Source organism: Lolium perenne, chromosome 3 (assembly GCF_019359855.2).
Source record: "Lolium perenne isolate Kyuss_39 chromosome 3, Kyuss_2.0, whole genome shotgun sequence".
In the NCBI taxonomy this organism is placed as follows: Eukaryota; Viridiplantae; Streptophyta; class Magnoliopsida; order Poales; family Poaceae; genus Lolium; species Lolium perenne.
Window position 1 is genome coordinate 285,330,509 of NC_067246.2, and position 71,621 is coordinate 285,402,129.

Here is a 71,621-nt window from a genome sequence, read left to right on the forward strand (position 1 = left end):
TGGGCGGGGCGGCGGCCACGGCGGTGGCGGTGGCAACAGCCATGGCGCGAGGCGTACGAGGTACTTGACCTGGCGGAGAGGTGTGCCAGACCGTCCCCGGGGTTCGGTGGCCGTGCAGCGAGGTTCGGGCCACGGCGGTGCAACTTGCGCGGCGGCGCCGCCGCTGGCATGGGGCCTACCGGAGTTGGAGAAGGCCGCGCCACTTGTGTTTCAAAATCCAAACGGCGGGTCAAGCCGACAAGATTTGGGCGCGTCTGCAAAAGGTGCTAGTGCGGACAAGGTTTCGGCTGTCGTGGTGCAGCCTGAGGGGCCCAGGCCTGAGGGTGCCGCCAAAGCGTCTCTGGGGGTTGATTGCGACGACACGGGAGTCCCTGTCCTTCCTTCCTTTTTGGGCAAGGCAGGGGTCTTGGATCCCAAGGTGATGACTGCTAAAGAGCAGGTTCTTTGGGAAGACGCAGCGGATTCGCTGCCTTGGGTGGGCACTGGGAACGAGGAAGAACAGGAGAATGAGGATGAGCTGGGGAAAGAGGACAAGCTGGACCCTGAGCCAGATCCCGAGGAGGATTCGGAGGAGAAGGACACGTCTGCGGAGTTGTACCCCTCGGGATCTTCTGCGGATTACTGTGCTGGTGCAAACATTGCGGACATCAGGCCTGAGGAATACGTGTTGGTACCTGTCAGTGGCCCCTTTGGCGATCGGTCTGGGCCGAGGGTGGGGCCCTCACAGGTGGGCTCGTGGCGTACCACGTCGAGCGTTGGCCTGGGATCGCCCTGCCAGTCCTATACCGGGCCTAACAGTAACATGCAATTAGTCCCTAGGACAGAGGTACAACACCCAGAAATCGAAACCACAGCCAGCTCGGGTTCCCCAGGTCTACCTGTGGACACACAAGATCAGATGACTGAGTCGGTTGAGCGGGTTGCGGAGGTCGCGGAGCAGTTACCTGAACCACCGATGGTGCAACCACAGGAGACCGTGGAGCAGCAGGCCGCCCCGGTTGACGACAAGATCAGACAGTTCTGTGCTAAGATCATCAAGGCCCTGGCACCGCCTCTCCTGCGCGAAATTGAATCAACGTCCAAGCTACGTGCCGAAGCGGAACCATTCACACCCAAGAGAATCACCAGGAGGTCGACGCTCGCCTCTGGGACAGCAGGGAATACAACGGCGAAGAAGAAAAAACAGGCGACGCAAGCGGAAACGGTGCTGCTGAAAGCCTTGGGCATCACTGCGCCAGATCTCGAGGCTACGGAGGAGGATCTGATCATATTGCAGCACCTGTTCACCTCACCGATGAAGGAACAACACCTACGGACGATGGCGGCCATTTTTGGCAAGATGATGCCGTCCTGCATCGAGCTCACCCAGGAGCTTCCTGAGGCGGTGGAGGTGGCCTAGCTGGCCACTTGGAGTCTGGAGCACTTAGGTTTCTATGGATATACAACCAGAGATCCTAAATTGGAACGTTCATGGGTTGAACGATCCGGCGAAGCGGAGTGCGGTGCGCGATTTTGTAACCAGTCTTAGGGTCAACATTGTATGCTTACAGGAAACCAAGCTTGCGGTGATAGACGACTTTCTTGTAATGCAAACCCTTGGGCCAAATTTTGATGGCTATTCTTTCTTGCCTGCGATCGGTACACGAGGAGGTATCCTTCTGGCCTGGGACACAACAGCGGTAGATATTGGTACGGTTTCTTTGGACAACCATGCGGTGACCGGCGAAGTCACAACACGCGACAACAATACCTGGTGGCTCACCACGGTTTATGGGCCACAAGCCACGGCGGACAAAATTGAGTTCATCAGGGAGCTCACGGAGAGAAGGGCCCTCTGCCCAGGACCTTGGCTAGTCGTGGGTGACTTCAACATGATCATGTTTGCGTCCGAAAAGAATAATGATTCACTCGACAGAAACATGATGGCTAGGTTCAGAGCGTTCGCTCAAGAGTTGCAGTTAAAGGACTTATACATGCACGGAAGGGCCTACACCTGGAGCAACGAGAGGGCTACGCCCACGTTTTCGCGTATTGACAGAGCGATGGTTTCAGTCGATTGGGACCTACAGAACCCAGATGCAATGCTCCAGGCCCTCTCCTCCTCCGCCTCGGATCACGCGCCGCTACTGCTATCTCTGAATACATCCTTCCGACCGAAGAAGCGCTTCAAGTTTGAATGTTTCTGGCTTAAACTCGAAGGATTTGAGGAAGCGGTGAAGGAAGCCTGGCAATGCGATAATTCTATCATTGACCCTTTCAGAAGATTAGACGCCCTCTTTCGTAACGCAGCGGTGTACCTACAATCCTGGGGACAAAAGAAAAGCGGTAACATCAAACTCCAACTCGCAGTGGCAAATCTGATCATATTCAGGTTTGATGCGGTACAGGAGCGACGGGTGCTGACGCCTGGCGAATGTTGGCTCCGGAAAACCCTTAAACACACGGTGCTGGGGCTTGCATCCCTGGAGAGAACCATTGCGCGGCAGCGATCGAGGATTAGATGGCTGAAGGACGGAGATGCGAATACGAAGCTGTTTCACGCTGTGGCCAATGGAAGACGGACTAAAAACTACATTGCCTCTATCCGTGTGGGGAACGACACCATTACCGATCAGGAGGGAAAAGTGGAGGCCTTCTCCAGGGCGTTTGCCGGGCTTCTAGGCAACATACGGTCACCGAGAGATCACGGGCTTGATCGGCGTACTTAAATTTGAATCCCGAGAGACTTGCATGCTTTGGAATCCCCGTTTTACGAGGAGGAGGTTTGGCAAACTATCAAGGAGATGCCTGCCGATAGGGCACCGGGCCGGACGGATTCATAGGGGCTTTTTACCAGCATGCTTGGAGCGTCATCAAGCGGGACATCATGGCCGGTATCCTTAAGCTTGCGGTGGGAGACGGCAGGGGGTTCGCTAGGCTAAATCGCGCCCTCATTACACTTATCCCCAAACGACAGGAGGCGCAGGATGTTGGGGATTTCAGGCCCATAAGCTTGGTACACAGTTTCTCCAAGCTTTTCTCGAAACTCATTGCAAACCGCTTGAGGGGAAGACTTGGGGAATTGGTGAGCGTCAACCAGTCTGCTTTTGTGCGGGGTCGATCTTTGCATGATAACTTCGTCCTTGTCCGACAAGTTGCAAGACGTATCAATCAAAGGAAAAAGGCCGGGGTTTTGCTCAAATTAGACCTGGCGAGAGCTTTTGATTCAATCTCCTGGGGCTTTCTCTTCGAAGTGCTGCGACGAATGGGTTTTGGAGAGTTGTTCCTCAAATGGATTGCCGTGTTACTCTACACAGCGAACACAAAGGTGCTTGTCAATGGTGAGCCAGGGGCTCGGATTCAGCACGCGAGAGGGCTAAGGCAGGGGGACCCCACCTCCCCAATGCTTTTCGTGCTCGGCATGGAGGTACTCAGTAAGATTATGGCACGAGCAGTGGATGAGCAGATCTTCGGGGACTTGGCGGGCATAACTGCGATCCAGCGCGTATCGGTATACGCAGACGATGTCGTGGTTTTCTTCAAACCAGAGGCTCACGAAATTGTGGCGATCAAATCAATCCTGGGCATCTTTGGTGAGGCATCCGGACTTAAAGTGAATTACAACAAGACAACAGCCACTATTATCAGAGGAGACCTGGAAGTGGGGACGATGGTGAAGGAGAGGCTGGGCTGTGAACTTGCAAACTTCCCCATAAAATATCTCGGGCTCAAACTCGCCCTACGCCCGCTAACCAAGGCGGAATGGCAGCCTCTTCTGGATGGTGTGCTGCATTGCGTCCCGGCCTGGCAAAAGGGGATGATCACGAGGGCGGGGAGGTTGACGCTCATCAAATCGGTGGTGGCGGCTCGACCAATCCACCAGCTACTGGTTGAGGACGCTCCAGTTTGGATCCTTGAGGAGATCAATAAATGGCTCCGTGCGTTCTTTTGGGCTGGGAAAAAAGAAGTCCACGGCGGGCAGTGCCTGGTGGCCTGGGACTCCATCTGTCAGCCCTTTTGCCACGGAGGTTTAGGGGTCAAGGACCTACGGCTCCAAGGACTAGCGCTGCGCGTGAGATGGGAGTGGCTGAGGCGCACGGACCCCCTAAAACCCTGGCAGGGGCTAAACCTTAAGACCGACAGTAAGGTGCTTGATGTCTTCCAAAGCTGCGTTCAGTTCATCCTTGGGGATGGCAGGAGTATCCTATTTTGGAAGGACAGGTGGATCCAGGGCCGCTCTATCTATGATCTTGCGCCCGCGGTGGTGGAGGTGGTGCCGACGAGACGCGAAGCTTGAGGGCTGCGTCGGAAGCCACGATAAACAACGCACGGATCGGCGACATTCCGGCGGACTTGATGTCGGTTGAGATCTGCATCCAATGTGTCCAGCTCTGGGAAGTCTTGGACAACGTGGAGAGAAACGTGAACGTGGCCGATCAAGTAACCTGGAAAGGCACGGAGTCTGGGGTCTACACAGCGAAAAGCACGTACAACTTGCTTTGCCAGGGAAGGACGCTCGATGGAAACCACAAGCAGATCTGGAAAACCTTTGCCCCTCTCAAATGCAAAATCTTCATATGGCTTGCGCTCAAACGTAAGCCTGCGGGCCCGGCGGACAGGAGGTTTCGACATGGTCTAGCCGCGAACACCGAACCTTGCTATACCTGCCTACAAGCGGAAGATACGGTGGATCACATCCTGGTACATTGCCCTCACTCCAGAGTTGTTTGGCATGGATGTTTAAGGGAGTTTGGGCTTGGGAGTTTGACGCCACAGTACGAGGAATCCATCCGCGCCTGGTGGGATAAGGCGAGAGGCCGAGTGAGGAAGCAAGATCGGAAGCGGTTCGATACCCTAGTGATTCTAGCTTCCTGGACCCTTTGGAAGCAAAGGAACGCAAGGGTATTCGGTAACACAAGTGCGCAGCGAAATTCTACACAAATTGTCACCAGCATCCTGGAGGAATTCAAACTTTGGGAGACGGCGAGAGTTGGAGGGAGAGCGATAGTGCCGCGAGAGTAGGCGTAGGTGTGCGTGGGTGTCTCTCGGTGGGGTTGTTCGCAACCCTATCCGTCTCTTGTAAATTGTTTTGCTACCTTCTATAAAGATATGGTGCGCCTTTGGCGCACTCTCGAAAAAAAAATGAGCAGTAGTAACGGCGCCAGAAAAGTGCTTGCTGGCGTGCAGTTGATGGTAGTAATATTGCAGGAAGTAAAGATGCAGTAAAACAGTAAACAAGCGATGATTGCAGTATTTGGAAACAAGGCCTAGGGATCATACTTTCACTAGTGGACACTCTCAACATTGATCACATAATAAATAAGTTCTCTTCCTTTGTGCTACATATACTCTTGTTTGATAATGAACACCATTCGTTGTGTAGGGCTACAAGAGCACCTCAATGCCGGAGTTAACAAGCTCCACAACATTCGGTATTCATGTTTAAGTAACCTTTAGAGCATAATAGATCTTTGCAATTTAAACCGAGTACTAACATAGCATACACACTGTCACCTTTACACTATGAAGGGGGAATAAATCACATCAATACTATCATAGTAATAATTAACTCCATAACCTACAAGAGATTATGATCATAACCTACGCCAAGTACTACACGATGCACACACTGTCACCATTACACCGTGAAGGAGGAATAGAATACTTTAATAACATCACAAGAGTAGCACATAGACTAATAGTGAAACAATGCTCATCATATGGATCTCAATTATGCAAGGCAATTCATGAGATCATTGTATTGGGTTACATGAGAGAGAGATTAACCACATAGCTACCGGTACAGCCCTTAGCCTCGATGGAGAACTACTCCCTCCTCATGGGAGACAACAGCGTTGATGAAGATGGCGGTGGTGTCGATGGAGAAGCCTTCCAGGGGCACTTCCCCGTCCCGGCGGCGTGCCGGAACGGAGACTCCTGTCCCCAGATCTTGGCTTCGCGATGGCGGCGGCTCTGGAAGGTTTCTCGTACCGTGGCTTTTTCGTATCGAAGATTTAGGTCAGGGGGCTTCTTATAGGCGAAGAGGCGGAGTCGGAGGGCTGACGAGGCGGTGACACAACAGGGGGGGCGCGGCCCAGGCCCTGGCCGCGCCACCCTGTCATCTGGTGACCCTGTGGCCCCCCTCTGCTGGCTCTCGGGTGTTCTGGAAGCTTCGTGGAAAAATAGGATGCTGGGCATTGATTTCGTCCGATTCCGAGAATATTTCCTTACTAGGATTTCTGAAACCAAAAACAGCAGAAAACAGCAACTGGCCCTTCGGCATCTCGTCAATAGGTTAGTTCCGGAAAACGCATAATAATGACATATAATGTGTATAAAACATGTGAGTATCATCATAAAAGTAGCATGGAACATAAGAAATTATAGATACGTTTGAGACGTATCAAGCATCCCCAAGCTTAGTTCCTACTCGCCCTCGAGTAGGTAAACGATAACAAGAATAATTTCTTAAGTGACATGCTACCAACATGATCTTGATCATACTATTGTAAAGCATATGAGATGAATGCAGCGATTCAAAGCAATGATGAAGACAATGAGTAAACAACTGAATCATATAGCAAAGACTTTTCATGAATAGTACTTTCAAGACAAGCATCAATAAGACTTGCATAACAGTTAACTCATAAGCAATAAATTCTTAGTAGAAGGCATTGAAGCAACACAAAGGATGATTAAGTTTCAGCAATTGCTTTCAACTTGTAACATGTATATCTCATGGATAGTTGTCAACACAAAGTAATATAACAAGTGCAATAGGTAAACATGTAAGAATCAATGCACAGTTGACACAAGTGTTTGCTTCTGAGATAGAAAGAAGTGGGTAAACTGACTCAACATAAAGTAAAAGAAAGGCCCTTCGCAGAGGGAAGCAGGGATTAAATCATGTGCTAGAGCTTTTTAAGTTTTGAAATCATATAGAGAGCATAAAAGTAAAGTTTTGAGAGGTGTTTGTTGTTGTCAACGAATGGTAATGGGTACTCTAACTACCTTATCAACTAGACTTTCAAGAGCGGCTCCCATGAAGGACGTTATCTCTACCAGCAAGGTAGATCATCCCTCTTCTCTTTTGTTTACACATGTACTTTAGTTTAGTTTTTATTTTTTATTTATTTATGGATGACACTCCTCCCAACCTTTTCTTTCTCAAGCCATGGCTAACTGAATCCTCGGGTGCCTTCCAACAATCTCATACCATGGAGGAGTGTCTATTTGCAAAATTAAGTTGCTTACTGATGAATCAGAGCAAAACATGTGAAGAGAATTATTAATGCAAGTTAATTAATTGGGGCTGGGAACCCCATTGCCAGCTCTTTTTGCAAAATTATTGGATAAGCGGATGAAGCCACTAGTCCATTGTGAAAGTCTGTCAAAAGTAAATGACAAGATCGAAAGATAAAACACCACATACTTCCTCATGAGCTATAAAACATTGACACAAATAAGAGATAATAGCTTTTGAATTGTTTAAAGGTAGCACATGAAGTATTTGCTTGGAATGGCAGAAAATACCATGTAGTAGGTAGGTATGGTGGACACAAATGGCATAGTTTTTGGCTCAAGGATTTGGATGCACGAGAAGAATTCCTCTCAATACAAGGCTAGGCTAGCAAGGTTGTTTGAAGCAAACTCAAGTATAAAACGGTGCAGCAAGACTCACATATGAACATATTGTAAGCATTATAAGACTTTACATCGTCTCCTTGTTGTTCAAACACCTTAACCAGAAAATATCTAGACTTAGAGAGACCAATCATGCAAACCAAATTTTAACAAGCTCTATGTAGTTCTCCATTAATAGGTGCAAGGTACATGATGCAAGAGCTTAAACATGATCTATATGAGTGATACGTCTCCAACGTATCTATAATTTCCGATGTTCCATGCTTGTTTTATGACAATACCAACATGTTTTGTTCACACTTTATATCATTTTTATGCGTTTTCCGGAACTAACCTATTGACGAGATGCCGAGAGGCCGATTCTTTGTTTCTGCTGTTTTTGGTTCCCGAGAAAGGCTGTTCGGGCAATATTCTCGGAATTGGACGAAATCAACGCCAAACCTCCTATTTTTCCCGGAAGGCTCAGGAACACCGAAGGAGAGTCGGAGGAGTGCCGGGGGCCCCACACCCTAGGGTGGCGCGGCCCAAGGGGGGCGCGCCCCTATGGTGTGGCCAGCCCGAGCCCCCTCCGACTCCGATTCTTCGCCTATTTAAGCCGTCGTGACCTAAAACCTCGACACCAATTGACGAAACTCCAGGAAAGACTCCGGGGCGCCGCCGCCATCGCGAAACTCCAATTCGGGGACGGAACTCTCTGTCCGGCACCTGCCGGACGGGGAATTGCCCCGGAGCCATCTCCACCGCCGTCTTCACCGCCATCTTCACCGCCATCGCTGCCCCCATGATGAGGAGGAGTAATTCACCCACGAGGCTGAGGGCTTATTTGTAGCTATGTGGTTCATCTCTCTCCCATGTACCTCAATACAATAATCTCATGAGCTGCTTTACATGATTGAGATTCATATGAGTTTTGTATCACAATTTATCTATGTGCTACTCTAGTGATGTTATTAAAGTAGTTCTATTCCTCCTGCACGTGTGTAAAGGTGACTAGTGTGTGCACCGTGTGGTTCTTGTCGTAGGCTATGATCATGATCTCTTGTAGATTGTGGAGTTAATTATTACTATGATGGTATTGATGTGATCTATTCCTCCTACATATGCATGAAGGCGATAGTGTGCATGCTATGTTAGTACTTGGTTTAGTCTTTTGATCTATCTTACACTATAAGGTTACTAAATATGAACAAATTGTGGAGCTTGTTAACTCCGGCATTGAGGGTTCGTGTAATCCTACGCAATGCGTTCATCATCCAACAAAAGTGTAGAGTATGCATTTATCTGTTCTGTTATGTGATCAATGTTGAGAGTGTCCACTAGTGAAAGTGTAACCCCTAGGCCTTGTTCTTAAATACTGCTATCGCTACTTGTTTACTACTGCTGCGTTACTACTGCTTGTTTCTTGTTTCTTTGTGTTACTACTGCTGCAATACCACCACCATCAACTACACACCATCAAGCTATTTTCTGGCACCGTTGCTACTGCTCACATATATTCATACCACCTGTATTTCACTATCTCTTCGCCGAACTAGTGCACCTATTAGGTGTGTTGGGGACACAAGAGACTTCTTGCTTTGTGGTTGCAGGGTTGCATGAGAGGGATATCTTTGACCTCTTCCTCCCTGAGTTCGATAAACCTTGGGTATCCACTTAAGGGAAAACTTGCTGCTGTTCTACAAACCTCTGCTCTTGGAGGCCCAACACTGTCTACAGGAAAGGAGGGGGAACGTAGACATCAATGAGCACAACAATTGCCAAGTATCAAATTATTCAAGACATTATACCAAGTACCACATGCAGCATTTTCTGTTTCCAACCATATAACAATGAACGAAGCGGTTTTCAACTCCGCCATGAACATTAAAGATAGAACTAAGAACACCAGTGTTCATATGAAAAAGCGGAGCGTGTTTCTCTCCCACACAAGCATGAATTTATTCAAACAAAACAAAAACAAACAGACGCTCCAAGTAAAGAACATATGATGTGACCGAATAAAAATATAGTTTCAAGAGAAGAAACCTGATAAATTGTTGATGAAGAAGGGGATGCCTTGGGCATCCCCAAGCTTAGACGCTTGAGTCTTCTTGAAATATGCAGGGATGAACCACGGGTGCATCCCCAAGCTTAGACTTTTCACTCTTCTTGATCATAGTATATCATCCTCCTCTCTTGACCCTTGAAAACTTCCTCCACACCAAACTCAAAACAAACTCATTAGAGGGTTAGTGCATAATCAAAATTTCACATGTTCAGAGGTGACACAATCATTCTTAACACTTCTGGACATTGCCCAAAGCTACTGGAAGTCAATGGAACAAAGAAATCCATCCAACACAGCAAAAGAGGCAATGCGAAATAAAAGGCAGAATCTGTCAAAACAGAACAGTCCGTAAAGACGAATTTTCCAGAGGCACTTAACTTGCTCAGATGAAAAAGCTCAAATTGAATGAAAGTTGCGTACATATCTGAGGATCACGCACGTAAATTGGCAGATTTTTCTGAGTTACGTACAGAGAACCCTGCCCAAATTCGTGACAGACAGAAATCTGTTTCTGTGCAGTAATCCAAATCTAGTATCAACATTACTATCAAAGACTTTACTTGGCACAATGATACGTCTCCGACGTATCGATAATTTCTTATGTTCCATGCCACATTATTGATGTTATCTACATGTTTTATGCACACTTTATGTCATATTCGTGCATTTTCTGGAACTAACCTATTAACAAGATGCCGAAGTGCCGATTCTGTTTTCTGCTGTTTTTGGTTTCATAAATCCTAGTAAGGAAATATTCTCGGAATTGGACGAAATCAACGCCCAGGGGCCTATTTTGCCACGAAGCTTCCAGAAGTCCGAAGACGAAACGAAGTGGGGCCACAGGGTGCCCAAACCCTAGGGCGGCGCGGCCCACCCCCTGGCCGCGCCGGCCTATGGTCTGGGCCCCTCGTGCCGCCTCTTGACCTACCCTTCCGCCTACTTAAAGCCTCCGTGACGAAATCCCCAGTACCAAGAGCCACGATACGGAAACCTTCCAGAGACGCCGCCAACACCGATCCCATCTCGGGGGATCCAGGAGATCGCCTCCGGCACCCTGCCGGAGAGGGGAATCATCTCCCGGAGGACTCTACGCCGCCATGGTCACCTCCGGTGTGATGAGTGAGTAGTCTACCCCTGGACTATGGGTCCATAGCAGTAGCTAGATGGTTGTCTTCTCCCCATTGTGCTATCATTGTCGGATCTTGTGAGCTGCCTAACATGATCAAGATCATCTATCTGTAATTCTATATGTTGCGTTTGTTGGGATCCGATGAATAGAGAATACTTGTTATGTTGATTATCAAAGTTATATCTATGTGTTGTTTATGATCTTGCATGCTTTCCGTTACTAGTAGATGCTCTGGCCAAGTAGATGCTTGTAACTCCAAGAGGGAGTATTTATGCTCGATAGTGGGTTCATGCCTGCATTGACACCTGGGACAGTGACAGAAAGTTCTAAGGTTGTGTTGTGCTGTTGCCACTAGGGATAAAACATTGATGCTATGTCTAAGGATGTAGTTGTTGATTACATTACGCACCATACTTAATGCAATTGTCTGTTGCTTTGCAACTTAATACTGGAAGGGGTTCGGATGATAACCTGAAGGTGGACTTTTTAGGCATAGATGCAGTTGGATGGCGGTCTATGTACTTTGTCGTAATGCCCAATTAAATCTCACTATACTCATCATGATATGTATGTGCATGGTCATGCCCTCTTTATTTGTCAATTGCCCAACTGTAATTTGTTCACCCAACATGCTGTTTGTCTTATGGGAGAGACACCTCTAGTGAACTGTGGACCCCGGTCCAATTCTCTTTACTGAAATACAATCTACTGCAATACTTGTTCTACTGTTTTCTGCAAACAATCATCTTCCACACAATACGGTTAATCCTTTGTTACAGCAAGCCGGTGAGATTGACAACCTCACTGTTTCGTTGGGGCAAAGTACTTTGGTTGTGTTGTGCAGGTTCCACGTTGGCGCCGGAATCCCTGGTGTTGCGCCGCACTACATCCCGCCGCCATCAACCTTCAACGTGCTTCTTGACTCCTACTGGTTCGATTAAACCTTGGTTTCTTACTGAGGGAAACTTGCCGCTGTGCGCATCACACCTTCCTCTTGGGGTTCCCAACGGACGTGTCAACCACACGCATCAAGCAAATTTCTCGGCGCCGTTGTCGGGAGATCAAGACACGCTGCAAGGGAGTCTCCACTTCTCAATCTCTTTACTTTGTTTTTGTCTTGCTTAGTTTTATTTACTACTTTGTTTGCTGCACTAAATCAAAATACAAAAAAATTAGTTGCTAGTTTTACTTTATTTGCTATCTTGTTTGCTATATCAAAAACACAAAAAATTAGTTTACTTGCATTTACTTTATCTAGTTTGTTTTATTTACTGTTGCTAAAATGGCCAACCCTGAAAATACTAAGTTGTGTGACTTCACAACCACAAATAATAATGATTTCTTATGCACACCTATTGCTCCACACCTGCTACTACAGAGAATTCTTTGAAATTAAACCTGCTTTCTTGAATCTTGTTATGCGAGAGCAATTTTAGTATTAGTTCCGATGATGCTGCCCATCTTAATAATTTTGTTGAACTATGTGAAATGCAAAAATATAAAGATGTAGATGGTGATATTATTAAACTAAAAATTGTTCCCTTTCTCATTAAGAGGAAGAGCTAAAGATTGGTTGCTATCTCTGCCTAAGAATAGTATTGATTCATGGACTAAATGCAAGGATGCTTTTATTGGTAGATATTATCCCCCTGCTAAAATTATATCTTTGAGGAGTAGCATAATGAATTTTAAACAATTAGATACTGAACATGTTGCTCAAGCTTGGGAAAGAATGAAATCTCTGGTTAAAAATTGGCCAACCCATGGACTGACTACTTGGATGATCATCCAAACCTTCTATGCAGGACTAAATTTTTCTTCACGGAATTTATTGGATTCAGCTGCTGGAGGTACCTTTATGTCCATCACTCTTGGTGAAGCAACAAAGCTTCTTGATAATATGATGATCAATTACTCTGAATGGCACACGGAAAGAGCTCCACAAGGTAAGAAGGTAAATTATGTCGAAGAAACCTCTTCCTTGAGTGATAAGATTGATGCTATTATGTCTATGCTTGTGAATGATAGGACTAATATTGATCCTAATAATGTTCCATTAGCTTCATTGGTTGCACAAGAAGAACATGTTGATGTAAACTTCATTAAAAATAATAATTTCAACAACAATGCTTACCGGAACAATTCTAGTAACAACTATAGGCCATATCCTTATAATAATGGCAACGGCTATGGTAATTCTTATGGGAATTCTTACAACAATAATAGGAATTCACCCCCTGGACTTGAAGCCATGCTTAAAGAATTTATTAGTACACAAACTGCTTTTAACAAATCTGTTGAAGAAAAGCTTGGGAAAATTGATATACTTGCTTCTAAAGTCGATAGTCTTGCTGCTGATGTTGATCTTTTGAAATCGAAAGTTATGCCTAATGAAAATCATCATAATAAAATTGTTACTACAGCAAATGCCATCCAAGTTAGAATTAATGAGAATATAAGATTAATGGCTGAACTGCGTGCTAGGTGGGATACAGAAGAAAATGAAAAACTAGCTAAAGAGAAGAATGTAGCTAAAGTTTGGACTATTACCACCACTTGTAATGCTAATGCTACACATGTTGCTGCACCTCCTACTAATAATAATAAAAGAATTGGTGTTAGCAATGTTTCCACTTCTAATGCAAAGCGCGAGAAACTGCCTGAAACTGCTAAAACTGCTGAAACTGCTTGTGATAAAGCTGCTGAAATTTTTTCCAACATTGGGGATGATGATCCCATTGCTTTACATTATAATGGTTTGAATTTTGATGATTGCCACATCTCTGAAGTTATAAAGTTCTTGCAAAAACTTGCTAAAAGTCCTAATGCTAGTGCTATAAATTTGGCTTTTACACATCATATTACAAATGCTCTCATAAAAGCTAGAGAAGAGAAACTAGAGCGCGAAGCCTCTATTCCTAGAAAGCTAGAGGATGGTTGGGAGCCCATCATTAAGATGAAGGTTAAAGATTTTGATTGTAATGCCTTACGTGATCTTGGTGCAAGTATTTCTGTTATGCCTAAGAAAATTTATAATATGCTTGACTTGCCACCGTTGAAAAATTGTTATTTGGATGTTAATCTTGCTGATCATTCTACAAAGAAACCTTTGGGTAAAGTTGATAATGTTCGCATTACCATTAACAATAACCTTGTCCCCGTTGATTTTGTTGTCTTGGATATTGAATGCAATGCATCTTGTCCCATTATATTGGGAAGACCTTTTCTTCGAACTGTTGGTGCTATCATTGATATGAAGGAAGGTAATATAAAATATCAATTTCCTCTCAAGAAAGGTATGGAACACTTCCCTAGAAAGAGAATGAAGGTACCTTTTGATTCTATTATGAGAACAAATTATGATGTTGACACTCCGTCTCTTGATAACACTTGATACACACTTTCTGCGCCTAGCTGAAAGGCGTTAAAGAAAAGCGCTTATGGGAGACAACCCATGTTTTTACCTACAGTACTTTGTTTTTATTTTGTGTCTTGGAAGTTGTTTACTACTGTAGCAACCTCTCCTTATCTTAGTTTAGTGTTTTGTTGTGCCAAGTAAAGTCTTTGATAGTAAAGTAAGTACTAGATTTGGATTACTGTGCAGTTCCAGATTTCTTTGCAGTCACGAATCTGGGTCCACCTCCCTGTAGGTAGCTCAGAAAATTAAGCCAATTTACGTGCATGATCCTCAGATATGTACGCAACTTTCATTCAATTTGAGCATTTTCATTTGAGCAAGTCTGGTGCCATTTTAAAATTCGTCAATACGAACTGTTCTATTTTGACAGATTCTGCCTTTTATTTCGCATTGCCTCTTTTGCTATGTTGGATGAATTTCTTTGATCCACTAATGTCCAGTAGCATTATGCAATGTCCAGAAGTGTTAAGAATGATTGTGTCACCTCTGAATATGTTAATTTTTATTGCGCACTAACCCTCTAATGAGTTGTTTCGAGTTTGGTGTGGAGGAAGTTTTCAAGGATCAAGAGAGGAGTATGATGCAACATGATCAAGGAGAGTGAAAGCTCTAAGCTTGGGGATGCCCCGGTGGTTCACCCCTGCATATATCAAGAAGACTCAAGCGTCTAAGCTTGGGGATGCCCAAGGCATCCCCTTCTTCATCGACAACATTATCAGGTTCCTCCCCTGAAACTATATTTTTATTCCATCACATCTTATGTGCTTTTCTTGGAGCGTCGGTTTGTTTTTGTTTTTTGTTTTGTTTGAATAAAATGGATCCTAGCATTCACTTTATGGGAGAGAGACACGCTCCGCTGTAGCATATGGACAAGTATGTCCTTGGTTTCTACTCATAGTATTCATGGCGAAGTTTCTCCTTCGTTAAATTGTTATATGGTTGGAATTGGAAAATGATACATGTAGTAATTGCTATAAATGTCTTGGGTAATGTGATACTTGGCAATTGTTGTGCTCATGATTAAGCTCTTGCATCATATGCTTTGCACCCATTAATGAAGAAATACATAGAGCATGCTAAAATTTGGTTTGCATATTTGGTTTCTCTAAGGTCTAGATAATTTCTAGTATTGAGTTTGAACAACAAGGAAGACGGTGTAGAGTCTTATAATGTTTTCAATATGTCTTTTATGTGAGTTTTGCTGCACCGGTTCATCCTTGTGTTTGTTTCAAATAAGCCTTGCTAGCCTAAACCTTGTATCGAGAGGGAATACTTCTCATGCATCCAAAATACTTGAGCCAACCACTATGCCATTTGTGTCCACCATACCTACCTACTACATGGTATTTTTCCCGCCATTCCAAAGTAAATTGCTTGAGTGCTACCTTTAAAATTCCATCATTCACCTTTGCAATATATAGCTCATGGGACAAATAGCTTAAAAACTATTGTGGTATTGAATATGTAATTATGCACTTTATCTCTTATTAAGTTGCTTGTTGTGCGATAACCATGTTCACTGTGGACGCCATCAACTATTCATTGTTGAATTTCATGTGAGTTGCTATGCATGTCCGTCTTGTCTGAAGTAAGAGAGATCTACCACCTTATGGTTAAGCATGCATATTGTTAGAGAAGAACATTGGGCCGCTAACTAAAGCCATGATCCATGGTGGAAGTTTCAGTTTTGGACATATATCCTCAATCTCAAATGAGAAAATTATTAATTGTTGTTACATGCTTATGCATAAAAGAGGAGTCCATTATCTGTTGTCTATGTTGTCCCGGTATGGATGTCTAAGTTGAGAATAATCAATAGCGAGAAATCCAATGCGAGCTTTCTCCTTAGACCTTTGTACAGGCGGCATAGAGGTACCCCTTTGTGACACTTGGTTAAAACAGTGCATTGTGATGATCCGGTAGTCCAAGCTAATTAGGACAAGGTGCGGGCACTATTAGTACACTATGCATGAGGCTTGCAACTTGTAAGATATAATTTACATGGTACATATGCTTTATTACTACCGTTGACAAAATTGTTTCATGTTTTCAAAATCAAAGCTCTAGCACAAATATAGCAATCGATGCTTTTCCTCTATGGAGGACCATTCTTTTACTTTCGATGTTGAGTCAGTTCACCTATTTCTCTCCACCTCAAGAAGCAAACACTTGTGTGAACTGTGCATTGATTCCTACATATTTGCATATTGCACTTATTATATTACTCTATGTTGACAATATCCATGAGATATACATGTTACAAGTTGAAAGCAACCGCTGAAACTTAATCTTCCTTTGTGTTGCTTCAATGCTTTTACTATGAATTATTGCTTTATGAGTTAACTCTTATGCAAGACTTATTTATGCTTGTCTTGAAGTGCTATTCATGAAAAGTCTTTGCTTTATGATTCACTTGTTTACTCATGTCATATACATTGTTTTGATCGCTGCATTCACTACATATGCTTTACAAATAGTATGATCAAGATTATGATGGCATGTCACTCCAGAAAATTATCTGTGTTATCGTTTTACCTGCTCGGGACGAGCAGAACTAAGCTTGGGGATGCTGATACGTCTCCGACATATCGATAATTTCTTATGTTCCATGCCACATTATTGATGTTATCTACATGTTTTATGCACACTTTATGTCATATTCGTGCATTTTCTGGAACTAACCTATTAACAAGATGCCGAAGTGCCGATTCTTTGTTTTCTCATTGTTTTTGGTTTCAGAAATCCTAGTAAGGAAATATTCTCGGAATTGGACGAAATCAACGCCCAGGGGCCTATTTTGCCACGAAGCTTCCAGAAGTCCGAAGACGAAACGAAGTGGGGCCACAGGGTGCCCAAACCCTAGGGCGGCGCGGCCCACCCCCTGGCCGCGCCGGCCTATGGTCTGGGCCCCTCGTGCCGCCTCTTGACCTACCCTTCCGCCTACTTAAAGCCTCCGTGACGAAATCCCCAGTACCGAGAGCCACGATACGGAAAACCTTCCAGAGACGCCGCCAACGCCGATCCCATCTCGGGGGATCCAGGAGATCGCCTCCGCACTCGCCGGAGAGGGGAATCATCTCCCGGAGGACTCTACGCCGCCATGGTCGCCTCCGGTGTGATGAGTGAGTAGTCTACCCCTGGACTATGGGTCCATAGCAGTAGCTAGATGGTTGTCTTCTCCCCATTGTGCTATCATTGTCGGATCTTGTGAGCTGCCTAACATGATCAAGATCATCTATCTGTAATTCTATATGTTGCGTTTGTTGGGATCCGATGAATAGAGAATACTTGTTATGTTGATTATCAAAGTTATATCTATGTGTTGTTTATGATCTTGCATGCTTTCCATTACTAGTAGATGCTCTGGCCAAGTAGATGCTTGTAACTCCAAGAGGGAGTATTTATGCTCGATAGTGGGTTCATGCCTGCATTGACACACGGGACAAAGGATGTAAAAGTTCTAAGGTTGTGTTGTGCTGTTGCCACTAGGGATAAAACATTGATGCTATGTCTAAGGATGTAGTTGTTGATTACATTACGCACCATACTTAATGCAATTGTCTGTTGCTTTGCAACTTAATACTGGAAGGGGTTCGGATGATAACCTGAAGGTGGACTTTTTAGGCATAGATGCAGTTGGATGGTGGTCTATGTACTTTGTCGTAATGCCCAATTAAATCTCACTATACTCATCATGATATGTATGTGCATGGTCATGCCCTCTTTATTTGTCAATTGCCCAACTGTAATTTGTTCACCCAACATGCTGTTTGTCTTATGGGAGAGACACCTCTAGTGAACTGTGGACCCCGGTCCAATTCTCTTTACTGAAATACAATCTACTGCAATACTTGTTCTCTTGTTTCGCAAACAATCATCTTCCACACAATACGGTTAATCCTTTGTTACAGCAAGCCGGTGAGATTGACAACCTCACTGTTTCGTTGGGGCAAAGTACTTTGGTTGTGTTGTGCAGGTTCCACGTTGGCGCCGGAATCCCTGGTGTTGCGCCGCACTACATCCCGCCGCCATCAACCTTCAACGTGCTTCTTGACTCCTACTGGTTCGATTAAACCTTGGTTTCTTACTGAGGGAAACTTGCCGCTGTGCGCATCACACCTTCCTCTTGGGGTTCCCAACGGACGTGTCAACCACACGCATCACACAACAATGCAATAAAATAAAGATAAGGAGAGGTTGCTACAGTAGTAACAACTTCCAAGACTCAAATATAAAACAAAACTACTGTAGTAAAATAAACACATGGGTTATCTCCCAAGAAGTGCTTTCTTTATAGTCATTAAGATGGGCTCAGCAATTTTAATGATGCACTCGCAAGAAATAAGAGTTGAAGCAAAAGAGAGCATCAAGAAGCAAATTCAAAACACATTTAAGCCTAACATGCTTCCTATGCATAGGAATCTTGTAAATAAACAAATTCATGAAGCATAATGCAACAAGCATAGAAAGATAAAACAAGTGTAACTTCAAAAATTTCAGCATATAGAGAGGTGTTTTAGTAACATGAAAACTTCTACAACCCTATTTTCCTCTCTCATAATAACTTTCAGAGGCATCATGAACAAACTCAACAATATAAGTATCACATAAAGCATTCTTATTCACATGCATAAAAGTATCATTACTCTCCACATAAGCATAATCAATTTTATTAGTTGTAGTGGGAGCAAATTCAACAAAGTAGCTATCATTATTATTCTCATCAAGTGTAGGAGGCATAGTATAATCATAATAAAATTTACTCTCCATAGTAGGCGGCACCAAAAGACCACTATCATTATAATCATCATAAATAGGAGGCATATCATAATCAACATAAACTTTCTCCTCAATACCCGGAGGACTAAAGAGATCATTTTCATCAAAACCGACCTCCCGAAGCTTAAATTCTTCCATAGCATTAGCAACAATGGTGTTCAAAGCATTCATACTAATAACATTCCCATTAGCATGCATAAGTTCATTGGGTTTTTTAATTCTCTCTTCAAACACATCATGTCCTAATTCAAGATAAAGTTCATAAAGATCTCTCATTGTGTTGTTGTTTTCCATTAAGCCTTACTAGTGTAAAACAAGAAACAAAAAGATGCAATTGCAGGATCTAAAGGAAATAGCTTCGAACACTCACACAACGGCAACAGAAAAGTACTTAGTTACCTGGGACCGGAGTATGAGTGCCTTTTACCTTTCCTCCCCGGCAACGGCGCCAGAAAAGTGCTTGATGTCTACGAGTGCTTCTATTCTTGTAGACAGTGTTGGGCCTCCAAAAGCAGAGGTTTGTAGAACAGCAGCAAGTTTCCCTTAAGTGGATCACCCAAGGTTTATCGAACTCAGGGAGGAAGAGGTCAAAGATATCCCTCTCAAGCAATCCTGCAATCACGATACAAGAAGTCTCTTGTGTCCCCAACACACCTAATATACTTGTCAGATGTATAGGTGCACTAGTTCGGCGAAGAGATAGTGAAATACAAGTGGTATGAATGAATATGAGCAGTAGTAATGGCGCCAGAAAAGTGCTTGCTGGCGTGCAGTTGATGGTAGTAATATTGCAGGAAGTAAAGATGCAAGAAACAAGAAACAAGCGATGATTGCAGTATTTGGAAACAAGGCCTAGGGATCATACTTCCACTAGTGGACACTCTCAACATTGATCACATAATAAATAAGTTCTCTTCCTTTGTGCTACATATACTCTTGTTTGATAATGAACATCATTCGTTGTGTAGGGCTACAAGAGCACCTCAATGCCGGAGTTAACAAGCTCCACAACATTCGATATTCATGTTTAAGTAACCTTTAGAGCATAATAGATCTTTGCAATTTAAACTGAGTACTAACATAGCATACACACTGTCACCTTTACACTATGAAGGGGGAATAAATCACATCAATATTATCATAATAATAATTAACTCCATAACCTACAAGAGATTATGATCATAACCTACGCCAAGTACTACACGATGCACACACTGTCACCATTACACCGTGAAGGAGGAATAGAATACTTTAATAACATCACAAGAGTAGCACATAGACTAATAGTGAAACAATGCTCATCATATGGATCTCAATTATGCAAGGCAATTCATGAGATCATTGTATTGGGGTACATGAGAGAGAGATTAACCACATAGCTACCGGTACAGCCCTTAGCCTCGATGGAGAACTACTCCCTCCTCATGGGAGACAGCAGCGTTGATGAAGATGGCGGTGGTGTCGATGGAGAAGCCTTCCGGGGGCACTTCCCCGTCCCGACGGCGTCTTGAGAACAGAGACTCCTGTCCCCCAGATCTTGGCTTCGCGATGGCGGCGGCTCTGGAAGGTTTCTCGTACCGTGGCTTTTTCGTATCGAAGATTTAGGTCAGGGGGCTTCTTATAGGCGAAGAGGCGGAGTCGGAGGGCTGACGAGGCGGTGACACAATAGGGGGCCGCGGCCCAGGCCCTGGCCGTGCCACCCTGTCATCTGGTGGCCCTGTGGCCCCCCTCTGCTGGCTCTCGGGTGTTCTGGAAGCTTCGTGGAAAAATAGGATGCTGGGCATTGATTTCGTCCGATTCCGAGAATATTTCCTTACTAGGATTTCTGAAACCAAAAACAGAAAACAAAGAATCGGCCCTTCGGCATCTCGTCAATAGGTTAGTTCCGGAAAACGCATAATAATGACATATAATGTGTATAAAACATGTGAGTATCATCATAAAAGTAGCATGGAACATAAAAAATATAGATACGTTTGAGACGTATCATAGTGCGGCGCAACACCAGGGATTCCGGCGCCAACGTGGAACCTGCACAACACAATCACAGAACTTTGCCCCAACGTAACAGCGAGGTTGTCAATCTCACCGGCTTGCTATAAACAAAGGATTAGATGTATAGTGTGGATGATGATGTTTGTTTGCGAAGAACAGTAAAGAACAATTGCAGTAGATTGTATTTCAGATGTAAAGAATAGGACCGGGGTCCACAGTTCACTAGTGGTGTCTCTCCCATAAGATAGCAGATGTTGGGTGAACAAATTACAGTTGGGCAATTGACAAATAAAGAAGTCATAACAATGCACATACATATATCATGATGAGTACTATGAGATTTAATCAGGGCATTACGACAAAGTACATAGACCGCTATCCAGCATGCATCTATGCCTAAAAAGTCCACCTTCAGGTTATCATCCGAACCCCCTCCAGTATTAAGTTGTAAACAACAGACAATTGCATTAAGTATGGTGCGTAATGTAATCAACATAAATATCCTTAGACAAAGCATCGATGTTTTATCCCTAGTGGCAATAGCACATCCACAACCTTAGAACTTTTTGTCACTGTTCCAGATTTAATGGAGGCATGAACCCACTATCGAGCATAAATACTCCCTCTTGGAGTCACAAGTATCAACTTGGCCAGAGCCTCTACTAGCAACGGAGAGCATGCAAGAACATAAATAACATATATGATAGATTGATAATCAACTTGACATAGTATTCAATATCCATCGGATCCCAACAAACACAACATGAAGGATTACAAATAGATGATCTAGATCATGATAGGCAGCTCACAAGATCTAACATGATAGCACAATGAGGAGAAGACGACCATCTAGCTACTGCTATGGACCCATAGTCCAGGGGTGAACTACTCACACATCGATCCGGAGGCGATCATGGCGATGAAGAGACCTCCGGGAGATGATTCCCCTCTCCGGCAGGGTGCCGGAGGCGATCTCCTGAATCCCCCGAGATGGGATTGGCGGCGGCGGCGTCTCTGGAAGTTTTTCCGTATCGTGGCTCTCGGTACTGGGGGTTTCGCGACGGAGGCTTTAAGTAGGCGGAAGGGCATGTCAAGAGGCGCCACAGGGGCCCCACACAACAGGGCCGCGTGGCCAGGGCCCAGGCCGCGCCGCCCTGGCGTGTCGTCGCCTCGTGGCCCCACTTCTTATCTCCTCCGGTCTTCTGGAAGCTTCGTGGAAACATAGGACCCTGGGCGTTGATTTCGCCAATTCCGAGAATATTTCCTTACTAGGATTTCTGAAACCAAAAACAGCAGAAAACAACAACTGGCTCTTCGGCATCTCGTCAATAGGTTAGTGCCGGAAAATGCATAATAATGACATATAATGTATATAAAACATGTGAGTATCATCATAAAAGTAGCATGGAACATAAGAAATTATAGATACGTTTGGGACGTATCAAGCATCCCCAAGCTTAGTTCCTACTCGCCCTCGAGTAGGTAAACGGTAACAAAGATAATTTCTGAAGTGACATGCTATCATAATCTTGATCATACTATTGTAAAGCATATGAGATGAATGCAGCGATTCGAAGCAATGATGAAGATAATGAGTAAACAAATGAATCATATAGCAAAGACTTTTCATGAATAATACTTTCAAGACAAGCATCAATAAGACTTGCATAAGAGTTACTCATAAAGCAATAAATTCAAAGTAAAGGCGTTGAAGCAACACAAAGGAAGATATAAGTTTCAGCGGTTGCTTTCAACTTCAACATATATATCTCATGGATAATTGTCAACATAAAGCAATATAACAAGTGCAATAAGTAAACATGTAAAAATCAATGCACACAGTTGATACAAGTGTTTGCTTCTGGGATAGAAAGAATAGGCAAACTGACTCAACAATAAAGTAAAAGATAGGCCCTTCGCAGAGGGAAGCATTGATTACTATATTTGTGCTAGAGCTTTCATTTTGAAAACAAGAAACAATTTTGTCAACGGTAGTAATAAAGCATATGAGTTATGTATAAGACATCTTATAAGTTGCAAGCCTCATGCATAGTATACTAATAGTGCTCGCACCTTGTCCTAATTAGCTTGGGTTAACACGGATTATCATTGCATAGCATATGTTTCAACCAAGTGTCACAAAGGGGTACCTCTATGCCGCCTGTACAAAGGTCTAAGGAGAAAGCTCGCATTGGATTTCTCGCTTTTGATTATTCTCAACTTAGACATCCATACCGGGACAACATAGAAAACCGATAATGGACTCCTCTTTAATGCATAAGCATTCAACAACAGTTAATATTCTCATAAGAGATTGAGGATTAGCTGTCCACACTGAAACTTCCACCATGAATCATGGCTTTAGTTAGCGGCCCAATGTTCTTCTCTAACAGTATGCATACTCAAACCATTTGATTGTGAAAACCGCCCTTACTTCAGACAAGACGAACATGCATAGCAACTCACATGATATTCAACAAAGGTAAAAGAGTTGATGGCGTCCCCAGAAAACATGGTTACCGTTCAACAAGCAACTTACTAAGAAATAAGACACATAAGTACATATTCTTCACCACGATAGTTTTTAACCTATTTTGTCCCATGAGCTATATATTGTAAAGGTAAAGAATAGAAATTTTAAAGGTAGCACTCAAGTAATGTACTTTGGAATGGCGGAGAAATACCATGTAGTAGGTATGTATGATGGACACAAATGGCATGGTTATTGGCTCAAGGATTTGGATGCATGAGAAGAATTCCTCTCAATACAAGGCTAGGCTAGCAAGGTTGTTTGAAGCAAACTCAAGTATAAAAGGTGCAGCAAAGCTTACATATGAACATATTGTAGCTATTATAAGACTTTACATTGTCTCCTTGTTGTTCAAACACCTCAACCAGAAAATATCTAGACTCTAGAGATCAATCATGCAAACCAAATTTTAACAAGCTCTATGTAGTTATTCATTAATGAGTACAAGGTACATGATGCAAGAGCTTAAACAAGATCTATATGAGCACAACAATTGCCAAGTATCACATTATTCAAGACATTAAACCATTTACCACATGCAGCATTTTCCGTTTTCAACCATATAACAATGAATGAAATAGTCTAACTTTCGCAATGAACATTAAAGATGAAGCTAAGAACATATGTGTTCATACGAAACAACGGAGCGTGTCTCTCTCCCAAACAAAGAATGCTAGGATCCAATCTTATTCAAACAAAAACAAAAATAAAAACAAAAACAAACAGACGCTCCAAGTAAAGCACGTAAGATGTGATGGAATTAAAATATAGTTTCACTAGAGGTGACCTGATAAGTTGTCGATGAAGAAGGGATGCCTTGGGCATCCCCAAGCTTAGACGCTTGAGTCTTCTTAAAATATGCAGGGATGAACCACGGGGGCATCCCCAAGCTTTGACTTTTCACTCTTCTTGATCATATTGTATCATCCTCCTCTCTTGACCCTTGAAAACTTCCTCCACACCAAACTCGAAACAAACTCATTAGAGGGTCAGTGCATAATTCATATATTCAGAGGTGACATAATCATTCTTAACACTTTTGGACATTGCACAAAGCTACTGAAAGTTAATGGAACAAAGAAATCCATCTAACATAGCAAAACAGACAATGCAAAATAAAAGGCAGAATCTGTCAAAACAGAACAGTTCGTAAAGACGAATTTTAAAGTGGCACCAGACTTGCTCAGATGAAAATGACAAAATTGAATGAAAGTTGCGTACATATCTGAGGATCACGCACGTAAATTGGCAGATTTTTTAGATTTTTATACAGGGACTACTGCTCAAATTCGTGACAGCAAGAAATCTGTTTCTGCGCAATAATCCAAATCTAGTATTGGCTTTACTATCAAAGACTTTACTTGGCACAACAATGCAATAAAATAAAGATAAGGAGAGGTTGCTACAGTAGTAAACAACTTCCAAGACTCAAATATAAAATAAAGTGCAGAAGTAAAATAATGGGTTGTCTCCCATAAGCGCTTTTCTTTAACGCCTTTCAGCTAGGCGCAGAAAGTGTGTATCAAGTATTATCGAGAGATGAAGCATCAACATCAATAGGTATCTTAGATGCTCCCCCATCCGTAGTGGTGCTATGGGCTTTGTCAATTTTAGGCCTATAATAGTTTTTTGGCTTAGGCACTTTAGAGACATACATAAACTTTTGCTCCTTACCCACATAAACTTTCTCCTTAAACTTAAGAGAAGAAAAAGTTGAACCCAAGGTTCCCATAGCTTCTTCAAGTTCACTAATCCTATGGGTTTGATTATCATGAGTAGCACAAGTGTCTAAAACAACAATTCTCTCATTGATTCCACCTAGAGATTTATCAAGTTTATCAGTGCTATTAAGTAATATTCCCAATTTAGTCTCAATACTTGGAAGATCTTTTTCTATGGCTTCCAACTTTTTCATGACATCTTCAAGAGAGATTTCAATTTTAGCTTCATTAACAGGTGGTATTCCAACTAGACTCTCAATAATGCAACTAGCTTCTAAAGCAGGGGTGCCTAGGAAATTACCTCCCGCAAGAGTATCAAGAACATACCTATTCCAGCTAGAGATTCCAACATAAAAGTTCCTAAGTAGTATAATAGTGGAGTGTTTCTTAATGCACCTATGATGAGCATCGCTGATTCTATACATAGCATCTTTAAAACTTTCTCCCCCTTGTTGCTTAAAGGAACGAACTTCAACTTCCGGATTACTCATTTTTAGCAGTAGTAAATAAAGCAAACTAAATAAAGTAAATGCAAGTAACTAATTTTTTTGTGTTTTTAATATGGAGAACAAGACAGTAAATAAAGTAAAGCTAGCAACTAATTTTTTTGTGTTTTGATATAATGCAGCAAACAAAGTAGTAAATAAAGTAAAGCAAGACAAAAACAAAGTAAAGAGATTGGAAGTGGAGACTCCCCTTGCAGCGTGTCTTGATCTCCCCGGCAACGGCGCCAGAAATTTGCTTGATGCGTGTAGTTGACACGTCCTTTGGGAACCCCAAGAGGAAGGTGTGATACGCACAGTAGCAAGTTTCCCTCAGTAAGAAACCAAGGTTTAATCGAACCAGTAGGAGTCAAGAAGCACGTTGAAGGTTGATGGCGGAGGAGTGTAGTGCGGCGCAACACCAGGGATTCCGGCGCCAACGTGGAACCTGCACAACACAATCATAGAACTTTGCCCCAACGTAACAGCGAGGTTGTCAATCTCACCAGCTTGCTGTAAACAAAGGATTAGATGTATAGTGTGGATGATGATGTTTGTTTGCGAAGAACAGTAAAGAACAATTGCAGTAGATTGTATTTCAGATGTAAAGAATAGGACCGGGGTCCACAGTTCACTAGTGGTGTCTCTCCCATAAGATAGCAGATGTTGGGTGAACAAATTACAGTTGGGCAATTGACAAATAAAGAAGTCATAACAATGCACATACATATATCATGATGAGTACTATGAGATTTAATCAGGGCATTACGACAAAGTACATAGACCGCTATCCAGCATGCATCTATGCCTAAAAAGTCCACCTTCAGGTTATCATCCGAACCCCCTCCAGTATTAAGTTGTAAACAACAGACAATTGCATTAAGTATGGTGCGTAATGTAATCAACATAAATATCCTTAGACAAAGCATCGATGTTTTATCCCTAGTGGCAATAGCACATCCACAACCTTAGAACTTTTTGTCACTGTCCCAGATTTAATGGAGGCATGAACCCACTATCGAGCATAAATACTCCCTCTTGGAGTCACAAGTATCAACTTGGCCAGAGCCTCTACTAGCAATGGAGGGCATGCAAGAACATAAATAACATATATGATAGATTGATAATCGACTTGACATAGTATTCAATATTCATCGGATCCCAACAAACACAACATGAAGGATTACAAATAGATGATCTTGATCATGATAGGCAGCTCACAAGATCTAACATGATAGCACAATGAGGAGAAGACGACCATCTAGCTACTGCTATGGACCCATAGTCCAGGGGTGAACTACTCACACATCGATCCGGAGGCGATCATGGCGATGAAGAGACCTCCGGGAGATGATTCCCCTCTCCGGCAGGGTGCCAGAGGCGATCTCCTGAATCCCCCGAGATGGGATTGGCGGCGACGGCGTCTCTGGAAGGTTTTCCGTATCGTGGCTCTCGGTACTGGGGGTTTCGCGACGGAGGCTTTAAGTAGGCGGAAGGGCAGGTCAAGAGGCGCCACGGGGGCCCCACACAACAGGGCTGCGCGGCCAGGGCCCAGGCCGCGCCGCCCTGGCGTGTCGTCGCCTCGTGGCCCCACTTCTTATCTCCTCCGGTCTTCTGGAAGCTGATACGTCCCAAACGTATCTATAATTTCTTATGTTCCATGCTACTTTTATGATGATACTCACATGTTTTATACACATTATATGTCATATTTATGCATTTTCCGGCACTAACCTATTGACGAGATGCCGAAGAGCCGATTCTTTGTCATTGCTTTTTGGTTTCGTAAATCCTAGTAAGGAAATATTCTCGGAATTGGACGAAATCAACGCCTGTGGGCCTATTTTTCCACGAAGCTTCCCGGAAGACCTGAGGGAGACGAAGTGGGGCCACGGGCGCCGCCACACTAGGGCGGCGCGGCCTAGAGGGGGCCCGCGCGGCCCTAGCGTGTGGGGCCCCCGTGACTCTCCCGACTCCGCCCTTCCTCCTACTTAAAGCCTCCGTCGCGAAACCCCCAGTACCGAGAGCCACGATACGGAAAACCTTCTAGAGACGCCGCCGCCGCTAATCCCATCTCGGGGGATTCAGGAGATCGCCTCCGGCACCCTGCCGAAGAGGGGAATCATCTCCCGGAGGTCTCTTCATCGCCATGATCGCCTCCGGATCGATGTGTGAGTAGTTCACCCCTGGACTATGGGTCCATAGCAGTAGCTAGATGGTTGTCTTCTCCTCATTGTGCTATCATGTTAGATCTTGTGAGCTGCCTATCATGATCAAGATCATCTATTTGTAATGCTACATGTTGTGTTTATTAGGATCCGATGAATATTGAATACTATGTCAAGTTGATTATCAATCTATCATATATGTTATTTATGTTCTTGCATGCTCTCCGTTGCTAGTAGAGGCTCTGGCCAAGTTGATACTTGTGACTCCAAGAGGGAGTATTTATGCTCGATAGTGGGTTCATGCCTCCATTAAATCTGGGACAGTGACAGAAAGTTCTAAGGTTGTGGATGTGCTGTTGCCACTAGGGATAAAACATCGATGCTTTGTCTAAGAATATTTGTGTTGATTACATTACGCACCATACTTAATGCAATTGTCTGTTGTTTACAACTTAATACTGGAAGGGGTTCGGATGATAACCTGAAGGTGGACTTTTTAGCCATAGATGCATGCTGGATAGCGGTCTATGTACTTTGTCGTAATGCCCTGATTAAATCTCATAGTACCCATCATGATATATGTATGTGCATTGTTATGCCTTCTTTATTTGTCAATTGCCCAACTGTAATTTGTTCACCCAAACATCTGCTTATCTTATGGGAGAGACACCACTAGTGAACTGTGGACCCCGGTCCTATTCTTTACATCTGAAATACAATCTACTGCAATTGTTCTTTACTGTTCTTCGCAAACAAACATCATCATCCACACTATACATCTAATCCTTTGTTTACAGCAAGCCGGTGAGATTGACAACCTCGCTGTTACGTTGGGGCAAAGTTCTGTGATTGTGTTGTGCAGGTTCCACGTTGGCGCCGGAATCCCTGGTGTTGCGCCGCACTACACTCCTCCGCCATCAACCTTCAATGTGCTTCTTGACTCCTACTGGTTCGATTAAACCTTGGTTTCTTACTGAGGGAAACTTGCTACTGTGCGCATCACACCTTCCTCTTGGGGTTCCCAACGGACGTGTCAACTACACGCATCAGAAGCTTCGTGGAAAAATAGGACCCTGGTCGTTGATTTCGTCCAATTCCGAGAATATTTCCTTACTAGGATTTCTGAAACCAAAAACAGCAGAAAACAGCAACTGGCTCTTCGGCATCTCGTCAATAGGTTAGTGCCGGAAAATGCATAATAATGACATATAATGTATATAAAACATGTGAGTATCATCATAAAAGTAGCATGGAACATAAGAAATTATAGATACGTTTGGGACGTATCAAGGTACATCTTATCGCGCGCGTCGTTCCACCAGCAGCAGCCGTAGGCAGCCTCCCACAGATGCAGCGAGTATACGGCAGCCTCTGGATGCCCTTGAGGACGATGACGAACTCGAACACCACTCGCCGCTCCTCCTCTTGCAGATCCGACGATGAAGACGACGGCGTCGTATGCGACGACGAGCGTGTAGCTCTGCCGCGGCCGCGGCCACGACCACGGCCGCAACCTCGGCCTCGACCAGACATGGCGTCGTCTCTTCAGATGGTGGCGGCTAGGGTTGGGGAGAGAGGCGCTAGGGTTTGTGTGTGAGAGGGACGATGAGAGACAACCCTTTTTATAGGCCGGAGGGAAGTGGGGGAGCGGTGGCGCTCATTAACGCCGGCACGGAGAGCACGACGCAACAGGACGGTTCGCTGCGCGTCTGCGGAAACTGCACCGCCGCTGCACCCCAATAACTCCCGTCGCGAGGTAAGCGACGGTTAGGTTAAAATTAAATGTACCGCTGACGCGTCGAGCCCGCCACTGCCCGCTGGTGCTGACTTTTGGGATGTGTGGCTGACAGGCGGCTCTCACATCCAAAATTTTCAGCCTCGCGAGGCGCCGGCGCGCCGATTCGCGCCCTTGGCCAAGAGGCCGACACGGGGTTGCTGACGGTTCTATTGGGCTTGGAAAACTGTCGGTGCTGTTTGAGGCGCGTTGGTGTGAGCTCATTTTCGCTTCTGACCCCCAAATCGCTATCGGGCCGCTATGGGGCGCCGGTGGAGATGTTCTAAATGGAGGTATTTTTCCGTTTGAAATCTCGAAGGAATGGTCTTTTCCCCACGGAGTGGGACCCACTGGTCAGCGCCTAGGCTCGGAAAGCAACAACCGTGGGGTCCAAGCGGCCGGGGCTAGCGTGCGGAAAAGTGCGGCTCTGCGCTCGCCACGACGCGGACAGCGGAGGCGAGCGAGGACGCGCGAGCCCAGCTCCCCCACCCATGCCGCCGCCCCACCGCGCCGGCGCGGGCGACGCGAGCGCGTTCTTCGCGGCGACGCTGGTGCTGTGGGCCGTGTCGGTGGGGTTCGAGATCGGGGCGCGGGGCCGCCGCGAGCTGGCGGCCGTGGCGGCCGGCTTCGCCTTCTTCCAGGCCGCCAACACCGCCGTGCGCGCCGCCGTCTCCCGCGACCCGCTCTTCGTCAACACCGCCGTCTCGCTGCTCCACTCCTCCCTCACATCCGCCTCAGGTTCCGGCCCCTCTCTCTCCCCCCTCCCCAAACCCTCGCATTTACTTTCCGCCGCTTTTCCCATTAATGCGCTTTCCTTTGGATTCATCGACTAGGAGAAGCCGTACGCTTAATTGACTTCCTTCGTGGTACGAACAAAGTAGCAGCGTTGGCCTGATTAGTGATTAGCCACTCGGTAAACTAGGTGATGCTCGAACCAATTTGTTCAGTCCTGGACAAAAGGGAACATTGAGCGCTACTATGTACTACTCTTTAGTGGTACGGAGTAGTTTTTGTTGGTTACTGCTTCCTTTTGCTGCAATTGTCTCCATTTGAGCTTTGACTAGTTGAAACTCTCCAATTGTCTCCATTTGAGCCTTGACTGGTTGAAACCGTGCAAGATTTCTAAAAGCCCATATTGCTTCCTGCCTTTGCTGGTTAGTATGTTTGCTTGTAGGGTTGTCCGGTTCCATCTTCAAAGTAAAGAGGCAACTATGCAATGGCCTTGCATGGAACTGCGTCAATGCTTGTTTACAGAAAATTGCCAACCCATAAGAATCGCAATCCTAATAAAGTGTGTTTAGAGGCGTTCACTAGTTGTGCAGCAAATATTTCCATTTTGTGTGCTAGTTGGGCGGCAAATCAGCACCTAACCTGGATGCAACATTTACACACTAGAGTAGAAAAGGAAGAAAGTGCAAAGTATTGTGTTTACCATTTAAAACTTCACCCAGTGTCCTACCGAGATGCTTAGGCAACTTGTTTGCTAACCCGAATTCCTTTCCGCCAAACTAATGTATTTAATGTTTCACCTAACGCTTAATTAACTTCCGTCGTGGTACGAACTTGAGGAAGTAGAAGCGTTGGCCAGATTGTTCAGTCGGTAAACTAGATGCTTGAGGAGATTTGTTCAGTCCTGGACAAAAAGGGAACATTATGTCCTATGTACTCTTTAGTGGTAGTTTTTGTTGGTCGTTTTGCTGCAACTGTATCCATTTGAGCTTTGACTGGCTGAAACTGTGCAAGATTGCTCAAAGACCATATTGCTTGCTGCCTTTGCTGGTTAGTATGTTGGCTTGCCGGGTTGTCCTGTTCCAACTTCCAAGTAAACGAGGCCACTATGAAATAACCTTGCATGCAACTACATCCATGTTTGTTTGTACAAAATTGCCAACCCATAAGAATTGTGGTGTAAAGTGTGTTTAGAGGAGTTTTCACTAGTTCGGCGGCGAATATTTCCAATTTATGCACTACTTGGGTGGTATATCAGCACGTTGTGCGTAAGCACCAATTAGGTAGGCGTAGGATGAATAGATTGGCTAGCTGGAAATGTGTCACCTAGAGCCTGGGCGCCCTTTATGTGTGCAGTGTGCTAGGCGGCTGGCCTTCAGAACAACCTGGATGCAGCATCTGCACAAACCAGAGTAGAAAAGAAAGACAGAGTATGTATTGTGTTCACCGTTTACAATTTCACCTAGGGTACTACCGAGATGCTTAGGCAACTAGTTTGCAAGCTTGAGTTCCTGTTTGTCAAACTAATTTATTTAATGTTTCACTGTGAATGTTGATGAATGACTTAGAATCTTGTATCCTACTCATTTATGTATCAAGATAGTTGGTGATAGTACTTTTCAACACTTCTTTATCAAGTATTTGTACCATGGAAATTTTGAGTACTGTAGCATGAAAATACTAAAGATCAGCTCTAAAATAGTGAGTACATTGTGTCGTGGAAATACTCAATATCAGGCAAAACAATGTGAGAACATTATACCATGGAAATACTAAATGTCAGCTAAAAAAGTAGGTCTCGCCGGGATTCGAACCCAGGTCGCCAGATTCAAAGTCTGGAGTGCTAACCACTACACTACGAAACCATTTGATGTGTGTAGTCCATTGATAGTCTTATTTCTGTCTTTTCCCCTAGACAGACAGATTAATCGGTTTGCAAACAAGTGGATGCTTGGTGCAATTTGTTCGGTCCTGGAAAAAGGGAGCAGCCTGGTTTGTCATTTGTGTGCTCTTACTTTTGTTGGTTACTTCTTCCTTATGATGGTGACAATTGTCTCCATTTGAGTTAAGGTTTAAATTATGCAAGATTTCTCAACGCCCATACTAGTTGCTGCCTTGATGGTTAGTTTGCTGCCTTTTCGGGGTTGGCCAGTTCCAACTTCCATGTAATGTGGCAACCATGCAGTGGCCTTGCATTCAAACACTTAATTGACTTCCTTCATGGTACGGACTTGAGGAACTAGAAGCATTGGCCTGATTATCCAGTCTGTAAACTAGGTGATGCTTGAAGCAATTTGGTCAGCCCTGGACAAAAGGGAAAATTAGTGTACGTACTCCCTCCTTCCCAAATTATGATGCATATTAGTTTTAGTCCAAGTCAAACTTTGTAAACTTTGATCAAACACATAGAAAATAATATTAACATCTACAACACTAACTCAATGTTATTAGAACCATCACGAAATATGTTTTCATATTATATGCATTTGATATCATGATAGTTAAGATATTTTCATATATAGTGACTTTAACCAAAACTAATATGCACCCTAAATTGGGAAGGAGGGAGTACTCTTTAGTGGTAGTTTAGTTAGTTACTGCTTCCTTTTGCTGCAATTGTCTCCATTCGAGCTGTGACTGGCTGAAACTGTAAGATTTCTCAAATCCCATATTGCTTGCTGAGTATGTTGGCTTGTAGGGTTGTCCGTTTCCAACTTCCAAGTGATGAGGCAACTGTGCAATGACCTTGCATGCAACTACATCCATGTTTGTTTAAAAAAAATTGCCTGCTCATAAGAATGGTAATCCGAATAAAGCGTATGTGAGGAGTTCACTAGTTGGGCGGCTAATATTCCCTTTTTGTGCGCTAGTTGTGCGGCAAATCCTCACCTAACCTGGATGCAACATTTATAGACTAGAGTAGAAAATGAAAAAAGTGTATTGTGTTTACCATTTAAAACTTCACCTTGTGTCCTACCGAGATGCTTAGGCAACTTGTTTGCAAGTCCGAATTCCTTTTTGTCAAACTAATTTATTTAATTATTCACCATGAATGTTGTTAATTCTTGTTGATTCACCTGCAATCTTGTAATGTACTGATTTATGTATCAAGATGGTTTATAAACATTAACTTTTCAACACTTCTTATTGACTTATGGGTGCTTGTACCCTGCATGTTTTGAGAACATTGTAGCATGGAAATACTAAATATCAGCTTCAAAATGTGAGTACATAGTACCATGGAAATACTAAATGCCAGATAAAACAATATGAGTACAATTTACTATGGAAACATTCAATGTTAGCTAAAAAGTAGGTCTCGCCGGGATTCGAACCCAGGTCGCCAGATTCAAAGTCTGGAGTGCTAACCACTACACTACGAAACCATTTGATGTGTGTAGTCCATTGATAGTCTTATTTCTGTCTTTTCCCCTAGACAGACAGATTAATCGGTTTGCAAATAAGTGGATGCTTGTTGCAAGTTCAGTCCTGGACAAAAGGGAGCAGCCTGGTTTGTCATTTGTGTGCTCTTTAGTGTTACTTTTGTTGGTTACTGCTTCTTTATGATGGTGACAATTGTCTCCATTTGAACTTTGACTGGTTCAAATTATGCAAGATTTCTCAACGCCCATTCTAGTTGCTGCTTTGCTGATAAGTTTGCTGCCTTTTGGGGTTGGCCTTTAAAACCATGGTTCCAACTTCCATGTAATGTGGCAACCATGCAGTGGCCTTGCATGCAAACACTTAATTGACTTCCTTCATGGTACGGACTTGAGGAAGTAGAAGCATTGGCCTGATTATCCAGTCTGTAAACTAGGTGATGCTTGAAGCAATTTGTTCAGCCCTGGATAAAAGGAAAAAATAGTGCTAACATGTACCCCCTCCTTCCCAAATTATGATGCATATTAGTTTTAGTCAAAGTCAAACTTTGTAAACTTTGATCAAATGCATAGAAAATAATATCAACGTCTACAACACTAAGTCAAATGTTATTAGAACCATCATGAAATATGTTTTCATATTATATGCATTTGATATTATGAAAGTTATATTTTCATATATAGTTAGTCAAACTTTGTAAAGTTTGACATTAACCAAAACTAATATGCATCCTAAATTGGGAAAGAGGGAGTACTCTTTAGTGTTAGTTTAGTTAGTTACTGCTTCCTTTTGCTGCAACTGTCTCCATTCGAGCTGTGACTGGTTGAAACTGTAAGATTTCTCAAAAGCCCATATTGCTTGCTGAGTATGTTGGCTTGTATAGTTGTCCGATTCCAACTTCCAAGTGATGAGGCAACTGTGCAATGACCTTGCATGCAACTACATCCATGTTTGTTTATACAAAATTGCCAGCTCATAAGAATGGTAATCCGAATAAAGCGCATGTGAGGAGTTCACTAGTTGGGCGGCTAATATTCCCTTTTTCTGTGCTAGTTGTGCGGCAAATCCTCACCTAACCTGGATGCAACATTTATAGACTAGAGTAGAAAAGGAATAAAGTGTATTGTGTTTACCGTTTAAAACTTCACCTAGTGTCCTACCGAGATGCTTAGGCAACTTGTTTGCGAGTCCGAATTCCTTTTTGTCAAACTAATTTATTTAATTATTCACCATGAATGTTGTTAATTCTTGTTGATTCACCTGCAATCTTGTATTCTACTGATTTATGCATCAAGATAGTTCGTAAACATTAACTTTTCAACACTTCTTATTCACTTATGAGTGCTTGCACCCTGCATGCTTTGAGAACATTGTAGCATGAACATACTCCCTCCGTCCCACGAAAGATGTCGAAGGTTTGTCAAAATTTGAATGTATCTGACACTAAATAGTAATAGATACATCCAAATTTTGACAAACCTTTGACATGTTTCGTGGGACGGAAGGAGTACTAAATATCAGCTTCAAAATGTGAGTACATAGTACCATGGAAATACTAAATGTCAGATAAAACAATAGTACAATTTACTATGGAAACATTCAATGTTAGCTAAAAAGTAGGTCTCGCCGGGATTCGAACCCAGGTCGCCAGATTCAAAGTCTGGAGTGCTAACCACTACACTACGAAACCATTTGATGTGTGTGGTCCATTGATGTCCTTATTCTGTCTTTTCCCTAGACAGACAGATTAGTCAGTCCGTCATCTAGGCCACACTTGATGTGATTTGTTGGGTCCTGAACAAAAGGGAGCAGCATGGTTTATGTGCTCTATTTTTGTTAGTTACTGCTTCCTTATTGTGATGACAGTTGTCTCCATTTGAGCTTTGATTGGTTGAAATTGTGCAAGAATTCTCTGCCTTGCTGGTTAGTTCATTGCCTTCTAGCCTTCTAAGGGGCTGTCCAGATCCAACTTCCAAGTAATGTGGCAACCATTCAGTGGCCTTGCATGCAAATACTCCTCTCTTTGTGTACAAAATGGAAACTATGAAACAATGGTACTGTTGTAAAGTATGTTTAGAGGATTTTCACTAGCTGGGTGGCAAATTTTCCATTTTCTGCAGTATTTGGGCGGCAAATTAGCACCTAGTGCCTAACCACCAATTAGGTGTGCCTAGAATGGATAAATAGTCTATCCGTAAACGTGTCGGCTAGTGCCTGTGTACTGTCTGTGTGTCCAGTGTGCTAGCTAGGTGGCTGGCCTTTAGAACAACCTGGATGCAGCATTTGCGCAACCTAAGGTAGAAAAGGAAGAAAGTGCAATCAAACTAATTTATATAATGCTTCACCGTGAATGTTGTTGATTCCTTTGCAATCTTGTGTTATACTCATTTATGTATCAAGCTAATTTGTAACATGTACTTGTCAACACCTCTTTTCACTTATAAGTTTGTACCGGGAAGTTTTGAGTACATTCTAACATGGAAATTCTAAATATGAGCTTGTAAAAGGCGAGTGCGTGTTACCATGAAAAAACCAAATGTCAGGTAAAACAATATGAGTGCATGTTACCATGGAAACATTCAGTGTCAGCTAAAAAAGTAGGTCTCGCCGGGATTCGAACCCAGGTTGCCAGATTCAAAGTCTGGAGTGCTAACCACTACACTACGAAACCATTTGATGTGTGTGGTCCACTGATGGCCTTATTTCCGTCTTTTTGCTAGATAGACAGATTTATCAGTCCGTCATCTAGGTAAAGGCATGATGCAAGTTGTTAGTTCCTGAACAAAAAGGGAGCATCATGGTTTATGTGCTCTTTATTGTTAGTTTGTTAGTTAGTGCTTCCTTATGGTGATGACAGCTGTCTCCATTTGAGCTTTGATCGTGAAATTGTGCAAGATTTCTCTGCCATGCTGGTTAGTTTGTTGCCTTCTAGCCTTCTTTGTCCAGATCCAACTTCCAAGTAATGTGGCAACCATGCAGTGGCCTTGCATACAAATACTTCTGTGTTTACATACAAAATGGCAACTATGAAAGAATGATAGTGTTGTAAAGTATGTTTAGAGGATTTCACCAGTTGGGCACTTGGGCGGCAAGTTATCCATTTTCTGCAGTATTTGGGCGGCAAGTTAGCACCTAGGGCCTAACCACCAATTAGGTGGGCCTAGAGTGGATAAATAGTCTAGCTGTAAATGTGTTGCCTAGTGCCTGCGTGCTATCTGTGTGTCCAGTGTGCTGGCCTTTAGAACAAGGGAACAACCCAGATGCAGCATTTGCGCAGACTAGGGTAGGAAAGGAAGAAAGTGGGTGTTTGTGTTTTCGCTTTCAAAACTTCACCTAGAGTACTAACCGACATGCTTAGGCAACTTGATTGCAAGCCTGAATTATTTTTTATCAAACTAATTTGTATAATGTTTCACTGTGAATGTTGTTGATTACACTGCAATCTTATGTTACACTCATTTATGTATCAAGCTACTTCTTTTTCACTCATAAGTTTGTACCAGAAAGTTTGGAGTACATTTTAGCATGGAAATTCTAGATATGAGCTTAAAAAATGTGAGTACATAATGCAATGGAAATACCAAATGTCAGGTAGTAAAACAATATGAGTGCATGTTACCATGGAAACATTCATTGCCAGCTAAAAAAGTAGGTCTCGCCGGGATTCGAACCCAGGTCGCCAGATTCAAAGTCTGGAGTGCTAACCACTACACTACGAAACCATTTGATGCTTGTAGTCCATTGATGGCCTTATTTTTGTCTTTCCCCTAGACAGAGATAAATCAGTCCGATATTCTAGGTGATGCTCGATGGTCCTGTACAAAAGGGAACAGCATGGTCTATGTGCTCTTTATTGTTTGTTTTTGTTAGTAAGTGCGTCCTTATGATGATGAAAATTGTCTCCATTTGAGTTATGGTTGAAATTTTGCAAGATTTCTCAAAGCTAATACTGATTGCTGCCTTGCTGGTTAGTTTGTTGCCTTCAAGGGGGTTGTCCAGTTCCAACTACCAAGTAATGTGACAAGCATGCAGTGACCTTATATGCAGCTACTTCTATGTTTGTATATGAAGCGGACTATAAAAGAATAGTGATACTGTAAAGTTTGTTTGAGGTGTTCATTAGTTGGCGCCAAATATTTCCATTTTCTGCGCTAGTTGGGTGGCAAATCAGCACTTAATGCCTAACCACCTATTGGTGGGCCTAGGATGGATAGATTTGCTAGTCGGAAATGTGTCATCTAGTGCCTGGGCATCGTCTATGTGTGCAGTGTGCTACGCGGCTGGCCTTCAGAAAAACCTGGATGCAGCATTTGCACAGACTAGAGTAGAAAAGGAAGAAAGTGTATGAATTGTGTTTACTGTTTAAAACTTCACCTAGTGTACTACCTAGATGCTTAGGCAACTTGTTTGCAAGATGGAATTCCTTGTTGTTTTTATTTAGTGTTTCACTGTCAGTGTTGTTAACTGCTGTCTATTCACTTACTACATTGTATTGTGCTCATATATGTATCAAGATAGTTTGTAATATCCACTTTTCAACACTTCTTTTTCACCTATGAATATTTGTACTGTGGAAATTTTGAGTACATTGAAGCATGGAAATACTAAATATTAGCTTAAAAAAGGTGAGTACACTATGGAAATACTAATGTCAGGCGAAACAATGTGAGTACATTTCCATGGAAATATTAAATGTCAGCTCATAAAGTAGGTCTCGCCGGGATTCGAACCCAGGTCGCCAGATTCAAAGTCTGGAGTGCTAACCACTACACTACGAAACCATTTGATGTGTGTGGTCTGTTGATGGCCTTGTTTCTGTCTTTCCCCCCTAGACAGACAGATTAATCAGTCGTTATCTAGGTGATGCTTGGTGTAATTTGTTTGGTCCTGGACAAAAAGGCAGCAGCATGGGTTTTGTGCTCTTTAGTGTTTTTTTTGTTAGTTACTGCTGACAATTGTCTCCATTTGACCTTTGACGGGTTGAAATTGTGCAAGATATCACAAAGCCCGTACTGCTTGCTGCCTTGCTGGTTAGTTTGTTGCCTTCTAGGGGTTATCCAGTTCCAATTTCCAAGTAATGTGGCAACCATGCAGAGTTCTTTCATGCAATTGCTCCCACCGTTTTTTATCAATTTGCGTTGTGGATTTAGTCAAAGTCAATTTTTGTAAAGTTCGGACTTTTGGTTGCGTTGGCTAGTGCATAAAGCTTGACAAGAATATAGGAATAAATATCAACATCCATAAGTACCAAAAGCATATGAAAATATACTTTATGGTGATTCTAATACCATATACTCCCTCCGTTCTGATTTAGTCTACATTTTAGAAAAAATGAGATAAACTAGTATTGCATTTATTAGTACTACTTATATATGTGAACAGCCAATGCAAAGTACATTGAAAATATCAACGTCCAATGAAGAGAGCAAAACCACTTCGTTTTCAGTGTTGTTGTTGAATAAAAGGTAGAATGTAGAGTATTTGAGAACAAATTTTGGGGCTAGAATGTAGACTATTTCAGAACGGAGGGAGTATTTTATATTGTAGATGTTGATATTTTTTTCCTAAATATTTGGTAAAAAACTTTACAAAGTTTGACTTTGACTACTTCTATGTTTTTACAACTATAAGAGGATGGTAATGCTGTAAAGTCAGTTTAGAGAAATTAAATAGTTGGGTGGCAAATATTTCCATTTTGTGCGTTAGTTGGGTGGAAAATCAGCACTTATTGCCTAACCACCAATTAGGTGGGCCTGGGATCGCTAAATTGGCTAGTCGTAAACGTGTCACCTAGTGCCTGGGTGCTGTCTATGTGTGCAGTGTGCTAGGCAGCTGGCCTTTAGAACAACCTGGATGCAACATTTGCACTGACTAGAGTAGAAAAGGAAGAAAGTGTATGAATTGTGTTCACTATATAAAACTTCACCTAGTGTACTACCTAAATGCTTAGGCAACTTTTTTGCAAGCCTGCATTCCCTTGGTCAAACTATAATTTATTTTGTGGTTCATTGTGAAAGTTGCTTAATTTGTTGATTCACTTGCTATCTCGTATTATACTCATATATGTATCTAGATAGTTTGCAATATCCACTTTTCACTTATGATAGTACCGTAGTGTGTTCGAAGGCACACGTCCCTCTGTCACCAATCTGATGGTCAAGATCAAGGAAGAAGCGTCCCTCTGGGCTCAAACCGGTGCCTTAGGCCTTTGCGATGCCCTGCCGATGACATGGGATGTACATTACGGCCACTTTTAAACTCCATATAACCCACATCCTAGGAGGCTTGTAAAAAAACCCATCTTTTCGATGAAATGAGATGCAAAGGTCCTTTGCATTTTCTCGAAAGAAAAAAAAGATAGTACTGTGGAAGTTTTGACTACATTGTAGCATGGAATACTAAATATCAGCTTGAAAATATGAGTACATTGTACCATATCGAAATACTAATGCAGGTGAAACAGTGTGAGTATGGTTTCCATGAAAATACTAAATGTCAGCTAAAAAAGTAGGTCTCGCCGGGATTCGAACCCAGGTCGCCAGATTCAAAGTCTGGAGTGCTAACCACTACACTACGAAACCATTTGATGCATGTTATCCTTTGATGGCCTTATTTCTGTCTTTTCCCCTAGACAGACAGATTAATCAATCTCATCAAGGTGATTCTTGATGCAAATTGTTCAGTCCTGGAAAAAAGGGAGCAGCATGGTTCATGCGCTCCTTATTGTTATTTTTGTTAGATACTGCTTCCTTATGGTGATGACAATTGTCTCCATTTGAGCTTTGATTGGTTGAAATTGTGCAAGACATCTCAAAGCTTATACTGCTTACTGCCTTGCTGGTTAGTTTGTTACCTTGTAGGGGTTGTCCAGTTCCAACTTTGAAGTAATGTGGCAATCATTCAGTGGCATTGTATGTAAATAATTTATTTCTATACAAAATGACAACTGTAGGAGAATGGTAGTGTTGTAAAGTCTGTTTAGAGGAATTCACTAGCTTAGCGGCAAATGAGCACCTAATGCTACCTAGTCCCTGGGTGATGTCTATGTGTACAGCTTACTAGTCGGTTGGCGTTTAAAACACTTGCTGTCTTACAATGTTATTTAATTCCCAGGTTTGCTTTTTTATTAGCTTTATCTTGCCTATGCTCATTCCTGGCTTTATTTGCAGTTATCTTTGTTCTTTTGTGTCGATGGCGTACTAAGGGCCTTGAGAACATGTTTGAGCATGAAGAATTAGTTGGCCGCAGTTGGCTTGGAGCATATTCTGCTCTGTGCTTTTCATGTGGCTACTTTGCTTATGACCAATTGGATATGCTCCGGTACCGTCTGTACAGTGGATGGATCCCTGGAATTCTCATGCATCACCTTATTCTGCTCATTTGCTTTACACTAGCTCTATATCGGAATGTGACAATCAACTACCTAATTCTCACACTTTTATGCGAGGTACATTATCTTTTCTCATTCGTCCTGGCATCTAATCTTGTTGACAAAGTTGGTTTATATGGTCACTTTAAGTAATCTTTTATCCCATCATTATCATGGGTTGACTGTTTGCCCAGTTGTCACTTGTTAGTAGAGGAACAAGTTTAAGAGAGAATCTTTCCTTGAACTTGTAAGTCATTGCACCCAAAATGTGAACAATGGACCATCTTACTGGCCCGTGATGTAAATTAATGGCACTAGCATTGCGTTTCCAACTCAGGATTGTGAGCTGCTGTCACAAGTGTCCATAGTCAGTAGATGGCCACATTAGTAAGTGTAGCCCCAAAATTTATTGCAGACGTGTTGCCGTAATGATGGTACAAAGAGAACATAGAGAAGACATTTCACTTTACATTTGCTACAAAAAATATGGTCGATCCATTCGGTATGACCTTGAAGGGTAACTATTTTTATTGACCAGCTGGGCTTAGCTAGTGCCGTTGCAGTTGCTTCTTCATGTTGGCACACCTAACTAGATAGTGATGTGGAAGTGGGACAAGTGGGATAAGGATAATCAAATCTGGACATATTAAGAAGGAAAGTAGTCAAATGAAGTCAAATCTACATTTCCCACTTTTGCATCCTTGTAGCTAGAATCCAATATTAGTTGAGTACTTGTACGTATATGTTTCACATTGCTAGAATAAAATATTGATATCTTATTTTAAGAATAAAATATTGATGCATGAAAATGAGTAGTTTAGTTCAGTCTGCACCATAAGCAGTGAGGAAGGTTTATATTCGGTTTCAGTGACTAATCCAAAATATATATGTAGACAATTTGACAAAGCTTATGACTGCAGATGCACTCCATATTTTTGCACGTAAGGAAATTGAGGAGAATGGCTGGATTTCGTGATTTCAGCAGAAAACTGGTGAAACTGGAATGGATACTCAACTGGACCACCTTTCTGACAGCAAGGGTGATCAGCCACATATTGATTACATACAAACTGATCACCGATGCACACAAGTTTGATAAGGGCATTGAGCTTCCATTAGCTCTTTTTGGTATGGCAGGAATGAATGTGCTCAACGTATCTTTAGGGCTTGATCTAATTAAAGCATTCTCACGAGAGAGAAATCAGCAGAGGCATCAGGACTGAATGTGCCTTTCTTGATAGTGGTGTACTGTAAATTTTGGCAAGGTTATAGTCACACAGATGTAAATCAGAAGACAGAGGTATGTTTGAGTGCTGTTAGCCTCTAGGCTTTGTCGTAACAAGCCATGTATGTTTATGTATGTTGAATTTGTATCAAGATGTCTTGAAAGTTGCCGCCATTAGTGGACATTACATCATGACTTACACCCATACAAAACTGAGGTGCAGCATTTGCACAGACTAGAGTAGGAAAGGAAGAAAATGTATGTATTGTGTTCGTTTAAAACTTCACCTAGTGTACTACAGAGATGCTTTGGCAGCTTGCTAGCAAGCTTAAATTTAATGTCTTTTTGCCAAAGTTATTTATTTTCAGGTTTGATCGTGCATGTTGTTAATTGCTATTGATTCACTTACACTCGTGTCGTGGAAATTTCGAGTCATTCCAGTATATCAGCTTAACAAATATGCGTGCACAGTACCATGGATTTGGCAAAACAATGCCAGAGTCATTCCAGTATATCAGCTTAACAAAAACGCGTGCACAGTACCATGGATTTGGCAAAACAGTGACAGTACATTTTACCATGGAAACACATTATGTCAGCTAAAAAATTAGGTCTCGCCGGGATTCGAACCCAGGTCGCCAGATTCAAAGTCTGGAGTGCTAACCACTACACTACGAAACCAATTGATGTCCATGTCGTGAGGATACAGTATATATTCTATGTATAGTGAATTTGTACTGTATTAAATTCTCTGCCTCAGCCGCCGGTATTAGTAGATATTACATGATGACTTTTTTTTTTACTTCCCATACAAAATCTGGATGCAGCATTTGCACGGACTAGTAGAGTAGAAATGGAAGAAAGTGTATGTATCATTTGGTTAGGCAATGAAGATGTGCTTAGGCAACTTTGCAAGTTTGAATTCTATTTTGTCAAACTAATTTATTTAAGGTTTGATCGTCAACGTTGTTATTTGTTGTTGTTTCACTTACAATCTTGCATGTATGTAGATAGTTTTGTGATGTGTACTTTTCCACTTGTGAGCATGTGTATCATGGAAGTTGTGAGTACGTTCTTAACATGGACTGTCAGCTAAAAAAGTAGGTCTCGTCTAGGATCGTCAACGTTGTTATTTGTTGTTGTTTCACTTACAATCTTGCATGTATGTAGATAGTTTTGTGATGTGTACTTTTCCACTTGTGAGCATGTGTATCATGGAAGTTGTGAGTACGTTCTTAACATGGACTGTCAGCTAAAAAAGTAGGTCTCGTCTAGGATTCGAACCCAGTTTCAGGTAAAACCAATGCAGTGTCAAAAGAAGGTCTCGCCGGGATTCGAACCCAGGTCGCCAGATTCAAAGTCTGGAGTGCTAACCACTACACTACGAAACCAATTGATGTTTAGTTTCTATTTACATTTTTATTATTTAAACGATTCTTCCTGGACAGTTAGAACAGTGTTCCTTCTGGTGTCTGACTCCGATTAAATTTATTTACTTTTATTTTTTGGGTTTTCCCTCCGTTTGCCATTTGGAAGCTAAATGGGTAGAGAATATCTAACGAATACCTTGCTTATTATTATTATTATTCCAACAATGTAGTATGATTCTTTCCATACATTTTAGCCAAAAGCTCCATGGCGCATGTATCACAATTTTTCCTCATTGAGTTGCTATTAGGTGTTTGCTTGGTGTTTTTCTTCCTATATTAATTTTGATAATATATGTTATTGCATTTTACAACTTTTGAAAAGAGGTGTAACGAGGCAACCATCGGACAACAAAATTTATCTAGCTCCAATAGGATTAGGAAGCAACAGACCTCCCACCATTTTTTTTACTTATAAAGAGTTCTCTATTGCCACTTTAACTGAAATTCTATAAATATCTTTTCTTTCATCAACCTTTAGATTTCCATTCGAGTTATTTTTTTTTGGCTCTGTTCTATGCCCATGTGCAATTAATGGGATGATGTCTTGTTTCCTACCTGGACCTAATTGGATTAACATATAAACTTATTCTTAATGTGAAAGAACCCCTCAAAATAATGAAGAGACACAGCATTGACTGTTCTTGAAGGAAGACACACCATCACAACTTCCATAGAATTACAAAATTACCACAAATGTTGTACCCTATATATATGAATACCAAACACCAAAGATAGTGCAACTTTATGTTAAAAATTCAATAGGATTAACAATTAGCAATGGCATAAAAATGAGTTCGAGACAAAAGCTTGGCTATATGTTAGCGCCACGCTTTCTCCGTCTTGCTCACTGTTGTGTATCCGACAACTCATATATGTTGGATCAGTCACCAAAATCACTCTCTTCCACCCCCTTTCTTTGATGTCATCGACTTACACGCAACCATCATCTACTCTTCCCCGACTATTTCTCCCCCTTCGACGATGTCGTGATAGAGGTAATGCCGTCCTCACCACTCACCTACGGCTGAGGTGAAGCCACAATGTCACCACGACGGGCGTGAATAGTTGGAGCATGAGTACGTTAGACTAGAGTCTACGGGAAATTTCAAAGGTGCGAAATTCGTTATGTTCCCCAAAAAGAATTACTTGAGCATTGGACGGAAGTTCCTATGCGAGAAATGGTAGCCACTACCACTCACATGCCACTTCACTAAAATGCAACCTGGCACACAACAAATTACAGTATACTAGTAGCTTTACACAGAAGTATTCTTGAGTGATGTGTGGCAATTCCTGTACTAGCAATGCTAGCCATACGCCTTACTTCACTACAAGCCTTTCTTCGTGCGGGGACAGTTCACTACAGGCCAATGATAGTGTAGTGACAAATGACAATGTACCTAGCCTTAGACACAGGTTGCATCGTGGCACTTTTTTTTCATTGAAAGGAGTAGAGAAAAACATTTTACAAACGATAGCACTGTGGCATTCCGGAACGATGTTGTTGAAGAACACCTATAGGAAACAAAAGATAGATCCGAAAAACCATATCAGCAATGAATGTACTCCACAAGCCTCCCACAGGCCACGGCGCCAAGAAGCACCATGAGACCAAAAGAAAAGACTGGGAGACACTATTTCATGCACCGACACCACCACCACCTGGCCACTGTTAGCTTGATACCTAAATCGAGCCCTCCCAAAGCTATGGTGACCAAAACTAAAGGGGCAACCCTAGACTGGGGTTTCCTCCACCTTCCGATGCCGAAAGGCACCCCTAGGTGAGGGGAACCGGCGGTAAAAGCACACAAGGAACCCAAGCTTTATGTTGCAAGAGGTGTGGGAGATACGGAGTGTTTTCTAGTATGTTCTTGCCGGTGAACAAAGAGGAGACATTGATTGTGCTTGAAAGAAGACACCATCACAACATGCATAGGTTTACAAAAGAGGACACGAATGTTAGGGCCAATATATACTTGCAAGGCCAAACACCTAAGATAGTGCAACTTTGTGTTGAAAAGTCTACTTGGATCGCAAAAGAAAACCAAACAGTTGTCTCGAATTAGCAAAGGTATAAGAGAATATGCACATAACAAAAACTTGGATACATATTTGGGCCTCCCTATGACCAGGTCACCCCTTTTCCTTTTCTCCGACAAGTCGGTTATGTTGGATCAGTCGCCACAACCTCCTTTTGCCACCCTCTTCTTTGAGGTTATCGACTTACCCGTCACCACCATTTACCGTTCCCCGACTAACCTAGGGCCGAAGCAGCGCTTAACTTCCCCCCCCCCGCCCCCCCCCCCCCCCCTACGTACGATGCCACGATAGAGGTAACGTCGTCGTCGCCACTCATCTATGGCTAAGGTGATGCCACAATGACACCACACGAAGAGTTGGAGCATGAGTTCGTTAGACCGGGGAATTGCGGAGGTGAAAATTTCTTTTTTTTCACCGCCCAAAAAAGAATTAATTGTGCGATGGACGGCAGTTCCTATACGAGCAATGGTAGCCATACCACTCTCAGTCACAGTCCACTTAACTAAACTCCAACGTGGTACACAACAAATTACAATGTACTAGTAGCCTTACACATGCGTGGCACCGCTGCAGCCTGGCCCTGTGGCACTTTTCCGTGAGGCGAGCGTACCAACCACCTCCGCTCAGTCAGCTCGCTCGTGCGGCCGGAGATCGATCGCAGGAACCGTATCAGCTCCGAGCCCCGTGCACCACCCGCCATTGGTCGGATCCGGCGAGACGTGGTCTCTCCGCTGCCCTTCGCGCACCCTATCCTCGCCGCGCCACACGTACGATCCTCCGACCCATGCCAATGCCATCTCATAAAAACTGGACGCGCGGCAGCAGAGCAAAGTCCCCCAAGCACCCCACAGCCACAGACGCACGAAGCCATATCGCGAGTGTGTGAGTGTGAGTGAGTGTCTAGGCGGCCATGGCAGCACAGTCGATGCTCATGTCCGGCGTCAGCGGCGTGGCCTCCGGCAGGAGCCTCCTGCAGGCCGCTCGCCCCGCCGCCACGCCATTCTCGCGGCTCGCGCTATCTTCGTCGCCGTCCTACTACAAGCACATGCCGTCCCTCTCCGTCAGGACCATGGCCCTCTTCGGCAAGTCCAAGACCAAGGCCGCGCCGGCCAAGAAGGTGCGCACCAATGCAGCTCTATGTTTCTTTCCCTTCCTCTAGCTAGCTGTGGTGGTATATAACTGACGAAGATGGTACGTACGTGTTGTTTGCTCAGGTCGCTGCGCCCAAGCCCAAGACCGAGGACGGCATCTTCGGCACCTCCGGCGGGATCGGGTTCACCAAGGAGAACGAGCTCTTCGTCGGCCGTGTTGCCATGATTGGCTTTGCCGTGAGTACTCCATAACCGGCCATGTTTTACACACGCATGTTTTGTTGCTTGATGTGTAGATACCATACCAAGGGTACACTAGGCCATTGAGTTCACCTTTTCTTTTGGTATAGATGGAATTAATACGCTGTTTTTTTGCAATTAAAAAAACAACAGCTATAAAATCTCATATATAATATCTTGTGCCAGGCTGGCTGGTATCATATTAGGAGAATACAGTGATGTGCACTGTTACTATGTTCTATGTGTTCCGCTGGTTGATTTTTGTATCAACTGTAGGTGATGATTGAGTTGTGAGACTTGTAAAACTTAAATGTTACAGTATTTTAATAAAATACCGTGTGCATCATCATGATGCAGAAGCCGGGGTTAAACTCCCCATTTCAAAAAAAAATTCTCATATATAAAAAGAACTAGGAAAACCCAAATCTGTTTTCTAAGGCAATTTACAATGGTGCAAATTAGTAGTAATTATGTCGCATATGTTAGTCTTGATGGGCGAACCGCCGCGTGTGATGTGGATGAGGAACAAGAGAGTGCCGAAAAGAACGAAAGCTCACTAGAGTCGGATATGATGGGTAAACCGGTGCCACTCCAAGCATAGGATGTTCTGATGGGGACACCGACACCCCGCCTTGTTGCGGGTGCGTGAATAGGAAGAGATAGTGGTGCAAACAACTAAGTACATAAATGAGGACCATTGGGGATGGATGGGAGATATATCTGTAAACCGGGAGGATAAAAAGGAAGGACAAAGAGAGATGGAGACAGAGGAGGAGGAAGGAAGTGGGCAATGAAGGGCGGTGTTTGCTCCTTAAAGAAATAGGGCGAACATTCGTGCCCGGTCTAGTTTGTGCACTACTACTGTGAAAAATACCGGTTTAGTACCACAGAATTGTGTTAGGAAACTTGGTACTCCTTTGGGCAATCATTTTGAACCGGGGGAGTAGCTATTTTTTTGGAAATAGTTCAATAATCTGTAATATTTATGTTTTTAAATTTTTGGTAATACCCTTAGCATATATTTGCGAAATGAAAAGTGTGCGATTTTAGTCATCCTAAATCATATATGGAGTAGAGATGATTATGGTTGAACTCTATAATCTATACCTATACAAAGGCTTACACTTAGAGAAAAGTGTGTAAACAACAGTGTAAATTACACAAATAGTGAAATTTGCTTGTTAAAGAAGAACAATCATGTAAAGTATGGAACTTCTGAGCGACTTTTTTGGCATGATACCTTAACTGTTTCTCGGATGATATCTGCAGGCATCGATATTGGGAGAGGCCATCACCGGCAAGGGTATCCTGTCCCAGCTGAACCTTGAGACCGGCATCCCGATCTACGAGGCGGAGCCCCTCCTCCTCTTCTTCATCCTCTTCACCCTCCTCGGTGCCATCGGTGCCCTTGGTGACCGTGGAAGGTTCGTGGACGAGCAGCCCACCGGCCTCGACAAGGCCGTCATCGCCCCCGGCAAAGGTTTCCGCTCAGCCCTCGGCCTCAGCGAGGGAGGTACGTATTTGCTACACAAATCCCCATAGCTCAATATTCATGCTCGTCACCAACCTGTCGAATTGATCATCTTGACGCGCGGATGCTTGCAGGGCCGCTCTTTGGGTTCACCAAGTCGAACGAGCTGTTCGTGGGGCGGCTGGCGCAGCTGGGTATCGCCTTCTCCATCATCGGGGAGATCATCACCGGGAAGGGCGCGCTAGCGCAGCTCAACATCGAGACCGGTGTGCCCATCGCCGAGATCGAGCCGCTCGTGCTCTTCAACGTCGTCTTCTTCTTCATCGCCGCCATCAACCCCGGAACCGGCAAGTTCATCAGCGGCGAGGACGACGACTAGATCGATGTATATGTACCATGAGCACGAGGTCGTTTTTGCCACTCTCTAATTGTACGTCCGGTGTGCTTTCTTTGTTGTGTTACGTGACAACCTTGAACTGTACGTAGGTGTAAGAAGAACTTGGTCGTAAATTGCCTTCTGAAAATAAGAGATAGTTAATTTGTCAATCCACATATGCAATGTGTTGCAGTCTTGCAGATGAGTTTGAGAGATCACTCTTAAACCACATCTTTTTAGGGAAAGCCATGCATCACACTTGACACTTTAATCGAATAATTAAGAAACTAAGACACACGACGCCACGCAACCTAACCTAATCCTCGCGACCCTTGCGGCGACCTCCCTCCCTATCCCCCACCGCCACCGAAAGCGTCGGCGGCCAAAGGCTGCACATCATGGTGGCGGTGGGGCACCCGCTGGGAGCAGCCAGGGGTGCAGGGCAGGGCTCTCCTCACCTATGCGACCACTATGATGCACAATGGCGATGGCCAACGGAGCTGCTCCATCATATGGGCGCAAGGGCGGCGGCCCCGGACATGGTTGCGGTGACTTCCTCCTCCATAGGTAGACAACCACGTTGGATCTGTTGTGGGGGACCTTGGGATCCCACACCGACTCCGGTGGTGTCGATCCAGCCGACGATGAGCTTGGAGTGATGGGGCAGCCGGTGAAAACCGCGCTTCAGGTCGTAGCGAAAGATGGTGGCATCGATTCGCGACGTTACCTTGTCGGATGCATCGCCTTTGCTTGACTCTTCACTACACTTGGGAGCGGCGGATCTTAAGGGTTGTCAACGGGTAGTGTGGGGGCTACTGACTTGGCTTCAATAAAGGAGGCAGTCATAGTGTCCCTCTCAAGCCAAGATGAAGATCTGCTTGATGCATGTCTTCATTGGTCTGACCGAAGTGTCGTGTTCTAAAAGGCTCCGCCGGCGAACTCCACTGGGCGACTCATGCTGGAGATCGCCGGATTCGATGGGATTCAGTCACACACAATCGTGTTTTTTTCACCCGTTTTGTTTAAGAAGGAGAGATGCGAAACTCTGCAGTCCGTTGCCATCGTAGGACATGTCTTTAGTTCCATGGTAATGGTCTTGTTGAAGATATTGTTTTTGAGAGCCCGAACCTTCTCCAAGGTGAGCTTGTGCCCTACTCCTTTCTTGGAGACATTATTTTTGGAGAAAATGGATTTCTCACGATGTCTTGATGATATTTGGTTTGTTGCTACAAGAAATAGACCGGTGTAGCGGGACTTTTCTTTTTCGTATTTCTTGTTTCTTTTTTGGTTGTGTGCATCCATGTTGCCATTAGCGCATCGAGTTGTTGCAGAGGATGGTTGCGTTTGATATCTTCATGATATTAATATATTATTTTTATCGAAAAAACATAGACATACTATATATTAAGGGCTTGTTTGATTAATAGATAGTAAAAACTTAGAACAGAAAACACCATAGAATTGTAATATCATGCCCGGTTCAATCCTACATAAATCCATATGAACAAAAAAAAGTTAATTCCACTAGCGGAAAAGTAAAAGATTTTGAAAAAAAAAGTATGAGCAGATGTTAGAGTTCCTATGAAATCCACTGTTAAGGATTCCTTACGAAATAATCCTATGAGAATTAATCCTACAAAATCAAACAACCATCTTAGAAAAATTTCTAGTAGGATTTAATCCTACAAATTTCCAGTGCAAATCCTTTTAATCAAACATGTCCTAAAGGGTGGAAGAAAGTTAGAGGGCTCGTCGGCCAAGTACAATAATAATAAAACATACAATTAATTCTCAGCCGACTTAAAATTAGCATAATTTGGAGTCGACTCATGAATCATAGGATTGCACCGTGATTCATGCTAGCATGAGTTCCCGCAAAAGAGTTGCAGCTTGGGTTGCAACTAGAATTTTTCCACCGTGTTGCACATGAGAAAATATCGCACGAACCGTAAAATTGCTTTGTGAGTCATGCTAGTTATATGTTGCAACTTCAGTTGTAAGAATTTGTCACAGCCCAAATGGAAAGTTTTTTTCGCGACAATTCAAAATTACAAACCTCGCCATCTCTTGTGCTACCACATTAGCTTTTCTTCACGCAGTGCTCAAACCAAACCGTTTCAAAACCACTCACTAAAATCGCACGTCTTAGATTTTAGTTTTAAAAGGAAGGCTCTTGGCCCGGCTTTATATATAAAGCCCTCGTGGCAACGAACAAGTAGCGATACAACACACCCCAAACACACCTAGTCTGATGCCTTAGTCATTACAAACCACAAATACCGCCAACTCTGATACCATAGCCGAAACTGCTCAAGACTAACAAGAATTGCAAGAAAATAAGATAACGGCACAAGAAGGAGAAACGCCAGTCTATCGGCATCCTCAGTCATCGTCCTCTTGCAGCCGCCTCTGAAGCCTCTTAATCTCGTCCAGGGCCGCGTCCAGCAGCGGCAAGTCTCTCTGTATGATCAGAACCCTCTTGCTCTGCATATGAATAGACATTTTGAAGATGGAGTCAGTTGGATTGTTGATCAGGGATCCCTCAATAGCTATCTTGTTGTGAATGTTCTATAGCGTCCAACATTGAGCCGCGAAGGTAAATCAAGCTAGCCTACGAAGACGACCCGAAAGGCCATTAACTATGGCAATGAAATCAGCGGCCCTGCCGGATTCCATGAGCATTGCAGGAGTTCCCCAATTCTTGCCCACATGAATTTTGCGATGTAGCACTTGAAGAAAATGTGATCGCAGGTTTCCCATTCGCCACAAAGGGCGCAACTACCGTTGGAAGGCTTCTTCCTTTTCACCAGCTGATCTCCAGCGGGAAGCCTACCTCTGATGAGCTGCCAGAGGAAGACTCAGATCTTAGGCAGCACCTTGGTGCGCCAAACCTCTTTAAAGTGGGCGGTTGCCCCCCTTCCCTGAGACAACTTGCAGTACATAGAATTCATGGAGTAATCCCCTGATGCCTCCAACACCCAACGGACCTCGTCCTCCCCCGTGGGGGGTAAGGTCAAAAATGCTACACAGGTTCTCCCATTCCACTGTCTCGGCAAGGCCGAAGGAGCGTCTGAACCTGATACGCCAACCGTCGTTGTTGCGAACTCCCTCCACAGTGGCAAAGTGGTTGTCGCAATAGGCGAAAAGCCGAGGGAATGTCAGTCGCAGGGGCCCCGTGCCCGTCCACCAATCTAGCCAGAAGTAGGTCTGCCTCCCATTGCGCACCTTGTGCTTGGCCCCCATCTTAAAGTACCATTTGATCTTTTGAATGGCGTTCCAGAACTGGGAGCCCTTGGTGGGAACCGCGGGGGAGAACATGTCATTGTTTCCCAAGTATTTGGCCCTCAGCAGGTCTGCCCACAGACCTTCGCCATTCTGATAAATCTTCCAAACCCATTTGAGCATAAGAGCGATATTCATGAATTTTGTGTGAAGGATTCCCAATCCCCCAAACGCCTTTGGCTTGCACACCGTAGCCCAGTCTACCATGTGGTATTTGCGCTTGGGACCCACTCCTTCCCAAAAGAAGCGGGAGCGGTGCCGACTCATAGCCCCATGAGTCGCATCGTGCAATAGATAGAGCCCCATGCGAACAACGGCAAGCTTGAGTGAGTTAGTGAGTTCTAGCCTCCCCGCTGAGGCAAGAAAGAACCCTTGCCAAGGCTCGACCCTGTGACCAACCTTCTCGGTGAGGAAGTTCCAATTCGCATCTGAGAGAGGTTTGTGGCTGACAGGGAGGCCTAGGTAGTTTTGTTGGAGATATGCCCAAGAGGCAATAATAAAAGTGGTTATTATATATCTTTATGTTTATGATGAATGTTTATATACCATGCTATAATTGTATTAACCGAAACATTGATACATGTGTGATATGTAAACAACAAAGAGTCCCTAGTATGCCTCTTAACTAGCTTGTTGATTAATGGATGATTAGTTTCATAATCATGAACATTGGATGTTATTAATAACAAGGTTATATCATTATATGAATGATGCAATGGATACACCCAATTAAGCGTAGCATAAGATCTCGTCATTAAGTTATTTGCTATAAGCTTTCGATACATAGTTACCTAGTCCTTATGACCATGAGATCATGTAAATCACTTATACCGGAAAGGTACTTTGATTACACCAAACACCACTGCGTAAATGGGTGGCTATAAAGGTGGGATTAAGTATCCGGAAAGTATGAGTTGAGGCATATGGATCAACAGTGGGATTTGTCCATCCCGATGACGGATAGATATACTCTGGGCCCTCTCGGTGGAATGTCGTCTAATGTCTTGCAAGCATATGAATAAGTTCATAAGAGACCACATACTACGGTACGAGTAAAGAGTACTTGTCAGGAGACGAGGTTGAACAAGGTATAGAGTGATACCGAAGATCAAACCTCGGACAAGTAAAATATCGCGTGACAAAGGGAATTGGTATTGTATGTGAATGGTTCATTCGATCACTAAATTCATCGTTGAATATGTGGGAGCCATTATGGATCTCCAGATCCCGCTATTGGTTATTGGTCGGAGTGAGTACTCAACCATGTCCGCATAGTTCACGAACCGTAGGGTGACACACTTAAAGTTGGATGTTGAAATGGTAGAACTTGAATAAGGAATGGAGTTCGAATATTTGTTCGGAGTCCCGGATGAGATCCCGGACATCACGAGGAGTTCCGGAATGGTCCGGAGAATAAGATTCATATATAGGATGACATTTTATGTGAATTAAAATGATGCGGAAGGTTCTATGGAAGGTTCTAGAAGGTTCTAGAAAAGTCCGGAAGAAACCACCAAGGAAGGTGGAGTCCACATGGGACTCCACCTCCATGGCCGGCCAACCCTAGTGGGGGAGGAGTCCCAAGTGGACTCCCCCTTAGGGGGCCGGCCACCCCCCCATATGGGAGGTGGAACTCCCACCTCTAGTGGGAGTCCTAGCTTGGGTAGGTTTCCCCACCATATGGAAGGTTTTTGGTTCGGGTCTTATTCGAAGACTTGGAGACCAACACTTGGGGTTCCACCTATATAATGACGGGCCAAGGGGAGGGGGCCGGCCACCCAAGAACCACCAAGGTGGCCGCACCCCTTAGTGGCCGGCGCCCCCCTCTCCCAAACCCTAGCGGCCTCTCTCCTCCACCACATCCCGCACGCTTAGCGAAGCTCCGCCGGATTTCTCCACCACCACCGACACCACGCCGTCGTGCTGTCGGATTCAAGAGGAGCTACTACTTCCGCTGCCCGCTGGAACGGGAGGTGGACGTCGTCTTCATCAACAACCGAACGTGTGACCGAGTACGGAGGTGCTGCCCGTTCGTGGCGCCGGAAGCGATCGTGATCAAGATCTTCTACGCGCTTTTGCAAGCGGCAAGTGAACGTCTACCGCAGCAACAAGAGCCTCATCTTGTAGACTTTGGAATCTCTTCAAGGGTGAGACTCGATACCCCCTCGTTGCTACTGTCTTCTAGATTGCATCTTGGCTTGGATTGCGTGTTCGCGGTAGGAAAAATTTTTGTTTTCTATGCAACGTTATCCTACAAGTTTAACGGCAAGCTCCTAGCTTGCAGTTAAGAGCATCCGCAACCCTCTGACATTCCCGGTTTGTGACCCCAGTCACAACCACTTAACTCTTCGCAAAGTTGATCTTGAGCCGTGACATGTTCTCGAAGCATAGTAGAAGCAGTTTGAGGTTTGCCACGCCTATGTCCGAGGGGTCAAGGAGGATTAGGGTATCGTCAGCGTATTGGAGGTGAGTAACACCGCCCGGGATCAGGTGTGGCACAATCCCCTGGAGGTGCCCCAACTCGCTAGCCATAACAATAATAGCCGCCAAAGAGTCCACCATAAAGTCAAAAAGAATCGGGGAGAGAGGATCCCCCTGTCTCACTCCCCAAGCGTTCATGAAGTATTCTTCGATGACATCGTTCACGTTGACTGCGGTCTGGCCTCCCGAGACCAGTTGCAGCAGTCAGGGCACTATCATGGGAGAGAAACCCTTACGAGCAGGACCTCCCTCAGGAAGCCCCAACTCACTCGGTCAAAGGCTTTTTCGAAATCCAGTTTGAGAAGTAGCCCTTTCAGATTTTTGACTCTCAACTCGTGAGCAATCTCATGTAGAGTCATCACTCCCTTGTGCAGGCTCCTACCCTTGATGAACGCTGTCTAACTACGATCAATGGTCCTAAGCACAACAGGAGCGAGCCGAGAAGCATAAGCTTTAGCAATGAACTTAAAAATGACATTGATAAGAGCAATAGGTCTGAACTGCTTGATGTTCTCGGCGCCTTGAGTTTTAGGGATCAGGGAGATCGCACCATAGTTAAGCCACACAACGTCAATCCTCCCTAGGACAAAGTCATCGAGTATCTGAAGAATAGGAATCTTAAGAGTTCCCGAGAACTTCTTAAAGAAGAGGACCGGGAGGCCATCACGGCCTGGGGCCGAGTCTAGTTTCATACCAGCCAGAACCTTATCTAGCTCCTCCCTCGTGAAGGTAAGCTCTAGAGCCATGTTTTCGTCTTCGCTGATCTTCTCCTCCGGCCACAGGTCATGCACAAGGGAGAAGGCCCTCTCCTCCCCTACCGTGCCCATCAACCCCTCGTAGAATTGGTAGACATGACCCATCATGTCCTCTTGGGCGGTAAGTTCCCCATCGTCGGTGAGGAGTCTGGGGATCATACATTTCCTTCGCCTCCCATTGGCAAAGGCGTGGAAGTAGGCAGTGCAGGAATCTCCCTTGAGATTCCACTGCAGCATACTCCGCTGCCGCCAGTACTCCTCTTCCAACCCATCAAGCTGGACCACTTGGTCTTCAAGGAAGTAGCGGAGGGCCCATCCCTCTTCATAAAGCCGCGCCAAATCCGCCGTCCCATCCAGCTCCTGGATTTGGTAGATAAGGTTGTCCCTAGCCTGACGTCACAGCTTGCCAAGGTTCGCACCCCAGCCCCGGAGATGTTGTCTGCGGCACCTGGCAATACATTGCCAAAGGTCAATGCTGCTGCAATGCGTTCCAAGCAAGTTGATGTAGTAGTCAAGCTTCCCTTTGACCATCTGCTCAAACCCAGCCACCCTAAACCACCAGATTTGGAAGATGATCCTCGCAGGCCTCCGGATCCCCTGCTCGCCATCACGTCGGAATGAACTGCCTTTAGGATGAATTGAATTGCGTAGGTGCATTGCATTCTTTTCACTGTTTTGATACGTAGTCTGGGATATACTACCTTTTTATAGCAAACCGTTTAAGGTCAAAGTAAATTTTAAAAAGAGAAAAATCAGGCCAGAAAAGAAATGGTGTGCCTATAGTAGGGACCTTTAATGTCTTTCTGGAAGCAACGGTGCATAGTTTCATTTGATTTTGATGGAGATGAGAAATTCTGACAAATGCACAACGGGCACAAAGCTAGAAAAATATCTGAATGGACACCGATCTTCGAACCTCCATAAAAGAAAAATTGTAAGTTTTAGAATTTTTTTAAATGAATCACACACGCAGATATTTCTTCCATACTTTCTCCTACAAAATTTGAAGAAAAAATACAGTCGTAGGAGACCTACACAAAGAAATGATATGGAACTTGCACGGTAAATATCTGAGCCATTGTTTTCTTGGTCAGTTTCTCTTTTTTGTACAGTGGTTACATGCACGATTATGTATTTAAGTCTCAAACTTGGCATGCACGTACCTGCGTATTCCATATATGCATGATTTATGCCGCAGTTAGTATTTTAGCGAATTTTTCGAGGTATCGTATTTTAGCGAATTATATATTCTGAAAATTAGCTTATCAGAAAGCTGTGGTTTATATGCTGACATATATATGGGCTCTACGTGGGCCTATTTTTACATGACGTAGCCTCTCTCTGTTGATAAGCCAGATTGAATTAAGCCCAACTAACTCTGTGGCATTCTCACAATCTTCTTCAGCTGTTCTGTGAGGTGCATCCCAAAGAAACAAACATAAGCCTCGGCCTCAAAACAAGAGCAAGAATCGACTATGCTTTAAGCCCAAGGAATCTCAATGGATTTAGAAGCACCGGAATGGAACTTATTGCCACTACTCTTAGCTATATCTTAGATTCTTGGGGCCCCCTTTCCACGCTTTTGCTAGCTACACAAGCCTTGATCGACGGAGTGGAACTATGGAACACGACGCCTTTCAGCTTACCAATCTGCCACGCCGCGCATACGCTAAACGCACAAAATTCCCCAAACCGCCAACTCAGTCTGAAATTCACACACAAAAAAATCGCCATAGCCAGAAATATAGATGGGCTCATCATTGAGATATTATTCCAGACTCAAACAGCGCAGATTAAAGTATAAGTGCCAATTAAAAGGTGCCCTCTGTCTATATAGGCGGCTCTATATCTAACAAGGAGGGGCCCTAAACCCTGGTGAATCATTTCATGCATAAGCTGGATCAGCTGAAAAGACATTATAAATAAACAATATAAGATATGCTATCCCTGATCCATAGGTACAACCAGAAAAGGAACAATAATCTCAAATGGCCAAATCTATGACCAAGCTGCGTACGTGTCAGGAAAGCGACAGGCTAGCCTTGCACTAAGACACCGGAGTATTTAAATTAGCATTAGCAGGAGAAAATAAAGTGTACATATATGATCAGCTTAGCTGTACTAGGTGTCGGCTCTCTTTGGAGGGGCCACATTGATGGCTAAGCTATAGATGGATAGCTTCCTTTTCCTTCAGGGCGGTCAAGGAACTGATTGTTTTATGATATGATTAATATGTTGGAATATCGTTTAGGCTGGTGTATACGTATACCTTACGTATTATGTACTTATGCATGTACGACTGATGTGTAGTTTGGTACTAGTATATGTTGCGGTCCTGACTTCTTGAGCTTGCTGGGCGTTGCCGAGGTAGCACGGCTTCCATCCATCCTGAGGTTTAATTAGCCAGCCAAGACTTTAGGTTTAAGGTAGTAATGAATATGATGGACCACTACATATGTTTAGAAAATATACGGTACTGTTTAAAAAATCTAGATTTATTGCTTACATCACTTCGATTTATCTTTTTTGCACATATAACTACACATGTTTTTTTCTCGGAGATTGTTGTTGTGCAGTTAGAAAACTTGTACATGTTCATAGTACAAAAAAACTAGGTTTTTTTGAACTAGTTTGCTATTTTTTCAGGTTTTTATTCAACCAAGAGCATATGAGCTCGGGTTCAAAACTGGTTTTTCAGCTATTTTGTGATTTTAACCTATTTGTATGACCACCTCGGCTTCGCTGCATGCGGGAGCATATGGCCAATATAATCATTAGCAAATCACTAGTGAACAAACTAAGATTGTTTCAGAAGCAAGTAGTGTGTCTTGTATAAGTTAATAGAGTAATTCAAGTAAGAAATTGATGAAACTTACAGAGTTGAAGATATTCATAAATATAGATGAAGCTCACAAAATAAAGAGCTACAAAACCATAAAGTTATTTCTAATCTCTTCTGTGTAAAGCAACAATTGTACTACATGAACTTAGTGGTATATAGCATTTTGAATGCTAATCGCCATCACCATCTGCAACTTAGCGATACGTATCATATATCACTTACTTCGCCAAATATCGTTGGGAAAATTACTTGATGTTTGGCGCATGGTTTTATGGTTGAGTTCGTATTGCTTTGTACCTCAATGTTTCGTAATTTTATGTTGTTGTTTCTATGCTATCAATTCATGTGTGGATATCTCTACTATTAAGAGCAAACTGGTGAATGCCTGGTGTCACATTTTCAGGGTGGACAATAATACCCCCCACGACCAAGATGATTTATCTCAACGTAACAAACAACTCCACACCATTAGGCGTAGCTTTTCAAAATTTCAAATGGCACAACAAACACCTACTATTTCTCAACTAACACGTCTTTATCCTACCAAGATGTACTGATGCAGGATTACTATTTCTGGGTCTTATCGTCTTTCATGTCACGTCACAGGCGATTATTGTTCTGTTCTAAATTTCTGCTATCATTACTTTTAAACCGGAGGGAATCTACTTTATCTATACTATTAAGGTGAAACATATGCCATTGTCTATGTCACATATCTAACTATTTACAGAAATGGCACAACGGTTTGTTTAAATCTAACAACCTATTCATAGCTCGTGGGAAAACAAACTATCTCATCTATTCTGTAGGTGTGTCCCCAATGGGCCCTTCCTTTTCTCATCTTAATACGCTGCAAAAACTAACTTTGCATGTGTATAGCTCCATCACAGGATCTCAACAATCCTTCTTCCCGATTTATGTGCTAATTCGATGACGGAGATTTTTAGGTAAAAATCGACCGAAGAATCCTCTGCATTTTCTTCGTGCGTGTCCACTGCGGTGGTGAGGATTCCGGAGGACACTGAGGCGGCGGATCAAAAGCTTTAGGATCTGCTTCCAGGATGCAGCCCGAGTCCCACGACCTGGTGGACGTCTCCGATGACAGCGACGAGCCCGCCAGGGCTATGGGTAATTAATTAGTTCCCCATGTTCTATCCGCAATGCTTTTGCTTCCGCTACAATTCTCATCAGATTTCTTCAGGTGCATTGCGGTGACTTTGAATAACCCTACCCCTTGGTAGAAATGTCTCTGCCGATCAAGAACCGCGATCCAGGCGGCTCCGATGAGGTAGGTTCAGGCGTGATCTGCTCATGATCATAATTTGGCAAAATCAGCAATTGCAAATGCAACTATGGCTTCCTTGTTTCTGTTTCTGAATCCTGCCTATATTCGAAACGTAGCTGTCCAAATCCAAAGAGTCAATCGGGTGGCTGAAGCTCAGAGGCCTGGCGTTTATTGACGCGTTCTGCCGCTTGATCGTCTGCCACCAGTGCTGGTCGCTTGCTCTGTTTGACTGTTGCTACTACAGACCGCAAGAACTCATGTCGGCCGTCATCACGCTAGACCATTACGCGAGCCAATCCCCTGCTAAAATTGTTGCTTTTGCCGACGCCTATCGCACTTTGCATCTGTTTCCGTCCTCGAGAAGTGCTCGCCAACCCAAGCATGCTGCTCGACGAGCCTAAGAGCATGTACAATGGTGTGCCACATAGAATAAAGGCTGAAGTGGAGGAAAAAGAAGATAAAAAAGATTTTATCTTCTATTAGCTAAGAGATCGTCTCTTAACGCAATCTCTCTCACCACATATTTAGAATGTCTCGTTACTAAAGATAAGACTAAAAAATAACTTATTGTACATCATGTTTATTTGTTGTATCTAGATTATGTGGCAGAAATAAGATAATACGGTCTTATCAACAATTGCACATGCCCTAATACTTTAGCCGGCGCTAGATGCACAATCATGATACTCCATATTTGTTTTTTTCTTTCTGAAGGACACGATACTAGTTCCATAAGGGAATATACACCTCACGTTCACTTGTTTACTCTAGCAAGTTAAAAATTGTCACACGAATGCACCTTCTGGTGTTAAATAATTTTGGTTCGGCAAGTACACCCTTTCAAAATTTTCATCGAAGAAATACAAGAAAATAAAATCGGAGAGTGCACAAATAGTTTTTAAGAGTCTGATGTGAGTATGTGTTTTTTTTGAAGTGCATCGGAAGTAACATCCAAGAGTTCACACCTTCGAGTCTATCTAGAACTATACATTGCGTCAATAAGTCTTGAAAAAACAAAATTTGCTAAGAAAAAGAATTAAATTGCTCACCAAGAACCCCACAAAAAAAATTGGTCACCAAGAAGTACAAAAGTGTAACATACTCCCTCCTTGACAAAACCATGTAAATTTTGACAAAGTGTGAAGATAAAAGTATCAATATCTAGATTATCAAATCAATACGATTAATCATGATGTATATTTTCATATGGTATACGTACATTTGGTATTGTAGATATAGATAATTTTTTTAATAAACTCGGTCAAACTTTACATCTTTGATTTTTTTAAGACCTTATATGAACTATATTGTGGCAACAATATTTACACATTATTGTCTAGATTTTTCTAGAATTTAATTGTATTTTTTGTGTCCAATTATAGGTCTTTAATAAGTAGATATATTGTATGTGTCCATGTGATCTATCTCTTTGATAGAGCTGATGGAATGGTATATATAGACAAAATCTTCATCTCCGGTGCACTGAAAAGGGACCTAAAGTACATCCCCACATCATGGAGACATATATTTATCTAATGCATGGCATGGTAGGAACTAATACCTACATATGCACATGTAAATATAATATTACAATAAACATTAGTGAGATCCATTGGTACCAGAAGAGAGATACCATTTAAAATTATAGGGGTGCTTGCTCTATCTAAATGAGCCTCTTGAAATAGGATAACCTGGCTGAAATAACGATATTTATTTTTAGCCACGTAAATACCCTCATAGTATTCAGATACCAATAAGCCCCGACAGGTGACTTTCTCTGGTTAGCATTATGAGATTTTTTTTTACTATCGTCATAATGACCAAGATAATGATATTCCATTCATTTGCAGAAAGTTGTTTGGTTACTTAGTCTTTAGTTTTATGCTCTCATGGGATGGTAAAAGATGTGTTCATCCAGTTTGCACTGTGAGTATTCTTTGTTCACATTCTTACATTTTTATGGAAAAACTTCATGTGAACATGATAGACTGATTGTTCATGATGGTTAGGAGTTGAGGAAGAAGCTTACACGTGGTCAAATACCATGAAAATGAAGTTGCAGAAAACATTCATGGTGCTATATGAGAATACCTTAGGCGCGTCAAGGGAGAATGTCTCTTAAAATGAGGGATAATGTGTATGTCCTTGCATTTTATACACATTGCATTAAATTATTTGAAGTAAACTTTAAAATATTTTTAATACTATGTGATTTTTATATATACTTAAATATTTGTGTGCATTGTTTGCACATGTAACATGTGTGTGGCACTAGATATAAGGTAGGAAGCCGTGGCGAAGCACGGGCATTCCACTAGTTAATTATACTAGGAGAATGCCCGCGCGTTGCCGCGGAGAGCAAGCACAAAAATTATATGTTATTGCAGTAATACATTAATTAAATAAAAAAGATAACATTTTATCTATTTAAATCTGGATGTCGATTGAATCAAATAAATCTCGGAGCAGACCTCTTTCTTTATAGAAACTGCTGGGCGTCTCCCGGGGGATCTGATTCCCCAGCCCCCGGGTCTCCAGCCGTCAGATCAACCATTTTGACGGTTAGATTTGCATGTAGCAAAAAAACATCTCCAGCAGCAAAAAATCACCCCCGGCAGCAAATGACTGAAGCAAAAAACGGTACATCCATGAAACAAAATAAAAAGGTTGGGCTCGCCGGAGACCACGTAGCAAACATATCACACAGATGTAGCAAAACCGCAAATAAATTGTAGCAATTTTTATTCATATGCTACAAATCCTCTAAGACATTAACGGAGACCTCGCAGCGGAGGACGGCGACGAGCCGGGTGGTGGAAGGATAAGGAGGTGACGTGGCTGATTTTTGACCAAGTGATCGGGGCAAATCGCACGACGCGTGACCCAGAGGCTGCGAGACGCACAGCCCCCGGGGGAATCTAATCATTTTCCTTTCTTTTTTCCATTTAGACGTTGTATCGTACCTCAACGCCGACACTGCCGTATTAGGTGATCCAACTCACTGGCTCCATATAGGCGGAGCTGCATCTCCGCCAAACATCACCGCATCACTCCGGCACGTGTCCATCCCAATCCCCATTTTTGATTTCCCGTCATGGCACGATCAATTTTTTTTTCCTTTCGTATGAGCATCTTTTTTTCCCTTTTCATATAAGCATCTCTAATCCCTCCCTCTCGCCATCTTTCAACGGCTTGTTGAGGTCCAAAGAACCTGCGTATATAAGCTGGCAAGATTGTGTACAGCAAGGCGAGGTGGGACTAATTAAGCCATAGGCTAGCTCAATCAATTGTGCTGCTGCGAACCTGGTGAAGCAGGGCATCTCCGGGCGCTTGTACGAAGGCCCACGCCTACCAACGTCAACAAACACCATGGCTCGTACGAAGAAATCGGGGAAAGGAATCGTACATGCAATGCTGGCCCATGCACGCGACCTTTCTAGCAAAATATTTGGGCCGCTATTCAGAAGACAACGAGAAAACGGGGCGATCACGACACACGAAGCGAACAGTTTTGTAACATAACCGGTGGTATTGCACGTAAATACGACTGGAAAGTAAGGGTAGTTCCAAAATGGACGAAAAATTAGGGGAGAAACCTTACTTCCTTTATTAGTAGGTATAGATGAAAGAATGGATCATATTTTGTATGTTGACAACAGTTTAAGCTCACCCACTTATCACACCCTAGATTCATCACTGATTCACTTGTATCTAGACACCTTTTCATCTATAAGTAATATGGGCCGAACGGCGGAGTAGTAATCTAGTTTTTGTTGCCCTAGTCTAGTTGTTTGTACTAGCTAAGTGATGGGGGGTATGAAGCCCCCATCTTTACAATATCAGCAAGGGCTTGCAGTTCCATACATACGATTGCATCCATCGGGCTTGCGCCACCACCGAAAGAAAAAAAGGGCCGCCACCTCCTACTCCACCATAGATCATTTCCTCCTCCTTCGGTCGGCCTCGCCGGTGTTAGGAGGGATGGGGAACCCGATCTATGAGTGGAGGTTTCAATAAAAGTAGTGCTTTTCCAAAAGATTAGGTTAGGATTTTAGGTAGTCGTCTTCTTTTGGTTCCCAAATCAATGAAGATGGCATCGTCTACAATATTTAATCGTCTGCCCATTTTTCGACGACGAGATCTTCCTCCCGACAACAATGGTGGTGCTGGAAGATTAAAATTTTCTAGGTATGATTCTTTGGATCTTGCTTCGCTGGATCGATCTATGATCTTCTCTCATGATTTATGCGAGGATGTTTGTCCTCGAAATATTTGTCCCGAGTGCTACGTCCTCGACAATGATGATTCGTACTCTCGGGTTTCGGTGGTTGTTTTTCCCTGGCATACTGTTGTTGTACTCTTGCCGATAGTGATTGACTACTTCAACGGTTACGCCCGTGCATGTAGCTTTAGCATTGCGGCTCAAATTAAAATTATGGAAAAACCTTCGTTGGTATTTTCAGATCCGTGGTTTGATTTCTATCTTCGACTGCCTCAAGAAAAAAGTACAAGATTGTGTCATGGAAAAAGAAAGAGTTTGAAGTCCTCGAAGATTTGTTAGTTTCTTTCATACTTTATTTTGTAATAGTTAAAGTCATTTGATGTCTTATTACCATATACTATTTGTTACTATAAATATATGCAGTATTGACTGTCAGAAAAAAGTGATGGGTATGAAACTCTTAGTTATACGGAGTTTTTAGCGGCCACTCACACTCAGGTGTTATTTTTGTACTGTTAATTAAACCGTCGGCGCGTACGTGGTACGTCTCGATGGATCAGGAGAATTTCTTTAGCCGGTGTGCCATCATAATCGTTCGTACTGTTCATGCGTGGTGTGAGTTGTATGCTGCTGCTGCGTGGGCCATGCGTCACATGGCCACAACGACGGTCTCCTTCGCTCGCATGAATGGCAGATATATAATGCATTAAGCGATTCTCAAAGGTGTCTCCACAGTACGGGTTTCTTAAGGAAAAGTAAACATAGTTGAGGTACACTTTTGTCATGAGGAACATTAATGGCGATTTGACAGTAGTAGAAAATACATGCCCCCACTATATGAGTGACTACGATTTTGCCGGAGAGCCGCGTATTATACCAATTTCCCACACAAAAATTTGCTACCCATTCCAATTCTAAATACTTCAATGAATCTATACACGTTTTAACCTATATTCACCCAAATCTGCAACAAGTCTACCAGACACAATGACACGGGCAAAACACAATTCTTTTTTTGTGTGTGAAAATTTCACCAATATATTGATAATCATCAACAGAAACATAATTGGTTTTAAAAGTAATAAAAATTACAAATAGGTACTTGAACCACCTAGCGATGACTAGAGACACTAGCACGAGCCAAAGACGTGTCGGCGTCCTCGTCCCTCCATCATTGAAGCCAGACAAAACTTGTTATTATAGAACTTGTTGCAGTAGATAAACGATAATTCGTCGTGCTAAGGTCCTAAAAGACCAATGCACCCGAGCAACAAGCATCACCAATGATGACAACTATAGACCGGAAGTGATTGACATGGAACCACACGAACGAACACAAAAACCGGTCGGAAGGAGATCCGCTGGCCCCACGACTCCAACCGCCCTCTGCTAGCACTAGAAGCACCACCGGAGAGAGGATAGAGCGGAGAGACCTTATTCTAACTTCACGATGTAGCCGCTACGTCTCACCCTTATGAAAAAGACACTGAAAAACAACCCAAAAAATGAAAGCTCCTTGCCGACTAGTGGCCATGGACTGCCACACCTCTAAAGGTATCTCCAGCAGAACCGCGCGGTCGAAAAATGCGTCTGCACCCAAGCCTAGCGGCGCGACACATATTGACCGGCATGTCCGTCTAGACGCAAATGCGGCCCAAATATGCGCCACGAATGCGTCTGCACGGTCGCGCCGACTGACCTTGTATTCCAGCCCGGCTCCGCACGTTAGGAACAACGAAATCGATCACCCGGATTTGCTTCCTCCTCCCTTTCTTTGGAGCCCTAAGGTGACGCCACCACCCCACCCCGCTGCACCGCTGTAGTATCGGACGTCTGTTCGGACCTCGCCACGCCGAAGTACTGGCTCGGTGCTGGGGTAGAATCTCCAGCTCTTGATTGCATCCGTCGCGTCTTTGTTAGCCGCACATCGGCTAGGTGCGCCGACTGGCCGCGCCGCCCAGACCTGTTCGGTTAATTGCGCGGATAGGTTCCGGACATCATTTTTTGGCGCCAGTTTAGGCCACCATTGATCCGCTGTTGGTGCCCATGTAGATGGACATGTGGCAGTCGCCTGGCAAGACAAGTTCCGCAGTGGGGTCCTTGGCTCCTCGTTCGACAAGACGTCGCGGGTCATGGCTATTGTGGCCTCCATCCTCGATGAACACAGTGCCAGCCAAATGCCGGTGTACCGGGGCTCTGTGAAGGGCCGCAAAAGAAACCTGCCGCGCAACAAAGTCGGTGGGCGCGCACCTTCGGCTGTACGAATACTACTTCGACCGCACCAATTTGGTGTTCCTGGAAAATTGTTTCGGCGCCGCTACCGGATGTCAAGGGACCTATTCTTATTCATTCTGCAGGGCATCCGAGACTACGACCGGTACTTCCAATGCAGGCATGATGCCACAGGTGCGCTAGGTTGCGCCCCCTACAAAAAAATGTTCCGCAACTATTCGTATACTATTATATGGAATGGATGCTGATATCTTCGATGAGTATATAGTATATACGAATGGGTGAGAGTACATGCCTTAGCTCCATGTACCGATTTTTGCCTAGCCGTGATTGCCTTGTTCGACGAATATATTACTTGAGGGAGCCAACTGCCTGTTGTCTATCAACGCGACTACAAAATTCTCAAACATGATCATATAGATTACATGCACTAAAAGTTAAAGAAGTGTCTATTTGAAAAAACACCACCGCCGAGACTGGGGTTATTTACAGTTTTGCCGATCGGTCAGCTGCCGACGTACTGTCCCGGTTCCACGGTCTTAAGACCAGATTAATGTCACCATTTCTCTACGTTTAGACCGACCAGGTGTTGGTATCCTGTTGACTGTAGTGTTACTTGATCTCTTTCGATATCAACGCCTACGTCATCGTGTCACGATCGTGTGGTTAATTGTGGCAACCACTAAGCTGCTATTCGGGTTAGTACTACTAATAACATCTTCAGTTCAGTCATGTGTACAAGATAAAAGGAGCAATTTTCAACGTTAAGGAATTTACACACGGCTGCATCATGGTAGAATATGAATCTGAAATTAATAAAACTTGTTGTGTATCCATCGATGTTGATTGTAATGCTTCTAGCATAATGTAATACCGCCTCCTTTTCAAATTAACTGAGGTAACTTTGACCAGATTTGGTCTAAATACGTATATACCTATACGTGTTTTAGCGTGTAGGTTCGTTTCTTTTTAAAAGAAACACGTCACTTACCACCTATGTTTCAATGAAAGAGTTGCACACGTATTTCAAGACAAAAATTTGACCACAAATGTGAGCAACAAAATCCTGATTATATTGCACGTAATTAAAATTGTTGGATTCGTATTAAAAAATACTTTTCAATGTTGCTAATTTTATACTAAGAATCTTTATGTATTTAGGATAGTTCTTGATCAATAATAAAACATACAAACTAAGGGCGCTTTATTTCCTGAAATGCATGGAGTAATTTGGAAGAAACCCTCCCCTGAAACCCTACCCTCCCCTGTCGTCCCCCTCCCGGGCGGCGGTGGAGGCCCCCATCCTCAAGCCCCCAGCGGCCCCTCATCCCCCGCCGCTCAGGCCGCCGCTATTGCTGTCTCTAGTGGCGGTGGCGCAGCCCCTCCCGTCGAAGGGCGATGGGGTGGATAGGGCTCCACGGCGGTGCTTCATGGGAGGCGGTGAGGCGTAGGCTGAGGACGCCGGGCGGCACGACTGCGTTGGTCGTGGCCTGATGCACTTCGTCGGTCGTCATGGAGGACTGGGTGAAGCGTGGCGGCCTTCTCCCTCGGTGGCGGTTCGGCAGTGGCGTCGATCTGCGCATGATTTGAGTCCTCTTGGCCCCAATTGACGCAGGATCCATGGCTTCGGCCAAGCCATCGTCGGTGCTCCGTGCCACCTTATTCTTATCTGGTGATCCAGCAGAACTGACTGGCGGTCCTCGGGTTTCTCTCATTTGAAGATGAAGATCTGCCGGAGGCCAGTCTACCTTGATCTGGCTGGAGTGATGAGTTCGGAAAAGCTCCACCGGCGAATGGAACAGTGCATCTTTTGACCGGAGTTTGCTGGATCGGGTGGTATTCGGTCGCGCGCACCCATGCTTTTATTCCGACGGTTTGGTTCTGGAGGGAGCGGCGCGAAGCTCTATTGTGTGTTGAGATCAAGTGACTTTTTGGTCCATGGTGAAGTCAGAAGAAGGAATATCATGAAGGCTGGATTGGAGGACTAGCTAAAGGAGGTTCAAGTCTCCGCGATGTTAAGGGACTTGCTTGGCGTTCCAGGCTCCGCAGTGGTATGAAAGTGGGGGCGGCAGCACAGGTGAAGTTCAGAGTCCTACCTTTCAGGCTGAAAATCCAAGATCTGGCCTTAACTGGTTGTACCTGGCAATGACCTCTTTGGAGACATTGTTTTAAGAGTAGAGACTATCTTTAGGGTGAAAACCTAAGATCTTTGGTTGGGCGATGACGACGCTGTTGCGACGTTTTCTTCTTGGAGGCGTTGCTTTTGGAGAGTCTATATTTCAGATGTTGTCTTGGTGGTGGATGTATTGTTGTTCCTACGTCTGGGATGCTATAGCAGGACTTTTGTTTCTTAGTTTTCTTTCCTCTTTTTTGGCTGTGTGCATCCGTACTTCCATTAAGGTGTTGGGTTGTTGCAGAGGCTGAGTGTAATTGGTATCTTTTCATATTATTATATTCCCTTTATCGAAAAAATGAAGTAATTTGGAAGGGTAGTGTGAGTAGTTCTATTTTTTCCTCGGAAAGATGGAAGAAAATGAAAACATCGGCGGATGAAACTCCACAACCCACGAAGATGTAGTCCTCGCCGAGCAGAAAATTCGTGCCACATGTAATCCCAATATCTCAAAGAGAAGTAGCTATCCCTCCCTACGTTTTTTAGAGCAACTACATATTTTATTAATAAAAAGTCAAGTTACAGAAAGCAACACATGAAGAAACTAAAAGACAAACTAGGATAAAATGATTATCTAAAATTTGCAGTTAAACTTCTAAAAGATCAAGAAATACAAAACGATACCTAGTGTTTCCTGCAACCACCGTAGTCAGCGGCCGCCGTCAAACTCCACCGTCGTCGAGACAGATGCCAGAAGAGACGTCGATCCTCCACCATTGCAAGATCCAAAAAAGTACCATCGCCAACAAGGCTTTGTGAGTCGATGAATAGGCATGTTGCAAGCAGCGAGGTACATGTCCCTATGTTGTCTTAGACCAAGATTCGCCGCCTCCCATCGACGAAGTTGGAGAAGAACGACAAATCCACCACCTCTGAACCAACATCTTCGCTCCAGAAGAACCACCTCGCCCCGGCCGATGGCGCCATCGCGGATAACAACGAACGCCAGCAACACACCGAGAAACTAATCTCGTCATATTTGTAGAACCGCATTCTTTGGCTTGGCCGATTCCAACAATGACATCAATGTGCGACACCGCTATCCGATTTTCGACTAGCTTTTGGAAGGTAAAGCTCCCCAGGTGAGCTACGAGATCAATGGAAATGTATAAGGCAAGTCATATTATCTTCCTGATGGTATCTATCTTGACAGGGCCACACTGGTGAAGACTGTTCGTAATCCAAATATAAAAAAACGAAGAGGTTTGCAAGATGCAAGTAGTTGCTAGAAAAGATGTGGAGCTGAGATTTGGTGTGCTCCAACCTCGGTGGGCAATTGTTCGTCACCCAGCTAGAACATGATCGCCGAAGACAATGCACGAGGTGATGACCTGTTGCGTGATCATACATAACATGAACGTTTAGGATGAGCGTCCTGATAGCCGAAATGAGCACTTATAAAATTTCCACAGTCAGTTGGCCGCGCCAAATCCTGAGGCATCAAGCTAGCAACAGTATCTACATATGAATAGTTACTGACGATAACATGTCCAAACGCCTACAGAAGGATTTAATTGAGCATGAGTGGGCATTAGCTGTCCATGAATATATTGTGTAGTTATCAATATCACCTCGTTTCGTCTCTTAATTAAACTATGCTATTTGAAATATTTGGATGTAATAGATAAGTGCTTTGAACCTTTTTTGTGTGTGTTTGTTTAAACTTTTTTCAGTGAAAAAACAAAATTATGCCTGCGGCAGACCAAATGCGTCGGGGGCATCCCCAGAAGCAAACAGACATGCCTAAAAAATAATCATTCTCGTGTCCACGATCCGACACAAATGAACGAGCACAGCCAATTTTAACATTCGTTTTACGTCAGCCCGCTGGAGATACCTAAAACATTAAAACCACTGAAAACAGAGCAGACGGCTGTTGTTGGTGAAAAGGAGAACATAACTCTAGATGGGTTTTGTGGCGGCTTCCTCCTCCTCGTCTCTGCTGCCTGTACCGATTTGGCATAACACGTGAACAACCCAGTTGATTATTACACATGAAATAATCTTGTGGCAGACAAGCAACGTATTTCTACTGGAAAATAACCATACGAAATCGTGGTTTGCAAAATCTAGTGCAGGATCACATGTCATGTGCCCCGCTACCAGCCGAGTTCTGCATCTTGGCGTGCAGGTGCAGTGGCCGGTGTGCGTACGTACGTACGTGCGCCCTTGTCTCGGCTGCCGAGATCCACGTAGCCAGCAGGACAAGCGACACCGTAGGTCGCTAGCCACGTCGATCCACCTGCTCTCGCGCCGTGGGCCGGGCGCCACGTGGACGTGTGGGGGTGCCACGCGGATTTGTCGGAATCCTTGCTGCCTGGGCTCTCCTCGTCACGCCTTGTCGCTTGCACCGTCGCACATGGTGTGTGGCTTGGAGCCAGCACCTTCGCCCCTAAGAAAAACACCACCGCCGAAACTGAGATTATTTACAATTTGCTCATCGGTCAGCTGCCGACGTAGTACTGTATTAGTATCCTGTTATGACCAGATTAGTTTCACATTTTTCCACGTTTAGACCGACCAGGTGTTGGTATCCTGTTGACTGTAGTGTTACTCGCTAGATCTCTTTGACTCTTTCGATATCACTTATCAGCACCTACGTCGTCGTGTCACGATCGTATGGTTAATTGCGGCAACCACTAAACTGCTCTTCAGATCAGTACTACTAATAATATCTTAAGCAGTCGACAGCAGATGTGTACAAAGATAAAATGAGCATTTTTCAACGTTAAGGAACTTACACACGGCTGCATCATGATGGAATGTGAATCTGAATTTTATACAGCTTGTTGTGCATCCCATCAATACCCATAGTTGTGCAAAAGAAATTTTTTTTTTTTTTGAGAATTCGGCAGGTGAGCTGCACGATATATTAATAGAATGAGCTGCACGATATATTAATAGAAAAAGATTTGGCTCAGTTAATAGGGAAACCGGGCTCAAAAACCATACAGAGTGGCCGAGTTTATGAGGAAAACCGTCCCAAAAACCGCACAAACATCGGAGCCTCATCGCCCACACGAAACCGGACTAACGACGACCAAACTGAAAGATCGAGATGTCGCCTAGAGGGGGGGGGGGGGGGGGGGTGAATAGGCAATTACAAACTCTTGCGGATTTTGTCTTGTAAGAATGCGGAATTAAACTATCGTTTAGTTTACAAGCACAAACCCTAAATATGCTAGGCTCAACTAAGTGTAACAATAGCAACTAGAGCTAAGCAAGATAGGCACAAGTGATAGCAAGATATATATATATATACTTCAAGCACGATGGCTATCACAAGGAAAGAGAGCTCGGGTATAGAAATAACCGAGGCACGCGGAGACGA

General features: G+C 43.7%; 3 protein-coding genes and 9 non-coding genes across 12 annotated transcripts; 2 read left to right on the forward strand and 10 right to left on the reverse strand.

Annotated features, from left to right (window-relative positions):
- Positions 1-30,068: 30,068 nt before the first annotated feature.
- LOC127344237 (uncharacterized) lies at positions 30,069-42,737 on the forward strand. The gene is made up of 3 exons (XM_051370458.2): positions 30,069-30,404; positions 40,946-41,223; positions 42,066-42,737. The coding sequence occupies exons 1-3, from the start codon at positions 30,158-30,160 to the stop codon at positions 42,366-42,368; spliced, it is 828 nt and encodes a 275-aa protein (XP_051226418.1). The 5' UTR covers positions 30,069-30,157; the 3' UTR covers positions 42,369-42,737.
- Positions 32,189-32,260, reverse strand: TRNAQ-UUG (transfer RNA glutamine (anticodon UUG)). The gene has a single exon. It is a non-coding gene; the product is annotated as a tRNA-Gln (tRNA).
- Positions 33,710-33,781, reverse strand: TRNAQ-UUG (transfer RNA glutamine (anticodon UUG)). The gene has a single exon. It is a non-coding gene; the product is annotated as a tRNA-Gln (tRNA).
- TRNAQ-UUG (transfer RNA glutamine (anticodon UUG)) lies at positions 35,395-35,466 on the reverse strand. Its single transcript has one exon. It is a non-coding gene; the product is annotated as a tRNA-Gln (tRNA).
- TRNAQ-UUG (transfer RNA glutamine (anticodon UUG)) lies at positions 36,376-36,447 on the reverse strand. The gene has a single exon. It is a non-coding gene; the product is annotated as a tRNA-Gln (tRNA).
- TRNAQ-UUG (transfer RNA glutamine (anticodon UUG)) lies at positions 37,427-37,498 on the reverse strand. Its single transcript has one exon. It is a non-coding gene; the product is annotated as a tRNA-Gln (tRNA).
- On the reverse strand, positions 38,486-38,557 carry TRNAQ-UUG (transfer RNA glutamine (anticodon UUG)). The gene has a single exon. It is a non-coding gene; the product is annotated as a tRNA-Gln (tRNA).
- On the reverse strand, positions 40,286-40,357 carry TRNAQ-UUG (transfer RNA glutamine (anticodon UUG)). Its single transcript has one exon. It is a non-coding gene; the product is annotated as a tRNA-Gln (tRNA).
- Positions 42,738-42,979: 242 nt separating the features above from the next.
- Positions 42,980-43,051, reverse strand: TRNAQ-UUG (transfer RNA glutamine (anticodon UUG)). Its single transcript has one exon. It is a non-coding gene; the product is annotated as a tRNA-Gln (tRNA).
- A 638-nt stretch (positions 43,052-43,689) lies between these two features.
- Positions 43,690-43,761, reverse strand: TRNAQ-UUG (transfer RNA glutamine (anticodon UUG)). Its single transcript has one exon. It is a non-coding gene; the product is annotated as a tRNA-Gln (tRNA).
- Positions 43,762-46,669: 2,908 nt separating this feature from the next.
- LOC127344236 (photosystem II 22 kDa protein 1, chloroplastic) lies at positions 46,670-49,188 on the forward strand. Its single transcript, XM_051370457.2, has 4 exons — positions 46,670-46,957; positions 47,055-47,168; positions 48,441-48,684; positions 48,777-49,188. Exons 1-4 carry the CDS (start codon positions 46,751-46,753, stop codon positions 49,019-49,021), a joined length of 810 nt encoding a protein of 269 aa, XP_051226417.1. The 5' UTR covers positions 46,670-46,750; the 3' UTR covers positions 49,022-49,188.
- Positions 49,189-51,400: 2,212 nt separating this feature from the next.
- Positions 51,401-52,507, reverse strand: LOC139838202 (uncharacterized mitochondrial protein AtMg00310-like). The gene is made up of 2 exons (XM_071827578.1): positions 52,064-52,507; positions 51,401-51,502 (listed from the first exon to the last, which is right to left on the reverse strand). The coding sequence occupies exons 1-2, from the start codon at positions 52,505-52,507 to the stop codon at positions 51,401-51,403; spliced, it is 546 nt and encodes a 181-aa protein (XP_071683679.1).
- Between the last annotated feature and the right edge of the window lie 19,114 nt (positions 52,508-71,621).

Coding starts and splice junctions, on each gene's coding strand:
- LOC127344237 (XM_051370458.2), top strand. CDS start 30,158: ATGCCGCCGCCCCACCGCGCCGGCGCGGGCGACGCGAGCGCGTTCTTC. Junction 30,405..40,945: donor CTCCCTCACATCCGCCTCAG/GTTCCGGCCCCT, acceptor CTTTATTTGCAG/TTATCTTTGTTCTTTTGTGT. Junction 41,224..42,065: donor TTCTCACACTTTTATGCGAG/GTACATTATCTT, acceptor TTATGACTGCAG/ATGCACTCCATATTTTTGCA.
- LOC127344236 (XM_051370457.2), top strand. CDS start 46,751: ATGGCAGCACAGTCGATGCTCATGTCCGGCGTCAGCGGCGTGGCCTCC. Junction 46,958..47,054: donor AGGCCGCGCCGGCCAAGAAG/GTGCGCACCAAT, acceptor TTGTTTGCTCAG/GTCGCTGCGCCCAAGCCCAA. Junction 48,685..48,776: donor CCTCGGCCTCAGCGAGGGAG/GTACGTATTTGC, acceptor GGATGCTTGCAG/GGCCGCTCTTTGGGTTCACC.
- LOC139838202 (XM_071827578.1), bottom strand. CDS start 52,507: ATGGTAGACTGGGCTACGGTGTGCAAGCCAAAGGCGTTTGGGGGATTG. Junction 51,503..52,063: donor CCTTCGGCCTTGCCGAGACA/GTGGAATGGGAG, acceptor ATTCATATGCAG/AGCAAGAGGGTTCTGATCAT.